Here is a 68,511-nt window from a genome sequence, read left to right as displayed (position 1 = left end):
GCAGCTGCAGTATTGGCTTGGTGTGACATCAATTCCTGCCTGAGTCTCTCCCTGCTCACTTATATCTCTGGGCTCAGATTACAGTAGAGACGGTGCGGGGGGGGAGCAAACTGAGCATGCTCACGCCCGGGGCAATGAGGTTTAAGCTGAAAACAGGAAGTCTGATACAGAAGCCCATGAGTACACAATAGAAGGAAAGAAATGCTGTGTGTCTTTTTAAAGAGGACACAGAGCAGCACTACGTTGAGGGTTTGCTGGTATATTTAGGTCGACCTTTCTGATAAGGCTTAGTTTTAACCTTTCCTTCTCCTTTAAAGTTCAAAATTTAGTATTATTAGAGTTTTTTGAAACCACAATTAAACTCGTTTTCTCTAAAACCAAGAATGCCATGAAAGTTCTAAAAGATCAGAATATAAAGTATGAACGGGATATTTGATTTGAGAAAAAATAGACAGAATTTTAGTAAATTTGCCCTATAGTCACTATTATATAAAATAAAGCATTTAAAAGAAAGAAAATTACATACAGATATGTGAATATTATATGAGTGAGAGGGGACAGAATAGTATATAGAAGCAATTAAGTGAAGCCAAAATATAGCATAAGGAAATAATTACTATGTAAATTAAGGCAAACCCCAAAATGTTCATAAGCTTCATAAAATAAAAGAGGGAACAAATTACAGGTCTACTTAAAATTAAAATATGTTAGTTGCTGGGGAAACAGGCAATGTGCGACTAAGGGGCCATTTACTAGCACTTTGATTTCTATTTGTCTTAAATCATATTTTTTGTCTAAAAATTATTTTTTTTTAGTTGAGGTCCTCTTGGAGCTGCACTGATCCTAGTGGATATTTCATCCAGACTTTTAGAGGTTTTCTGATTTTTTTTCGATAGTAATTGTCTAAAAAACTAAAATGTTTACATTATTCAGCTTTTTTTTCCTTTCATACTTTTTATAATTGGATCTTTTAAAAAATTTCATTGCATTTGTAGTTTTAGGGGAAATGAGTTTATTAGTGGTTTCAGAAAGCTCTAATACCACTACAAGTTCACCTGAAATAAACGAGCCTCTAAATGTATGAGGTCACTGAATTAGATCAAAGTGGCACTTTTAATAAAAATGTAGTCTGAACTTGGTAATTTAAGAAATGTCAAAGTTGCGCAGTGTTGAAGATATTTTTGCATGGTTTTATGAAGTGATTAGGAAGCTGGATAGTGGTCTTTAAGTTGACATGGTGTTAGACAAGGTCTTGGGAACTCTGTATGTTCATTTAGTGAGAATTGGCCGAATGGGCATATATACAAGAAGAAGCTGAGTGAATAGACTAAATGACTTGACAAAAAGATCCTGTATTTGGAAAACTTTTGTAAAATATGTTTATTAAAGACATCTTACTACATTTTGAAAATCGAAATTACTGTATGTAGACCAATATAAACTATCCAGTATTTTTGTAATTTTTACAGGGGTATTTAGATAAATGATGATTTGACAGATGCCATCTAATATAAGTGTAAGTTTATGCATTGGTGGCTGTATAACGTAATAAATATCTATTAAATGTCTCTGTTTCTAGAACTCTTGTCTTTTTCTATTGTCTATACTCAAATTTCTTAAACTTGTTGTACTTGCTTAGCTTTGTAGGAGCATTCTGGGAATTATACTTATGAGGTACAAACTCAGGCAGTGTGTGGAAGAGGAGCAAAGAGTGACATATCAAGATACAGGATGAGTAAAGTTTTAATATTACCAGATATTTCTTCTTACATTCATACTCTAGAGCTGAGTTTTGAGGGTCAAGCTGACTTTTGTGGTCCAACAACTGACCAAGGCCTCCTTACCCTTTAATATGGTTAAAGACCTGTGGTCTGAAGGGTGGGTGTTACTTGGAGGCAAGTAGGTGTAGAGTCCCACGGGTTCCCATGTTGTAGGTATTGTTACTGGCCAAATAGTTGTGTGTTAATGTAAATTCATTCAGGCTTATGACAATATTGGCCAAGATGTCTCTGCAAGCTCTTGTCCCATCATTGTATTTTATATTTGTGTATACTGATTCCACATCCATTGTTGCCAAGACAACACTGTTTTAAGCCTAGTTACTAACCCACAACAATTTATCATTTGCCCAGGAACTAAACCTACAGCAGATGGGGATCAGAATGTGGACCCAATAGTTTGCACCCCCACAATGCTAACCGTTTCAGGGCAAAAGTACAAAAAAGTATTAACTCTCCTTCTGTATCACCAAATTCCTAGCATGCCTCTTCTAGGTTAATGACATCCTTATCATTTGGGCACATACGCACATGCTAAACAAAAACAAAATTTCTTCAAAAAATCATTTGCACCTAATCATCAACTTGAAACTAAGATAAGCTACCACCCACATTCACTTCCTGGAATATTTACATAAAATATCAGACTACCATATATTGAAAACCCAAACAATAATACCTTGGGCACACAGCTCCCATCTGAACTACACTAACTATTACATTATATACAGCCAGGCCTTGCGCAACAACCTTCCCTACCCTGACACCTTAGAAAGAGTCCAAACAAATGTGTATACTTCCAGGAAAATATGCACAAGGGATCAACGCCTGTGGCAACAGAAATAAGGAACTCCCATAGCGTAATACGTTCAATATAGATGATAAGTATCACCATGTGCTTCTAATTAGCTTATTCTGTAAGTGCTCCCCTTTCTCTGATATATATCTGGTTGGGGGGAACAAGTGTTAGAGGGGTGCAGAGTAAGAACGATTTTCTTCAGTGCAGCAGTGGGTCCACATAGTTTTAAAACACCTCCACCATTTGGAAGAATTGCCTACTTACAAACCACTCCCGTGGCCAAACGTGTTCTTTGACTCCTCCTGTACGGTCTTAATTTAACCTCGCATCCTCCATGGACTCTAAGGGAGGGATAGAGAAACCGGAAATAGTATAATAACGTTTTATTTAAAATACTTCTTAAAAACAATAAATACACTCACATTTTGTTCTCAGTAAAATCGCATTCAGTCCAATTTGTTGTGGTTTTGCAAAGTCCCAAAGGATGGTGATTGCCAGCCGGATTCAAACCTCCTTATGGTGCTTGTACTGAACCGGAGAATACTTACCAGTCCAGTACGAGCACCATAAGGAGGTTTGAATCCGGCTGGCAATCACCAAAAAGAACACGTTTGGCCACGGGAGTGGTTTGTAAGTAGGCAATTCTTCCAAACGGTGGAGGTGTTTTAAAACTATGTGGACCCACTGCTGCACTGAAGAAAATCGTTCTTACTCTGCACCCCTCTAACACTTGTTCCCCCCAACCAGATATATATCAGAGAAAGGGGAGCACTTACAGAATAAGCTAATTAGAAGCACATGGTGATACTTATCATCTATTTTGAACATATTACGCTATGGAAGTTCCTTATTTCTGTTGCCACAGGCGCTGATCCCTTGTGCATATTTTCCTGGAAGTATACACATTTGTTTGGACTCTTTTTTCTACAGCTGAGAGACTGTGAGGTGATCGGCAAGAAATAACCTAAGGGACTGACATTTTTTTTTTATTAATTGTATATTTAAAACAATTGATTTGTCACCACCTTAGAAAGAGATCAGCACCACAGTTTTATTTTTAACTGAGGCTACGACCTGAGGATTGTAGATCACAGCATGCATCGAGTCAACAAGATCAGCAGAAACCAACTCTTACAGTAGAGAGACCTACAAAGCACACTGCAGAAACATGTTAGCATGCTAAATAGCACATTTCCAGATCCACCCCTTATGGAGCCTAAACAACCTCCAAACCTATGGAGGTTTATTATAACAAGTTTCTAGTGATGGGCGAATTTATTTGCCAACCATTGATTTGCAGCAAAATTCCACATTTCGCCATGTTTGAAAAAACGTTCATAAGAAAAAACGCCCATTGACTTTAAAGCATTGTTGCTGCCTGGCTTCCCTGTCTGGCTCATAGTGCTGACCCACTCTAGACTAGATATAGACTAAATGTTTTATTCAAGCTGGGATTATTTATATTGGAGTTGGGTTGAGCATTTGACTCTATTCAGACAATATCCAGACATCAACAAGATGTTATTCCTGTGCTCAGAGTTAACAAGCCCATAAATCCAGAACACATAAATCCCAGGAAGATAAGTGTTATCTGCAACTTTAAAAGATATTTGTACCCAATTTCTTTAAAAGGTAGCTACTCCAGAAGACCGAAAAACCACAACTGATTATTTTGTCCCAAATAAGTCAGACAAGGGAAGATCCAGGTAACCATAGACCTCTCTAACATTGTTAGTAGGGAATTAGTTTAAGACTTAGCAGCAGACCTGCTCAAAATAATAGAATGATCAGCGTATCAAAGTAAATGTGCCATTTAAAATTAAAGATTTTTTTGGAAGGTTAAATTAATTTTTGAAAGGTTAAATTAAGATAGGCTCATTAATAACTGTATTTCTTTTTTATCCTGTGTATTGATGCCAAGAAATTGTTTGAGACAATAGTGAAGATACAATAGATTGTGGTAGGTTGGCCGGTGGGAGTGAACTGTCCAAAAAACATTTCTACACTAAAAAGATGGGGCAGTTTCTGAAGATCCCGTGACCATCCTATTTGATTGTAAATAAAACAGGAAAATATAAGTCAATGACTAATGATGTAATTAGTGTGGCACAAGTCAATTACAATAGCATTGGTTGATCTACTCATGTTTAATAAGTTGCCTAATGTAGGTAGATTTCAAGATCCACTTGGGTGGGGACTGAAATTCAAAACAAAGCCTTGTGTAATATGCCAGCACTATATGAAGAGTAAGTAAGACTATCTGTAGCTAGTGGCCTGGGCAGGAGTCTTGATCTCCTTGCTAAGAGTGAACATATCTAGCAGAAGCTCAAAGGAGTTAAATGTTAGCTGCACCTTTTTCCAGATATTCCTACCTGCTCTATCTTAATAGAAGCTGATCCTGAAGACAGAAAAACTGCAAATGATATTCCAATTCAAAAGAATGAGACAACGGAAGATCTGGGTAACCATAAGCTTCTTTAGTATTGTTAGTAGGGAATTTGTTTGAGGCTTTGAATGTAAATATTTGGATGAAATGTAGCAGCTTAATTTAAAACATAAAAATTGAGTTATGGGAGGGAAGTACATTTCAAACAAATGTAAAAAATATTGACCATTGACCGCCCAGGTCTGAATTTTTATGTAGATGGTTGAGAGGACTAGATATAGACTAGAGGTTTTAATCAAGTTGGGTTTCTATAATGCCCTCTAATGTACTTATAAAATGTTACCATGTCCCCCCCAAATGTCTTTTATGCAGAAAGGAAACAACCCCAACCATGGCAGTCTACCCTTATAGTTTAAATCTTCCACCCCCTTAGCCAGTTTAGTTGCACATCTCTGCACTCTATCCGGCGCATTCATCCTTTTTAACGACTGGAGTCCAAAACTGCCCCCATACTCCAGATGAGGCCTCACCAGGGACCTATAAAGAGCCATAATTATGTTTTCATCCCTTGAGTTAATTTCTTTGTTATGCAAGACAGAATTGTATTTGCTTTAGTTGCCACAGAATAGCACTGCTCAGAATTAGACAACTTGTTATCTAAGAAAATCCACACACTGCCATTTAGTGTATAACTTGCATTTATATTATTTTTGCCAAAGTGCATAACCTGCATTTATCAACATTGAACCTCATTTTCCAGTTTGCTGCCCAGTTTTCCAGTTTAGACAAATCACTGTGCAAAGTGGCAGCATCCTGCATGGAACCTATAGTTCTGCACAATTTAGTCTCATCTGCAAAAATAGAAACAGTACTTTCAATGGCCACCTCCAGGTCATTAATAAACAAGTTGAAAAGCAAGGGACCTAGTACAGAGCCCTGCGGTACTCCACTAACAACACTGGTCCAATTAGAAAATGTTCCATTTACCACCACTCTTTGTAGTCTATCTTTTAGCCAGTTCTCTATCCAGGTACAAATACTATGTTCCAGGTCAATATTCCTTAATTTAACCATTACCCTTCTGATATTGTATCAACTGCTTTAGCAAAGTCTAAGTAGATTACATCCACAGGCTCCTGGTTACCTCCTCATAAAGGCAATTACATTTATTTGGCAAGATCAGTTACGCATAAAACTATGCTGGCACAAACTCATAGTATTATGACTTGCAATGACGTCAACAATGTTATCCCTTAATACCCATTCAAAAAGCTTTCCTACCACTGACACTAAAGTTTTGAGGCTTAGAACGGGATCCTTTTTGAATAGGGGCACCACATTAGCAATTCGCCAGTCTCTCTGCACTATGCCAGACCTCAATGAAATCTGAAAAATTAAGGAAAGAGGTTTGGCAATCACAGAGCTAAGCTGATTTAGTACCCTGGGATAATTATCATCTGGTTCTGGACCTTTATTTATTTTTACATGTTCTAGTCTCTTTTGGATTTCCCCTTGTGTGAACCATGCATCATTTGTTGGAGTAATAGAATTGGGACTATTTAGAAGGAACCTTTCATTGCTTGGTTACTCATTTGTGTAGACAGATGAAAAATACAAGTTCAGAATCTCCGCTTTATCTCTGTTCTCATCAATCAACTGACCCATCTCTGACAACAATGGTCCCACATCCTGCTTAATTTTTTTACAATTTACATATATAAAAAATAATTTGGGTTAATTTTACTCCTTCCTGAAATGCCCTTTTCCAGTCTGATTTATTGGCCTCCTTGTACCTAACAAATGTTTCAGTTATCCCGGTTTACTTGAAAGCCTTAAAAGCACATCCTTTCTTATTAACCTTGACACCAACAATTCTGTCAAAACCTAAAAGCTTTGCAACAACGTTCCTTGCTTACAAGGGGAATATACTGACATGTATATTTATTAAGCAGCATTTTAAAGACATTACATTTGTGTTTTACCCTGTAAAAAGCATTTCACAGTTAATATGTTGCAGAAATGCCCTTATACTGTCATAGTTAGTGTTTTAGTTACTCCCTTATAGAGTTGTTTCTGCAACATAATCGCAAAGACCATGTTAAGATCACTATTCCCTAAATGCCCCTCACCCACACAAATGTTAGAGATGAGTTCCGTATTATTAGTTATTACAAGATCCAAAAGAGAGTCATAACTAGTAGGTTCTTGAACTAGTTGAAATAAAAAGTTGGCAACCCCATTACCCCAGCCAATGTCTGGATAACTGGCCACCCATAATAATCACTTGACCTAGTTGTGAAGCAGCCTCCATTTTGGCCTCAATCTCGTCACTTATTCGTGGTGGTTATCTTTAACAGGTATTTGTACCCCATTTCTCATAAAAGGAGCTACAACTGAAAACAAAAACAAAGCAACTGACCTTTCTGTCACGGCCCGAAGGCTCAGTGGTAGTGAGGACCAAGGAGGAGACACAACACCAAGTTCGCGGTACAAAAGGATTTATCAGAAGAATAGTCGTAATCAGGCAAATGGTCAATACAGGCGGCAAGGATCAGAATCGTTTAAACAGGCAAGAAGTCGGTACACAGATAATCAGAAATAGCAGAATCACACCCAGGAACTATACGAAATAGACCTATAATTGGGCAAGGACACAAAGGGAAAATGAGACTAAATAGTCCAAAGTTGGCGCCAAAACTTGACGCCGTGACGTCATGACGCTGACGCCGGCGTCCTCACGTTGACGTCCTGACTCTGACGCCGGCGTCCATTCCGTCGCCGGGCGACCAATCCTGGGGCGACACGTTTCTGACGCGCCCATATTGCGAACAGGAAGGACCGCATGGTGGAGCAGGAGGTCGCCATCTTGGACGTCCCGTGGGGTAAGTTCCTTGCTTTCCATTACACTTTCATCCAAAATGAGTGAGACAAAGGAAAATTTAAGTAACTGTAGGCCTCTCTGACATAGTTATTAGGGTAGTAGTTTGAGCAGAAGACCTGCTCAAATGAGGAAAAAGCCTGTCATTGTATTCTGAGGTGCCATCAGCAAAGATAGGTGTGGTTTAAATAGCCAATTCCAATCATTAAAAATGGTTTCCACATAGTTATACAGTAACTATTAAGTGTATATTTAATAGGGATGCACCGAATGCAGGATTCGATTCGGGATTCAGCCTTTTTCAGCAGGATTTGGCCGAATCCTTCTGTCCAGCTGAACCGAATCTGAATTTGCATATGCAAATTAGGGACAGAGAGGCAATTTGTGTGACTTTTTGTCACAAAAAAGGAAGTAAAAAATGTTTTTCCCTTCCCACCCCTAATTAGCATATGCAAATAAGGGTTCTGATTCGGTATTCGGCCGAATCTTTCGAGAAGGATTCGGGGGTTCGGCCGAATCTAAAATAGTGGATTTGGTGCATCCCTAATATTTAATACAGTCCTATCTAATTGTCATGTTAGAGTTCCCCCTTTGCAACAAACAGGAGATGAGTACTGTAGATGTTCATAGACTCATCACTGGTCACTAGGTCATAGGATACACAGTAGCTGAAGATCAGGTGTGATAGAGCTCCGCTGTGTGAAGCCAGACCATCTTTAATAACACTCCTCTAATCATTTATTGAATTTTACTCTGATTAATACTTTCCAAAATGATTATTTAATGTTTTTCCAAAATTTTAAGAATTGAGTATCACAAAACCAAATATTATACAGTTTGAGATGAATGAGCTTAATTATCTCCCTTTACATTGTATTATTACTAGAGATGGCGCGAACTGTTCGCCGGCGAACTTGTTCGCGCGAACATCGGGTGTTCGCGCTCGCCGGAAGTTCGCGAACGTCGCGCGACGTTCGCCATTTTGGGTTCGCCATTGTTGGCGCTTTTTTTTGCCCTCTCACCCCAGACCAGCAGGTACATGGCAGCCAATCAGGAAGCTCTCCCCTGGACCACTCCCCTTCCCTATAAAAACCGAAGCCCTGCAGCGTTTTTTCACTCTGCCTGTGTGTGCTGAAGAGATAGTGTAGGGAGAGAGCTGCTGCCTGTAAGTGATTTCAGGGACAGTTGAAAGTTTGCTGGCTAGTAATCGTTTTGATACTGCTCTGTTATTGGAGGGACAGAAGTCTGCAGGGGTTTGAGGGACATTTAAGCTTAGGTAGCTTTGCTGGCTAGTAATCTACCTTCTACTGCAGTGCTCTGTATGTAGCTGCAGTGGGCAGCTGTCCTGCTTCTGATCTCATCTGCTGACTGCTGCAATAACAGTAGTCCTTGTAAGGACTGCTTTTATTTATTTTTTTGTTGTTTTACTACTACTACTACTACTACTATAAGAGCCCAGTGCTATTAGTCTAGCAGTGTTGGGGAGTGGGACTGGTGTGCTAATCTGCTGCTCCTAGTAGTTCAGCAGCACCAACTTTAATTTTTTTTTTTTAATATTCATTTTTTTTTTATTTTACTTTTTTTTATTTTACTACCGCTGTAGTAGTGTATAAGTTGACCTTTTAGGCATTGTTTGCCCAGTTTTTTTGGCCGCAGCCACTGAAGCACAGAGGCCAGAAAAAATATGCCATATAAATGCTGAAAATAGTCATTTTTTGCCATACGTTGACTCAACGTATATGGCAAAAAATTACTATTTTCAGCATTTATATGGCATATTTTTTCTGGCAACTGTGCTGTGGCTGCGACCAAAAAAACTGGGCAAACAATGCCTACAAGGTCAACGTATGGCAAAAAATGACTATTTTCAGCATTTATATGGCATATTTTTTCTGGCAACTGTGCTTCAGTGGCTGCAACCAAAAAAACTGGGCAAACAATGTCTACAAGGTCAACGTATGGCGAAAAATGACTATTTTCAGCATTTATATGGCATATTTTTTCTGGCAACTGTGCTTCAGTGGCTGCGTCCAAAAAAACTGGGCAAACAATGCCTACAAGGTCAACGTATGGCAGTTGTTTAAAGAGAACAGTAGATTACTAGCCAGCAAAGCTACCTAAGCTAAAATGTCCCTCAAATCCCTGCAGACTTCTGTCCCTCCAATACAGAGCAGTATCAAGCAGATTACTAGCCAGCAAACTTACTATCATCTGTCCCTGAAATCACTAACAGCTCTCCCCCTACACTATCTCTTCCAAGCACACACAGGCAGATTTTTCAGATACATTTTTGCCCTTGATCCCCCTCTGGCATGCCACTGTCCAGGTCGTTGCACCCTTTAAACAACTTTAAAATCATTTTTCTGGCCAGAAATGTCTTTTTTAGATGTTAAAGTTCGCCTTCCCATTGAAGTCTATGGGGTTCGCGAACCGTTCGCGAACCGCTCGCATTTTTGCGCAAGTTCGCGAATATGTTCGCAAACTTTTTTTCCGATGTTCGCTACATCCCTAATTATTACAGAGCAGACGGGCCATGTATGAGAGTGTGATCAAGTGTATCCAATATGGCTCCTTAGTTACAAAATGGATGTACTGACGTTAGCTGAAGCTAAGGGTATTAAAGGATAAACTTGTTTTTCATTTAGAACTTTATAAATATTGTTTAGGAAATGTTAAGGCAAGAGATAAGGAAAGGGAAATCAGAGATAGCACAAACATGTTTTTCATGAATAAGAAAGCTCATGGTCAAATTTCTGGGCGTATGGCCATCATTTTGTTATATGTCCACAATTAGGATTAAGGGTATGATTGATTCTTTTATTATTGTACTAGTATAAAAAGAGAACTCAGTTAAGGGGGCTTCAAAACTTCATCTACAAGCAGACGCGTTGTGTAGAATTTTTACCAGTTGATCTGGCTTTGAGAGATTGCTGTTTCTGGTCTGGGGTTCCCCAGCTAATGTTCCTCTTATGTTGCATAATCAATCATAGTAACATAGTAAGTTAGGTTGAAAAAAGACACACGTCTATCAAGTTCAACCTTTTGACTCTATTTAACCTGCCTAACTGCTAGTTGATCCAGAGGCAAAAAAATCCATCTGAAGTCTCTCCAATTTTCCTCAAAGGGGAAAAAAATTCCTTCCTGACTCCAAAATGGCAATTAGACCAGTCCCTGGATCAACTTGTACTATGAGCTCTCTCCCATATCCCTGTATTCCCTCACTTGCTAAACACCATCCAACCCCTTCTTATACCTATCTAATGTATCAGCCTGTACCACTGATTCAGGGAGACAATTCCACATCTTCACAGCTCTCACTGTAACAAACCCCTTCCCAATATTTAGCTGGAACCTCTTTTCTTCTAATCAGAATGGGTGACCTTGTGTCAGCTGGAAAGACCTACTGGTAAATAAAGCATTAGAGAGATTATTATATGATCCCCTTATATATTTATACATAGTCATCATATCACCCCTTAAGCGCCTCTTCTCCGGTGTAAACATCATCAATTTGGCCAGTCTTTCCTCATAACTGAGATTTTCCATACCTTTTACCAGCTAAGTTGCCCTTCTCTGGACCCTCTCTAATACAATATTGTACTATTTGAGGGCTGGAGACTAAAACTCTATGGCATATTCTAGATGGGGCATTACAAGTGCTCTATACAGTGGAAGAATAACTGGCATTGCTTGTTACAGCCAAGTTTATTATCTACAAGAACTCCAAGGTCCTTTTCCATAGTGGATTTGCCTAGTGCAGTCCCATTAAGGGTATAAGTGGATATTGTTACATCCCAGGTGCATGACTTTATATTTATCAACATTGAATCTCATTTGCCACTTAGCTGCCCAGATTGCCAGTTTGTCAAGATCATGTTGCAAGTGCCACATCCTGGATGGAATTAATTGGGCTGATAGTTTTGTGTCATCTGCAAACACTGATACATTACTTACAATACCCTCCCCTAAGTCATTAATGAACAAGTTAAATAAAAGTGGATCCAATACCGAACCCTGAGGCACCCCATTTACAACCTTACTCCAATCGGAGATATATTAATTTTCTTACAATATATTATTCTCATTTAATATTGAGCAATACTGTATGTGTGTGTGTTTTACTTCTATATCTGCACATGATACATCTGTCAAGGGAAGCTTGGAAAGACATAGGGTAAGAAAGATAAGCAGCCATCCACCAGTAAGTATAGAACTGAACAACTCAATAAATGCCTTGAAGAAAAATGAGGTTGATTTACAACACAGTAGAACCAAATTAGGCTTCAGAGTGGGCACAAGTTCCCAAATAATGGGTCTTTCATGAGACTTAACTCCAGATACAGTTCTGCTGTATATTGTATCCCTTTCAGTGTTATTGTTGTTGTAGCTGCATCTTATAATGGTGGAGAAGTTTGTTAAAAGGTTTGAGAGGAATTTCTGGTTTGAATATGGTGGAGCATAACAAGGGTATTGTTAGTAAGACCGACATGCCAAACAGATATCTATTAATTTTGTGATCACATTTTTATCATTCCAAATAATAGGTAGGAGCTGGAATCTCCAAATCTTTTCATTGCAGATGCCCAAAGTGGGACAAGTTAAATGAAAGAAAGAAAAACGCCAAAGAACTGACAAAAGCCAATGGAACAACAAGTCAAAGTATAAAACAGGAATGATCTACAGGTTACTTACAGTGACTAGATCTAAATAAGTCCACAGAATCCAAAAACCCGGCATCTGAAACCTGGCGAGGACCTGTGTAAGTCAATGGCAGATGTCCTTATCCTAATTTGAAGATATTGTGGTCTGCGCTGGGTTTAGTTTGAATATACGAAAAATTTTGGTTTTTCGGGTGATAACCAGAAAAAATGGAGCAATTCGGGAGTAAAGTCAAAAAAATTTGTACGATTCGAGTTTTCACTTGATTTTTTCTATTTTTTTGCAAATCGACTTTTTAAAGTAATTTTAACGATAAGGTAAAATCGTGGATAAAAGTTTGGTAAAACTTTTGTTCAATTAAAAAAATTAGATGAATTTGGATTTTAGTAAATAACCCCCTAAACAAACCCAAAAGACTTTAGGGGTCCATTCTTGTGGACCCATATGCTTACATTTGTAAATAAGACCTTTTGACTGAAGAAGTCTTTTTTTTATGAAAAGCTTTATGAAATCCAAGGCATCCTAGAGAGTCCAAAAATATATACAGTGATATATAACTAATACATAAAGAGAATAATAAACCAATGTTTCAGATTTTAAATTCCAGTTTCCAGAGGCAAATTGAGGAAGATATGACTAAAAAAAACGGCCCAGACTATGGTAGGAAGAACTTAGAGCTTTCTCCTATAATAACCACTCCCAATTATCATTCTAAGTCTTTGATGCATTAGTAGTAGTAGTAAGACCATGTTGCACTTAACTCTAGTGAGAAGGCAGGGAGCTTTGAAGCCCAAGTTATTTAACCTACACCTGCAACCTAAGCATTTTGTTCTGTTTATATTTTCTAGTCAATCAACTCCAGAATGTGGGTTCTGTATTCCAAATGGCTTCTATCTGACATTTAGCTTTCAGAACAAGGAACTGCTTACAGATGCATTAACTGGGGTTTAACAGTTCTGAAAGATTCAAAATCAGGAAGCACCATCTATAAGGGTAAAACCAAGTTTTTTCAGCAACACAAAGAGGCAAGCACTCCAAGGAAACACCTCAGTCGAAGATAAAAGGAGCTTAATTTCACACCATTACAAAAAAAAAAAAGAAAAGGGCGTTTCATATCATTTGATAATATGCATCACACGATACAAAATGTGTCATGCTTCTTTGTGTTCTTTAAGGTTCTTTCCAACCCCAAACAACGGGTCTGGGACAACACACCCAGGCTGCCAAACATCAGTGGTGAGTGACCCTTCTTCATTGTGTGGCTTACTATGGAATGATTTATCGTTGACACGACTTGGGCGACAGCCTGGGATTTATAGATAGCCATGTATAATTTAGACGTTTGAAAGCTCCTTGACTTCTCATTAGAGTTCTTGAGTTAAGGGTAAGTGAAACATGTTCTTGCTACTCAGTCACACTCTTTGCTGGGAGACTAATTATATGAAATGCAATACAGACATAGAAAAACAGGACAATAGAACTCAAGTAAAATGAGGGACCTTACACCTATAAATGTGCTGTAGGTGCAAATCACCCTACACAATGATGAATACTATGTTGTGCTCTATAAATAGGAAACTAGTGCCATTTTTAGTACCATATGCAAATATCTCCTACCCTTCCCCAACTCTTCCTCTCTTTATGACCACTATGATGTGAAGATCTTCCCTCAATCTACTATTTTATTGTTTTTAACACCCCTCCCCCAGCACTATGGACTGAACTGTTTGATCTCCCCGCCATCTTATTGTTTGATCTCCCCGTAGTCGCTCTACGTTTCTACCAAAAACACTCCTACTCCCAAGCAGACTAACCTCTTTCCACCCATAGACAAAGGATATATATACAAATGGCATTTGCAGATTTGTTTTTTGTTATGTTTACTTCTTACCCCACTGAAAACATTGCCACCTTTACACCATCAAATACTTATTCCACTAAACTAAATCAGCAATGTGTTGCCCAAAAAAAGGGACAAAAGTATTCATTCAGGCAGCCAAAAGTTAGTAAGTTAGCAAGTGCAAGAGCATAGTGCTAAAATAGACAAAAGCTTCTACCAAAAGCTGGGGGAGTGGGTGTCAATGTACCCCCTGGCCTGTGCTAATGAATCACTTGAAAATGATTGCACTGATGCAAGGAAACCATGGAATTATTTGCAACTCGGATGTCATTCTAGAATAAGCAATTGCATTAAACATTTTTCTGAATCAAGATATCATCATTTCTGGAGCTCCGTGCTAAAATCACAGTAATCTGGGCAGCTAAGTGGCAAATGAGATTCAATGTTGATAAATGTAAAGTCATGCACCTGGGATGTAAAAATATCCACTTATACCCTTAATGGGACTGCACTAGGCAAATCCATTATGGAAAAGGACATTGGAGTCCTTGTAGATGATAAACTTGTCTGTAGCAAGCAATGCCAGTCAGCAGCATCAAGGGCAAATAAGGTCTTGAGCTGTATTAAAAGGGGCATAGAGTCAAGGGAGGAGGGGGTCATTCTTCCACTGTATAGAGCACTGGTAAGGCCCCATCTAGAATATGCCGTACAGTTTTGGTCTCCATCACTCAAACAGGACATTATTGTATTAGAGAGGGTACAGAGAAGGGCAACTAAGCTGGTTAAAGGTATTGAAAATCTTAGCTATGAGGAAAGACTGGTCAAATTGGGGATGTTCACGCTGGAGAAAAGGCGGTTAAGGGGTGATATGATAACTATGTATAAATATATAAGGGGATCATATAATAATCTCTCTAATGCTTTATTTACCAGTAGGTCTTTCCAGCTGACACAAGGTCACCAATTCCGATTAGAAGAAAAGAGGTTCCGCTTAAATATTCGGAAGGGATTTTAAGAAGGTGTTGGATGCTTTTTAGCAAGTGAGGGAATACAGTGTTATTGGAGATAGCTCATAGTACAAGTTGATCCAGGGACCAGTCCCATTGCCATTTTGGAGACAGGAAGGAATTTTTCCCCATCTGAGGCAAATTAGAGAGGCTTCAGATGGGTTTTTTTGCCTTCCTATGGATTAACTAGCAGATTAAAAAAAAACTAAAAGTTTGAACTTGATGGACATGTCTTTTTTCAACCTTACTTATTATGCTACTATGTAATTACTAATTGCAATTTAGTATCACAATAGCCTTGGATAGTCTGCTTGTCCAAAAAAATCATCCAAGTCCCTCTTATAGTCATTGAAAGAATCAGTATCACAACATCACCCGGCAGTGCATTCCCCAACCTCACTGTCCTGACTGTGAAGAACCCCCTACTCTGTTCCTTTAAATGAAAGTTCTTTTCTTCTAGTCTGAAGGGGAGGCCTCTGGTACGGTGATCCACTTTATGGGTAAAAAGGTCCCCTGCTATTTGTCTCTAATGTCCTCTAATGTACAAGTGTCTTTTCTGCAGAAAAACAACCTTAATCATGACAACCTACCCTCATAATTTAACTCTTCCCTCCCTCTGACCAGTTTAGTTGCACTTAGTCTCTGCACTCTCTCCAGCTCATTTATATCCCTCTTAAGGACTGGAGTCCAAAACTGCCCCCATACTCCAGATGAGGCCTCACCAGGGACCTATAAAGAGGCAGAATTATGTTTTCATCCCTTGAGTTAATGCCCTTTTTTATGCAAGACAGCACAATATTTGTTTTCATAGCCACTGACTGAGGCTGCATAGAGTTATGAACTTGTGAACAAATACCCCCCAAATCTGTCTCAATTAAGGAAACTCCCAACACACTGCCATTTAGTGTATAACTTGCATTTATATTATTTTTGCCAAAGTGCATAACCTGCATTTATCAACATTGAACCTTATTTTCCAGTTTGCTGCCCAGTTTTCCAGTTTAGACAAATCACTGTGCAAAGTGGCAGCATCCTGCATGGAACCTATAGTTCTGCACAATTTAGTCTCATCTGCAAAAATAGAAACAGTACTTTCAATGGCCACCTCCAGGTCATTAATAAACAAAATATACAAGTGTTCCTTTTAGTATAATGATATGGCACCTGTTATCCAGAATGCTTGGGACCTGGGGTTTTCTGGATAATGTATTTTTCCCTAATCTGAATCTCCATTCCTTAAGTCTACTAGAAAATCATGTAACTATTAAATAAACCCAATAGGCTGGTTTTGCTTCCAATAAGGATTAATTATATATTATTTTGGATCAAGTACAAGATACTGTTTTATTATTGCAGAGAAAATGGAAATCATCTTAAAAGTGATTTGGATAAAATGGAGCTTTATAGAAATTTGGTTTCTAGATAATAGATCCCATACCTGTATCAAATAAATACTCACGCTACTCTCAAGAATAATGACATATTCTAGTCTTTAAACACATTATCAAGCCCTAACAGTTGAGGAAGAGAGGGACTTTCCCTATAACAGCAGTTATCAGACAGGAGCTGGACAATGGCAGGAAGTTGGCTTGGAGTTCACTTTGGCAGTGGGACTGGAGTCATTTAGTGATTGTGCTGCAAACAGACACCATGGCCGTCCTGGGACTGATCCTTCTCATCTGTAAGTACCTTTCTACTTACCTGTTCCTATGCAGTGTGTATGTGCCACCTATCTGAGCCCTGTGTGCTTACATTCCAACCATTCATTGGAACAATATTCACCTGGAGAAGGACATGAGAGGGATCTGGGCACATTATGGGGTACCCCTCACTTTACTCAGTGTAATATCAAGTGCAGTAGAAGCCCTGTACCTAATAGCGGCTCACTTGTACCTGATACTGTGCAAAACTCCAGTGCACTCTTGGACTTTTTCCTAGGAAGGTTCAAGCCCTAAATATATACCATTTTATGTGCTTAGAATTGTACCCTGTGCCTAACTTTAATAAATGAGCTCTATGTAGCTTTAAATGCCACAACATGTTTTACTAGGAAAAAAATTTCTCCCTGTAGCTTTATAAATAAAAAAAATTGGGGTTGAAGAGTCAACACAGAGGATTATCCATGGCAAACAGGGAGACAAATATGCAAATATGCCATGTGGTGGGATGAATACAACAGTAATTTATCTATCTATCTCTATCAATCTGTTCTGATGTTCTTCTGCTTCGGAAAAAAATAAAAACCTTTCTTAAATACTGTAGGGTTGCCACCTGTCCGGTTTTGACCCTTGAAGGGCTGCATGGGTCAAAACTGCCTGCCCGGTTTTCCAAAATATGAAAACTGGGCAAGATTCCCTATCATCGGCCAATCGATGTGTCATAGCCCCGTCCCCCATGTCAATGCCCACCATGTCATGGCCTCCCCCTGCCTGGTCTCCACCAGGCTAAAAGGTGGCAATCCTATTGTCAAATCTTTCCTAAGCAGAAGAACATCAGAGCAGCCTCTTTCTTTCTCCTGACAACTTCCTTGACTACTTGGTGGTCAGACTGGTGGGAAACTGACCAGCAGGTGGCGCTGTTGTAACAAAATTCATTCATATTAAAAGCACATGTATCCCTTAATATCTTGGAATTAAAAAAAAAATAATGAATGTAAATTACAAAAGGGTTTAGAAAGGGGTTAGTCTAGTATAGATAATAGCGGAGGTAATACTATATTCACTTTAGTTTTATCTCTGATAAATAGCTCTATTTTTTTCCAAAGCATTTTTATAGTCAGCAAGTCCATAAGTAATGAGAAATGTCTTTATTTTGCTTTCTGCATTTTGTACAAAAATGAAACAGTAAGAGAATCATATATATATATATATATATATATATATATATATATATATATATATATATAGTACTATATCCAATATGTATAAGCCTCAATTGTTGGTCCCTCATAATAACATGTTTATAATTTTATAAGGCCAATAAAAGTTCCTCAGATGTGATTAGGAAACTAATTTGGAAATTGGAAATGACTGCAGGTTGTGCTTCATTTACCCCAGGATTAGTTAGTTAGGCAGAAGGCAGAGAGACATTATGGGGCCAATTTATCAAGGGTCAAAGAGAAAATTTGAATTTTTTAATTCAAATTTTGAATTTCCAATAAGAATCTTTGAGTTTTTTTGTGATCTGACTAAATTCGATTCGAGTTTTTAAAAAAAATTCGAATTCGATTTTCGTCCTTGGCCTTTTAAGAATTTAAATGTGACTATTTGCCACCTTAAACCAGTCGAATTGCTGTTTTATCCTATGGGGGATGTCCTGGGATCAATTTGGAGTTGTTTGCAGCCTCCCTGAAAATAAAGTTATTTTTGAAGAAAAAACTCTAATCAAATTTAATTCAAATTCGATTTCGATTCGAGTTTGCGGGTCAATCCCATTGACCTGAATTTGAAAAATTTGCATTTTTTGAAAAAATTTGATTGGTCATTTTTTATTCAAATTTCAAGTTCATGGAAGTTTATACAAAAAAACCCCCCCATGAGCTCTAAATTCGACCCTTGATAAATCTGCCCTTTACGTGTACTTGATAGACATGTGTCTGTGTTCAACCACAACTATTATACAATATCCAACTAGAGTCTCATTATATCAATGAATTCAGCCTCGATTTCATTAATAAAATTGATTCATTAATAAAATTGTATAATGTATGCTTTATTATTACAGCTACAGCTGCTACTGTTATAGAATAACCTGTTTGTATCTATGTATAATTTAAAATGAATTCAATCTTCTATTTACAGTTATTGGCATGGACACTGCAGGTAAGAGTGGTTACTGGGAGTGGTTTCCCCTAAACACCTAGGGGCATATTTATCAAGGGTCGAATTTTGAATTGAAAAAAACTTCGAATTCAAAAAGACCAAACGAAATTAAGTCAAAGTTTTTTTTTGGTTTAAATAGGTCCGTTTTTGATCGAATAGGTCCGTATACGTCCGAATCCGAATTGTTTGAATGGTTTTTTATCCCCAAATAAACTTAGAATTGACTCCAAATAGGTTCAAGGAGGTCCCCCATAGGCTAAGACAGCAATTCGGCAGGTTTTAGATGGTGAATGGTCCAGTTGTATTTTTTAAGAGACAGTAGATGATACATTTCGATATTCGAATTTTAAAATTTTTTACAAATCCAAATCGAATTTGGAATATTCCCTATCTTGAAATTCTAATTTTCACCTCGAACTTTGATAAATCTGCCACCTACACTTTGTGCCCACATTTACATTGGAATTGAGCACAAATATTTGCAAAATTTGCGTGAGCGTAACCACTGCACGCTCTTTGTGTGACAATATAGTGGCAGCAATTTTGCAAGTATAAATTTGTGAAATTTGTTTTCCACCGCAAAAGTTGTGGTGTAACTAAAAAGCAGTGTGTGTCTATGTTTGTGCATAAATTTTGCGATGGTGCCATATTTAAAAAGCTCTTAGGGGCAATTGCAGCGGGAATAAAAGATTTGCAATCCCACTTGTGCATTAAATACGCTGATCTTGTCCAGCTTTATAAACATCACCATGAATATACTCAGAATGATGTGAACTGCATTTACTTGTATAGAAATAAATGTATTTAAATAAATTCAAAATAATGTTTATTTGGAGTTAATTATTTTGTGATGTAGATGGTGCCTATAAACAGGTCTCTACAAATAAATCTGTATGACTGTCTGTAGGAGCTGCTGTGAGACCTGAGATTTCCTTCTCCCCAAACTGGAGCCCAATATTCACAGGAGAACCTGTAACTCTGACCTGTAATGTGGCTCCTACTGCCCAAGGGAACCTGGAATATTCCTGGTACAGGGATGGACACCGGATACCTGGGGATCAGCAGAGACTTGAAGGAGTGATTTATAAAGGGAATTACCAGTGCCAGGCTGGTGCCAGTGAGAGAAGTGAATCTGTTAGACTGGATGTGAGTTCTGGTGAGTCAATCATCTAATCTAATCCTACAGACTCCTGCAGTAACTTCCCTGTAGCCAATCTTTCCAATACCTTCATTTCATATGCAGGCGCATTTCAGGCCCTGATGCCGCCCCTCCTCCCGCTCCGTGCTTTCAATTTTTATCGTTGGAGCGGGTCTAGGAGGGGCCACATTGAGGGATATTGCGCTCACTGCACAAGAAGAGATGAATTTCTGTTTTTAAAAAAATGGAAATTTGTCTCTTAAAGTTATCAGAGGTGGCTTTTTGCTGCGCCTGGTAACTGGCCGCCTGAGGCAAGATTCTCACATTGACTCATGGCCTGAGTGGCCCTGTTCATATGCCCTGTAAAGCAATGTTTTCTGCTGCTGCCCAGTAGGTCACAATGGGGTGCCAGGCGCAACTTCTCCGCACTTCGCCACACTTCGCCAGGCGTAGTTTCGCCAGGGCTCCGCAAATTCACTAAAATCCGAAGTTGCGCACAGGGGTAGCGTAAGGTTGCGAAGTTGCGCTAGCGTTGATTCGCTATATAAAGCGAAGTTGCGCTAGCGAAGGCTAATTTGCATACGGCGCGAAATTCAAATTTCAACGGAGGAACACGTATCTGCACTACAAATGCCTAGAAAACCTTCAAATCTGGAAATAAAAATTTGATTTTGCCCTACACATGTGCCCACTGTCTAGGTAAGTTGCCATGAGTCAGGAAATGTAGGGGGGAGGAAGGGGAGCCCCAAAAAAATGTTCGATCTTTTTCAGCCTATCAGCCATCATGTAGAAAACACGCCAGCGTTTTTTGGGACTTAGAAAAAAAATTGACTTTTTTTGAAACAATCCCTATCTACTCTATTGCGCTTCACCTGGTCTGAGGTGGCGAAGGAAGTCTAGCGTAAAAGGTAGCGTTCGCTACACTGCGCAAGTTAGTGAATTTGTGTAGTTTCGTCGCTAGCGAACATTCGCCTGGCGTAAGGGTGCGAAGTAACGCTAGCGAAACTACGCCAGCGTTCGTTAGTGAATTTGCGCAGTAGCGAAAATGCCAAACGCTAGCGAATTAACGCTAGCGTTCGGCGCTTAGCGCCTTAGTGAATTTGCCCCAATGGGTTTCAAATAACCTAATTTTACAGGGACAACTTAACCAATAAAATATGTGATGACAAAAAAAGGACAACTAAAGCCTAACTAAAGAAGTAGGTAGAAATGTTGTACATGATGTTTTGTGCTTCTGTACCAGCCCAAGGCAACCACAGCCCTTTAGCAGTAAAGATCTGTGTCTCCAAAGATGCCCCAGTAGCTCCCCATCTTCTTTTCTGCTGATTCACTGCACATGCTCTGTGCTGCTGTCACTTACTGAGCTTAGGGAGCCACTCACAATATACAGTACACATAGAATAGAAATGTCACAATATAAGGCTGATTAGTAATTAATACACATAATTACTACATGGCAGCACAGAAACCAGTGCAATTAGCATCAGAATTGAATAATCAGCAAACCTGTAGCATCAGCTTATATTACAGCCAGGGAAGCTCATTTTCTGCTGGATAATTAGTGACGAGCCCTAAGCTTAGCTTCTCAACAGCCAATCAGAGCCCACTGAGCATGTGAGTGTCACAGACACTTTCCAAGATGGTGACCCCCTGTGACAAGTTTGAAGTCCTGGATCATTGCTGCTATTGACAAGCTCAAACTTTATCCTCGTGCAATAAGTTCCCTATATAAAATATACCATTTTTATCCACATTCATTTTTAGGGTTTAGTTCTCCTCTAAAAGGGCGGATGATCTTGCATTTTTTTTAAAAATTGTAATTTGTCTTCATGTATTCTTCTTTCTGAAATTAGAATGATGTGTTTTGCTTTGTAGCTCTCCAATTGGGATTTATTCTGTAATTGGGTTGCTAGGGTCCCGCTTACACTAACAACCAGGAAGCAGAATGACAGACTGGAAGATGAATAAAAGGGTCTGCATATAATAATAATAATAATAATAATATAATAGCAACAACAATATACAGGCAGTCCCCAGGTTACGTATGAGATAGGGTCTGTAGGTTTGTTGTTAAGTTGAACACACATGTAAGTTGAAAAATATACATTTATTTATTAACAGATGTTTGTCTTCACTTAAATTGTATTTTTACCTTTCTGTGCTCTGCAGTAGAAAACACACACTAGGGGATTGGGGCAGGTGGTTTATTGAAGCTAAATGCTAATAAAAGTAAAGCAACCCATAGTATGTTACTGTAATAACCTGTTTGTAAGTGTGAGTTGTATGTACTTCGGATGTATTACTCCCTGTAATTAGTCTCATTGACAAGTTACCCAGTAATCTAAGACTGATATTTAAAATCTCTTGATAAACAAAGGCAGAATAGTAAGTAAAATACTTTAAAAGCTGCAAAGAACTGCAGACCAAGGGCAAAATATCTCTGTCTGCATCATAATAAAAGCAATGAATAATGAAATAAAGTGTTATAGTAAAATGTTTCTTTAGCATTTCCTTAACCTCATTCAGTGATTCTTTTTTATTTCAGATCTGCTCATCCTGCAGGCGCCCCCTGATGTTCATGAAGGAGACTCCCTGGGGCAAATTCACTAAGCGCCGAAGCGCCTAACGCTAGCACCCTTACGCCTGGCGAATTTTCGCTACAGACGTAACTATGCAAATTCACTAACGCGCGCAGTGTAGTGAACGCTACCTTTTACGCTAGACTTCCTTCGCCACCTCAGACCAGGCGAAGAGCAATAGAGTAGATAGGGATTGCTTCAAAAAAAGTTCAAATTTTTTCTAAGTCCCAAAAAACGCTGGCGTGTTTTCTATATTATGGGTGATAGGCTGAAAAAGATCGAATTTTTTTTGGGGCTCCCCTCCTTCCCCTCTACATTTCCTGACTCATGGCAACTTACCTATACAGTGTGCACATGTGTAGGGGTTTTGAAGGTTTCCCAGGCATTTGTAGTGATCGTACGTATTCCTCCATTGAAATCTGAATTTGGCGCCGTATGCAAATTAACCATCGCTAGCGTAACTTTGCTTCACTTAGCGAATCAATGCTAGCGCAACTTCGCAACCTTACCCTACCCCTGTGCGCAACTTCGGATTTTAGTGAATTTGCGGACGTGGGCGAAACTACGCCTGGCGAAGTGTGGCGAAGGGCGGCGAAGTTGTGCCTGGCGCAACTACGAATCTTAGTAAATTTGCCCCCGTCTCTCAGGTGTCACAGTCGGACTGGATATGATACAAGGAACACAGTATTTTACAAGGACAATAAGATCATTGAGTCCCCAGTCAGTGAGTCTGAGTTACACATAGGAAGAGTGGATGTTACTGCATCTGGTACATACAAGTGTGAAAGTGAAATAATTTATTATGGAGACACAATTTATAGAAATGATAAAACAACCAGTCGTTACATCTCAGTCTCAGGTAAGATCTGATGGAACAGAATGGGACACTGAGTGCAGTTGGACAGGAGTGAGGGACAGAATGTACATATTGAATATACATTCATTCTGGTGAATGAACATCATTTTAGGAAACACAACATCCGAGTCCCAACATTTTGGAAATAGAAAGTGAAAACGAATCGACGCGCAGTGCGCTGAAAATGTTTGGACCACACCCATTTTTAGACACCCCCCCTGATTACCGTACTGATTTTACAAAATTTGGCAGGTTATGAAATTTTGAATATACAAAAAGGGGGGTATGTGATTACAAAACAGGGGTTTTTAGTTACAAGTTATGATCATAAAGTTGATAAGCCACCATGTGGTTTTTATGTGGTATTATAGTAACCGAAGATGATTTGCCCTTTAAGCTGCAAGTCACAGTTTCCCCAAGAGACCTGCTTATCTTAAATTGTTACAATTGTTTCTTTGCTTATCTTAAATTGTTACAAACGTATCCCAGTGCACTTGCCCCATATTCTCTCTTTGTATCTTTTTCTGGCTGTTTAGTGCAGGAGATCCCTGAACTAAACAGTTGGGAGGTATGCAGTCAGAGCTCAGAGCGAGATTGGATATTAAATGGGTCAGGATTTTGGTGCAAAATGACTGCAGACTGGTACATTATCCCTTTAAAAATTAAAATTTTAGGATGTATTCTCTCTCTCTATATTTTAACTGACACTGCAGGATTGAGTCACAGAGTTTCTTCTAGTTCATTATCTATGCAGTAGCTTCTCCAGTCATACACCTCTCTGCCAAAGACCAATGCTATCCCTCCAATGTTGCTTTCATCAGATCTCTGCTTTGCCATTTACTGGAATCTCTTTAAAGATAGTGGGGGTCATTTGTAACCACTGGGCAAATCCGCACCTGGGCAGTATCCCATGGCAACCAATCTGATCTATTCTTGCTGCTGACTGAAAAAAAGCTAATCACTGATTGGTTGCTGTGGGTTTGCCCAGTGTTCATAAATAAGCCCCACTGTAACCCATTAACATAAATATTGTGACACACCGCCCTGCTTTCTCTCCTTAGCTCGTAGACGCATTCCCAAAGTGAAAATGTCTTCTACACCCATACTGGTATCATTTGTACCAGAGAAGCCCAGTTAAGCCGAATTGGCCTCATGTAAATTATTTAAGTTTATCCAGGGAATGATAAAAAATAAAAAAAAATTGAAACCTCTTCAGTTCACTTCAGATTGGGAAAAAATGCTCCAATGACTCCAGTTGTTGAATCAATTTAGTAATATATTTGTTGTGTTGGTGAGTTTAATCTCTCCTTTCCTCAACTGCTTTGTATTATCCATGACAAGCTTTAATTCTTTCATATGATCAGAGAACTCGGACAAGATGGTTTCACGTTTCCCTAATCTCAGGCTATGCTAGAGGTGATGCTACACATGGAAAATCCATATGGTACCTTCGGGGTACCATCATGTTGTTATTCACCCATCTAAATACTGACGCAAATATAATAGAAGGAAAATATCTTCTACTATCATGAAAGTCTTGATATATCAGTCTTCAATTTAACTGGCTAACTTGTATTTATCATTTATCTACATTTTCTATGTTTGCATTAAAACAGACAACAGAGCTCCACAGCTAAAAAAGTAATGTCCTAGTCCAACATAAAGAACAAATTCCACAAGAGTTCACCATTTTGGACAGGGGACTTATTTACCTTTACAACAAAGAATCAAACTGCTATCATGATTGCAGGAAGTTATTCCATCCCAGTTTCTATTGGTTGTTCAGTTAGAAATATAATATTTTCTGCTAATTTCATGTAGAGGGGGACAGAAATTAAAATCAGTGTAATACCAGAGAAGAAATAATCTTCTGGTCCTTCTGGCTACTGGATTGTACATAACAACTTGTGTGATAAGTGAACTAAAGAATAGTGAAATGTATACTATCTTGTTGACCGTCATTTTGTAGCTTTCACAGATACATATGTTGTTTTCAAGTATATATATATATATATATTGCTTATGGAATCCATCAAACTAAGTAATACCTGTATTTGGATGGACTTCTGATAGTTGGTAAGATTTTAATTCCTTACATGATATTTATTTATGATATTTCTCAGATAAAACACTTTGGAATTAAATTGGTGTCTTTTAAAACCATAATTAAACTGTTAGCATAGTTAACTTACTAGGCCTTAGGAAAGTATGGTAAAAATTCACTATCGTATGATGCCAGCGGATCAGATTATAGGTGGCACTATCAATAAGAAATGTCTAAGACTGGTCATTACATACGCAAAGCATGGATTTAGGAACCAATTAGGAATAGTGGATAGTGGTCTTGAGGTAGACATGGTCTACTTACACAGTGCACTGTGTCCCATAATGAATTATTGTTTTAGTTAAGGTCTAGTGGACTTGGAAAATCAACATTTGTTTCAATAATTGTGATTCTTATAAACAACTAGAACATCACTGTATTCTGCAAAGATACTTTTATTTAATATTCTAAAATCATTCAACCACCCCTCTGCTAAGCCACATGGGTTTCTTTTATTTATCCTGTTCCTTAATTGTCTTTTATTTTTATTTGGACATTTCCAGATCTGCTAAAGTCCAAACACCTCAGGTGTCACTATATTTACTTTGGATTTGTATTTAAGATTTTATATACTTCTTGTCTCAGGAGTCTTTGGTACATTTGATTACTATTGTGGAGTTCTCGTTTGCTACACTTTTCTTTCCTTTGGGAGTTTAAGCCAAGGATCCCTCTGGGGTAAGAATGAGGGATGTTTTTATATTCCACTCTTTATGCACCAAAACGTATCTTGACTGCACAGAACATCTAGGGGACTATTTACAAAAACTCAAATGTATCTACATTTTTATAATAAAAACAAGTTCAGCCTAACTCCCATCCATAAATTTAATTTATCAAATAATCAGCTAGAAAAAGTTGCGTCAGGAAAAGCCTTGACAAAATTAGTCGCATGTTTTTTTTTACGGGTTCACTCTTATTTTTGATTTCTCAGTTGAAACCCCCAAATTCAAATTTCAGATTATTGGACAAAATCCAACACAGATTACTATATTTTCCAATTGTAAAAGGGACATCTGCCATGGATTTCTACATGACCTAGACAGGTTCGAGATGGAGTATTTTCAGATTTGGATTTATCATCATCATCATTTATTTATTTATAACAATGAGTCACCATTTAGAGAGGAAGTAACCTGGCAAGCCGAAAATAATCTGTCTCTTAATTAACAGATAAAACTAAAGAGATGATTGTTAATTTCAGGAAGTCCTGTCCAGTTCACAGGAATCTCCATATAGATGACTTTGTTGTTGAAAGCGTCAGTAATATTAAATTCCTTGAAGTTTGTATCTCACTTGGAACCTTAATTCCTCCTCACTTATCAGCAAAGAGCAAAAATGTCTCTATTTCCTGTGGAGGCTGAAGAAGGCAAGCCTCCCCCCCTCTATTCTATTCTGATGATCCATCTCACCTTTTTTGTTTTTTTTTTGTTCAATTATATCTAGAAAAACTGTATTGCAGTAGTACAATAACTTTATTCCTCATTCTTTAAGACGTCTTCATGGAGCCACAGCTTTCATTTTTTAAAACAACATTAACTAAATTAACGTTGTATTTTTATATAGAAACTTAAGCTGGCGTCTACTTTTGTTTCCCTTCATACACACACATATAAATATATAGTCTTGAAAAAGGTCTGAGATGTAGACCGAAACGTTGATCTTCCAAATAAATTACCTCTATGCAAACGCAACACTTGGTTGGTCTATTTACTAATAATTGAATTTCTATTTTTTTCACAAATCTCAAAAATAACCTGGTTTTTCTATATTTCTTAAAGACTCAAAAATTAAATAATATTTATTAAGTGTAAAAACCATGAAGACCTCTAATACAGCAATTTGCCAAGTAAGTTGTTGAGGTCCTATTGAAGTCAATGTGAGTAGTGATGGGCGAATTAGCGCCAGTGAATTTTTGCGAATTTATTCACCGGCGGCGATTCGCGCAAATTCGTGCCTTGCGAATAAATTATCCCATCACTAAATGTGAGTGATGCTGATCCTATTGGACTTTTTTAATTTTTAATCACTTCAGACTTTTTTATCCTGTGTAGTAATATAATGAAATACAGTATATTATTTATGTTGGACTGCTGCTTTGCAAATTGTTTTGTACACTACTCATAAATTGCACTCAATGACGTCTGTTTTTTTTTTTATATATTGTATGTTGGAATATGTGCTGTTATTTCTAGTAGGTCCTGAAAATGTTATAACCTTGTCTCACTGGGGCTCATTTATAAACACTGGGCAAACCTGCACCTGGGCAGTAGCCCATAGCAACCAATCATGATTAGCTTTTTCAGCCAACTGCAGGTTGAACGGTGAAACTTCTGATTGGTTGATATGGGTTACTGCACAGGTGCAAATTTGCCCAGTGTTTATAAATAAGCCCCACTGTGTACCTTTCAACAGTTGAGATGACAATAAATTTGACTTATTGCAATTTATTTTATTGCCCATATCATTTAAGACCATCATGAACCACCACCATGAACCAGATCAACGGGATACTGAGACCAGTAGCCTCAAAACAGCTGAACGGCCATGGGTTGCATAGTACTAAAGTGAGTTATCAGATTAAAAAAAACAACATATTTTTAAATTCAAGAGTCAACCTCAATTTATAATGACATATTTTCACAATATATTACAGCAAGATATAAAACATTAAAGCTACTGCAGATTTCATTGGTGACTTCATTTTAAGATCGTTTGATGACATCATATTTGGTAAAAGCTTCTTTGTCTGCTATGATAGGTGCCTGTGTTAAGATAAAGGCATGATAACGTCAGTGTTTGATTCGTTAATCCACATTCAGCCCACCCCCTTGCCATGTATATAAAGTGGTGGATCCACTGTTAATGACACTGCTGTCCCATTGGAGTTTATACAGACAACAGATAAATACCTGGGGAAATGACACCTGCTCATAAAATGGTTCTGGGTTCACTTGTTGCTCATGTTCTTTCTGTTTCTTGGGCTTCTTATTTGGGTTCTCTTTCTTCTTAAAAAAAATAAGGTGAATTCCAATGAGCCACAAGCCTACAGTCATTCTTAAAGTGGGGAGGGGGTTTAATGAAATCAACTCTGTTATAATTAGGGATGCACCGAATCCACTTTTTTGGATTCGGCCGAACCCCCGAATCATTGACGAAGGATTCGGCCGAATACCGAACCGAACCCTAATTTGCATATGCAAATTAGGGGTGGGAAGGGGAAAACATTTTTTACTTCCTTGTTTTCTGACAAAAAGTCACGCAATTTCCCTCCCCGCCCCTAATTTGCATATGCAAATTAGGATTCGGATTCGGTTCGGCTGGGAAGAAGGATTCGGCAGAATCCAAATCCTGCTGGAAAAGGCCGAATCCTGGCCGAATCCCGAACCGGATTCGGTGCATCCCTAGTTATAATGTATTGTCACAAAGCATATATATTCTATATTTTTCATCCCTTGTGGGATAATCCTCCTTCTACAAAGATAAAGTCTTTCTTAAAATCTGTCATGAACTCCCCACCCAAATAACAAAAACAGTCAATTTCCCAATCTGGTCTCCAGTTTTAGAAAATAGTGACTTTCCATTTTACATATCAAACAAAATGAAGTTGAAACCAATTACTCCATTTATTGTTCCTAGTCAGGTACATGTATTGTTAGGGCTGAGCATTGAGTTATAATGATTAGAGATGATTATATGGCATTAGAGCAATATTAATGCCTGTGATTAGCAAATTTAGCCTTGTGATAAAATAATTTACCAAGGCTCCTGTCTTTGGAGGTTCCCACACCGTCAGACCTAACAGTATAGCAACCCAATTCTCTAAAATTAGAGAACCGAGTAGGAAATGCATCTCTGTTCAGGGGTTCTACACTAATTGGATTTTGGAATGAGGGCTCACGTTCTCCATGCAACCACTAATGTCTGTGAAATCTATACTTGTAAGGAGCTAATCAATTTCTTCTTCAAAAATTAAATTTTCTTAAATATTACCAGTAGAGCACTCTCTGTATTCCAACGAAGCAGGAGGAGATCCAGGATATTATAATGGACTATTTTTGGTGAGATAAATCATAGGGTTGACTTTGCAGTTGGCTACAAGGTGTACCTAAGGAATGGGCTTCAGGCCATTAGCAGCCACTTTTGAGTGATCATTAGTGATGGGCGAATTTATTCGCCAGGCGCGAATTTGCGGCGAATTTGCGCGATTCGCGGCAGGCGAATAAATTCGCGAAAATTCGCCAAAAAACCGCCTTTCGCGAATTTTTCGCCGTTTCGCGAATTTCGCGCAGAATTCGCGAATTTTCCAGCGAAGCGAAATGGCGCAAATTCGCCCATCACTAGTGATCATGCCAAGGAGCAGCACAGAAATCAATTTTGGGGCCCATTTTTTACCAGAGTTTTTTTAGTCTTTAAGGTATAGAAAGTAAGACCTGTATCCAGAGGAGATCAAACTGTGTCAGTGCTGATTTGGAAAGGCACATTTGCTGATTGTAGAAAAAAATGGTGCACGAGCTTAGCTAAAGCAATGGTATAGTTGAGTTCTGTCATGAATGAATGTAAAACCATGACACCAGACATTATAAATTATTGAGAGGTAACTCTGAAATGGGGAAGGATTTAGGAATTACAGAAGAGATTGAGCAGAGTTGTTGGGATGGTGTCAGGAAACTTGTATGACATTTTAATAACAGTTCAACATTGATTCTAGAGCTAAAAACGTGATCTGTTGTGATAATTAGGGATGGGCGAATTTTTTCACCTAGTTTCGCAGAAAAAATGACGCCCATAGACTTGTATGGTGTTGTGCGTCAAAATAAAAAGACGCGCGTCAAAACAATTCCGACAAAACTTTTTTGACGCCCATAGACTTTAATGGGCGTCGGCGTCATTTCGCCGGCGGCGAATTTTTAACGAAACGGGTCAAATTCGCCCATCCCTGGTGATAATATTCTTTCACAACCAATAATTTAAAATATAGAACAGTTGATATATTCAGAGAAAGTGTCTGTCCTACAGTATATATGTCAATGGTTATAGCATTGTGTAGGGGATATTATGCCAATATGGATGTAGAGACCCTTACCTGGGTAGCATGGCCCACCACACTGTATTCTGTTTCTACGTTAAATTTTGTGGTTCTTCCATTCTTTTGGTTTCTCTCTGCCCCCTTTTAAATAACAAAAATAAGTGCATATATATATATATATATATATATATATATATATATATATATATATATATATATATAAATTGTTCGATCAAGGTCTGCTCTGAAGGACATGATTCCCTTGTAACAAACCAATCAATGCTATAGTTCCTTACCCGAATAGGATGAGACACTTTACAATACTCTGTTTCTGCATTCTGTGTTCTCGTTTCATTGGTTGTTTCCCTGTTTCTCCCCTATTGAATAAGAGAATGGGCATTATATTAACATTAATGAAATATAACAGGTAGGTATATGCACTTTCTACTGGAAGTCAAAGAAAGGTGTTGCCGGTGCAGTCCTGCATGCAGCATCCCTACAGTTACATCATATAATGCCTGTTTAAGATGAGATAAGATGAAATTTGCTTCACCACCACCTACAATGAGTGGAGCTTAAAGGGCACCTATCACAGCCAAAATCAAACACATATTAACAATCTGACCAGTACAAGCTAAACCTGTTTAATCAAACTACATATATAGTTTTTTGAAAAAACTGCAGGTTTTAAAAAAATCCCTTACTTTGTCAAATGGGTTCTTTCACTGAGGGAGGCCATATTGAGACTCTAACAGAGACTCTAATATGCAAATTTCAGGAGCATGCTCAGATTGTAACACTGCTTTGAGTATTCTACCCAGAATGCCTTGTTTTAGTAAACTCCTCCACTAGAAGTATCCACTAGAAGTGCTGCCCCTGCTAACTTCCAGCAGGGGGCAGCACTACTGTACAGCAGCTAACGCACAGGTTTGGCTGATTTGAAAATAGCTTAGAAGGGTTGATAAGCAAACAAGGAATTTGAACTGAGCATGTGCGAGATTTCAGAGCTACAGTTGGCTGGGAAGATATAGGTAGGAGGAGCCAGTGAAATCCAAGATGGCTGCCTCAGCTAGAACTGCAGTGGAGATAGGGGAGATCTTGCAGAAGGAATAGTGAGCTGATCATTTACATTATACAAACAATTCTAACTGTTTTAAAAATCGTATTTCTTGAACTTTCACATAGTGTATTTACTTAGTAAATGATTTTGGTCATGATTGGTGCCCTTTAAAATCATAGGGCTCATTTATTAAAGTGGGCAAGGAGCAAAGTGCAAATCAGCAGGGTCAAAGTTCCTTGGTTATGCCCCACATTTCACCGTCATATGAATGCTGATGGGTACATGTAGGGGCAGCATGTGCTGGGAATGCCAAAGTCTCCTATGAGGAGATGGATCCCTTTCTAGACTCTATGAGGCAGATTTACTAAAGGGTGAAGTGGCTGTTGCTAGCGAAAATTCACCAAAACGGCAATTCACAGAGACATTGCCAATTTACTAACAGGTGTGGAGGACAATTTGTTAGTGAAAGAGAACATTGCTAACAAAGTTTCACCATCCTTCACCAGGCAAATTTTCCCTCAGGCGAACGATCAGAGCAATTTTCCACTTCATGACCCCTTTTTGCCAGAGTCTGCTTCGCCATGTTATACCTGGAGAACTGATACGATGAAGCTACATCCTCCTCAATCTGATGTCATATCCTGTATTCGAAAAGTCATAAAATAGACAAAGCGGTGCAGTTTTTCTATATTTTAAAGTGGGATTATGTTTAAAAGTTGTAACTGTTAAATATAATTAAAAAAAATGTGTAAACCGTTTGATGGGCATGCCACATTAGTTTTAGGTAGGCTCGTGTCTAGGGTATTAGAGGATCTCTTTTGTTTTTATTTTGCTTGGACATGTGTAATAATAAGTGACCACTTCAAGTATATGCACCAACATCTCTAATAAAGACATATATATATATGATCTATATGTACCTGCCCTATTCATATTGACCTAAGTGTAAGGGGCTGATTCACTAAGGGTCGAATATCGAGGGTTAATTAACCCTCGATATTCGACTGGGAATTGAAATCCTTTGACTTCAAATATCGAAGTCGAAGGATTTAGCGCAAATAGTGTGATCGTGCGATCGAAGGATTATTCCTTCGATCGAACGATTAAATCCTTCTAATCGAATCAATCGAAGGATTTAAATCCAACGATCGAAGGAATATCCTTCAATCAAAAAAAGTTAGCCAAGCCTATGGGGACCTTCCCCATAGGCTAACATTGACTTCGGTAGCTTGTAGATGGCGAACTAGGGGGTCGAAGGTTTTTTTAAAAGAGACAGTACTTTGACTATCGAATGGTCGAATAGTCGAACGATTTTTAGTTCGAATCCTTCGATTCGAAGTCGTAGTCGAAGGTCGAAGTAGCCCATTCGATGGTCGAAGTAGCCCAAAAAAAACTTCGAAATTCGAAGTTTTTTACCTTCGAATCCTTCACTCGCAGTTAGTGAATCGGCCCCTTAGTGAGTTAATGAATTTTCAATAGGCAGAAAGTAATGCTACAATCACATCAATTATCCAGCACACTTGTTAAAGTTTTTTCTTCATAGGGTGCCCGCAATAGAATATGTTCAACTCCACATACCTCCAATTGTGAATGTATAAGAATTGCAGCACTCCAGTTATGCATTAAAGGGCATGTAAAGGCAAAAAAATAAAATCCCATTTTTACTTTTTTTAATGAAAAAGAAACCTATCTCCAATATATTTTAATTAAAAAATGTGTACTGTTTTAATAAGAAACCTGACTGTTTGCAGTGGAATTCTCCCTTCATTTACTGCTGTGGATAGGGATTGTCAGATGGTCCCTAACTGCTCTGCAGGGAAACAATCATACTTATGAACAGCAGGGGGAGCCCCCGCCTTACTTCCCAGCCATGCAGAACTCAAGCAGCTTTGTTTATGATGATCCCTAAGCAGCCCAGACCACACTGAGCATGTGCACAGTCTTGGCCTTGCAAAGATGTTTAACAAAGTTACAAGATGGTGACCCCCTGTGGCCAACTTTGAAAGCATAAATTATTTGTTTGATTAGGCTTGTGGTGCAGTAAGTTCACGTTTATATTTAGTATACAAAATACAGCATTTCTAGCCTTATTCTATTTTCGACTTTACATGCCCTTTAAAACCGCCTTTATTCCAAATGTAGCATAACGACGTTTCAGAAAAAGGACCTCGTTCCCGAAACTTCGCTATGCTACATTTGGAATAAAGGTGTTTTTAATGCATAACTGGAGTGCTGCGATTCTTATACATTCGCAGAAAGTAATGCTAGCAAAAATTCACAATGAAATGCTCGCGATTTTAGCTGATAAAACTTCACCAGCGTTCGCCTGCCAAGGCATAACTTTGCATTTTGATGAATAAGAGTATGTGCTGTAAATCACAGTAACGTCTGACAAAGTTGAATTGAGGCAAATCCTTCTGAAGCGAAAATTCGCCCTTTAGTAAATTTCCCCCTATGCCTCACTTCATGCACAAGAACCCAGAGCACAGCATCTATGTAACTCAACTATGTTCCTGTGCCATGTACATTGGGTGCTGACTTTTGATGAGTGAATCTGCCCCATTTCAGATAGACGAAAAACTCACAAAACTGCGACAGATTCACAAAAGTCAATGGGCGTCAAAAGGTTTTTTACGCCCGACAATTTTTTTACACGTGCTACAATTTTTATCATTCTAAATGCATTAAATTCAGTAGGTGTTTTTTCTTTTCGCAACTTTTTTGTCCAAATGCATTAAAGTCAATGGCCATTTTTTCTTATGGTGACTTTTTTGTTGCAGTCAATTTTCGCTGCAGTTTTGAAAAAAAAGGTAAAAGTCTCTTGCTTGCCTTTTCTACATGTATTTGGCTATAGATAGTCATGGGGCAGCTGGTTCTACTCTGGGCTGTGATGTCAGCATATGTACTCGGGTCCTGTAATTTTCCACCTGCAATAAAAAAACACGTAAATATATTCTAACCCACTGCACATAATTGGATTGTAGAGAGGAGTGCATTTACTAGTAATTCTGTGGGAATCTAGATAAATCTGGGGTACACAGGGTGTATGAATTTACTCGGGTGTAATACCTAAATCAATGGTTTTCTCATTGACCCCAGAAACCCAAATTATATTGACTGTGAGGCTTTGATTGTACCAATAGGATTCACACAATTCTTTTCCACATGTTGCAAGCATGTTTGGCAAACTTGTAGGGACCCCAGCATGGGCACATATGTTCTGTGAGTTCATTTAGTTTTCAAAATGGACTTGACAAGGATGACCACTTCCCACATATCCATCTGCAGAACTTCTAAGTACTGTACTTGGTAGAAGGCCTCAGAGTGAGAGGCTAAAACTGAATTATATACAATTACTTGGACACATTTCTGGAGAACTAGAGCAGTGGTTTCGGATGTTTTCGGTTAAAGGGCACCTATCACAGCCAAAATCAAACACATATTAACAATCTGACCAGTACAAGCTAAACACGTTTAATCAAACTACATATATAGTTTTTTGAAAAAACTGCAGGTTTTAAAAAAATCCCTTACTTTGTCAAATTGGTTCTTTCACTAAGGGAGGCCATATTGAGACTCTAACAGAGACTCTAATATGCAAATTTCAGGAGAATGCTCAGATTGTAACACTGCTTTGAGTATTCTACCCAGAATGCCTTGTTTTAGTAAACTCCTCCACTAGAAGTATCCACTAGAAGTGCTGCCACCTGCTAACTTCCAGCAGGTGGCAGCACTACTGTACAGCAGCTAACACACAGGTTTGGCGGATTTGAAAATAATTTAGAAGGGTTGATAAGCAAACAAGGAATTTGAACTGAGCATGTGCGAGATTTCAGAGCTACAGTTGGCTGGGAAGATATAGGTAGGAGGAGCCAGTGAAATCCAAGATGGCTGCCTCAGCTAGAACTGCAGTGGAGATAGGGGAGATCTTGCAGAAGGAATAGTGAGCTGATCATTTACATTATACAAACAATTCTAACTGTTTTAAAAATCGGATTTCTTGAACTTTCACAAAGTGTATTTACTTAGTAAATGATTTTGGTCATGATTGGTGCCCTTTAAAGCTCCTTTGGAGCACCTGCCTTAGGTTCAGGACCATCCTTAGTTCATCAAAGTTTACAAAAATGAGAAAACATTAGTGTATCAGCCAATTCTAAGAATTTATAGGAAATGAATATTCCCAGATCTCACCCTAATTTGCCTTCAGGCTGAGCCATTGATTTAGAGAGAACCAGTTCTATCCTAAATTTGGTTACTCAGACTGATTGAATACCTTGTCCATTATATTAAAATGATTGTGGAGAAATCGCTATTATCAAGCTCCCATTAGCTTACCAGTTTCTCATCTTTCACAATCAGTGCAGTTAATTTTCATGGCTCAGCAATATCTTTGGGGGCCCTAGGATTTCAAAGGCTTATGTAGATTTAATCATCTATAATATTTGTTATGAATTTGGCAGCCTCACTAAAGCCCCCTGAACATAAACATTGTGTTATAATTGCATCTACTGTTTATCCATACAGATCTATGGAATAAACCTCAGAATAGACAGTCTGTCCTTGAATTTCTCCTGCTGCATTCTGATCAACTGAAAAAGAGCAGGAAAAAGAAGTATTAGTATTAAAATACAAACAGAAGTAACGGAATAACAGTTCATTAGCTACATTTTTGCAGGAAGGAGCTATCACAATTCAAGCATAGAGGCTATCACGAATGTAGTTTATAAATTGTCACACTTTTGAATACATAAGTATGTTCTCAACTGGGACAACATCTACTTACCTGTCTTCTTCCTCCTCTTTCTCATAAAGATCCATATGAAGCACAAAATGGGGCACACGATTACAGGGACAAGTATCAGTCCCGTGAGATAATACAGCTGGCTGTGCTTGCCTGAAGAATTGGAGAGTTTATTAGTTGTGGCCATATTGATAAGACATATTGCTACTTATTTATTGGGTTAGATTCCAGAAATATAATCAATGTTGTTTCAATTGATTGGCTGTAAGCATCTAAGGCATGAGACCTCCAGCTAAAGGACTTGTTAAATGAACTGTTGAAGGCCCTTGCTTGATGGACCCAAGGGGTAGAGATGTTACAGTATGTGGGGGAGAAGACAAATTAGTAAACTGTTACACATAAATGCCTTACTCCCTGGTAGTGTCAGACTGGACACCAAAGCTCCACCAGAAAACATGATATTGAGGGTCCCTTGAAATGCATTAATAAAGCCAAGGTACTGTCAAAACAACTTGCCCATTAGATGACAGTTCAATGAAGTCGATATGAAATATCTGATACATAGAGATAGCAGCTACTTTCAATTAAACGCATTTAGGGATAATTCTTTGTGGGCAGCTGTGCTCTCCAGTACCAGAAGTTTCTATCCTCCTAGTTTCTCCCCACGCCCTGTACTTGTGTGAGGGGTTTCTCTCTGGGTATTTATCCATTCTACAACTGAACCCTTAGATCAAGGTGGAAAGGAAAGTCACTCAGGTGAATGAGGCTCCACACAACTAGGGAAGCAACACATTTAGGATTTGGCTTTAATTCCAGCTCATTTTCCAGGATTCAGATTCAGCCGAAATCTTGGTGTTTAACCCAAATAAATCTGATCCCAAAGGGGTCCTATTAATTAAAACTGAGAGAAGGGGATCAGGGTATTCAACTTTATTTCTTATAAATTATATATTTTAGTTTATTTATTATGATCCCATTTTTTTTTGTTTAACAGTAGCTTATTTTTTAAGAAACACAATTATGTCCCTTTTTATCTTAAAATTGTGTAGTTAAAAAAAACAAAGGAACAATTATTTTGGTAAAGGATAAGAAAGGTCTCAGTTGACTGTCCGAGTTGGGGTTGTTAAAGGGGTGGTTCACCTCTAAATTAACTTTTAGTATGTTATAGAATGGCTAATTCTAAGCAACTTTTCATTTGGTCTTCATTTTTTCTTCCATATCGATTTTTATTTAATTGCCGCCTTTTGACTCCAGCTTTCAAATGGGGGTCGCTGACCCCATCTAAAAAACAAATGCTTTGTAAGGCTACAAATGTATTGTTATTTCTACCATATAATGCTTATCTTTCTATTTAGTCACTCTCCTATTCATATTCCAGTCTCTTATTCAAATCAGTTCATGGTTGCTAGGGTAATTTGGACCATAGCAACCAGATGGCTGAAATTACAAACTGAAGAGCTGCTGAATAAAAAGCTAAATAACTCAAACACCACAAATAATAAATAAAAAACAATAAATGAACATTTTCTACACAATACTAAATGTTCATTTAAAGGTGAACAACCCCTATAACAGAAGAGATGTAATACACCCGGGAAAATCTGATAACAGCAATACAATATAAATTGTTAATAAAAAAAAACTCTTAAGATGCTTTTTTTAAACCATTTTTTAGAGGCATCAATGGTCTTTCAGTTTAGAGGAATAGTTCCATATTGAGATGGTTTGATGTGATTAATCAAAGGTTTTGAAGAAAAGGTTGAGTCTGAATCAGAACTGATACTTCAGTTTCTTTCTCTATTTATTTTAGGGATGCACCGAATCCATTATTTTGGATTCGGCCGAACCCCCGAATCCTTCGAGAAAGATTCAGCCGAATACCGAACCAAATCCTAATTTGCATATGTAAATTAGGGGTGAGAAGGGGAAAACATGTTTTACTTCCTTGTTTAGTATATAAAAAGTTACAATTTCCCTCCCCGTCCCTAATTTACATATGCAAATTAGGATTTGGATTCGGTTCTGCAGGGCAAAAGGATTCGAAGAATCCGAATCCTGCTGAAAAAGGCCAAATCCTGCCCGAATCCCGTATTTATTTTATATGCCAAATACCTGACATACGGTAAATTCCATTAGTTCCTTGTGTATAAAGAACTCACCATTATAGCAGATATGGGTGAGAGTGAGACTCTTGGAGGCGCTGCTGATGGGATTGTGTGCAGTACAGGTATAGACACCTGCATCTGATACATTATACACATGGAGAGTGGGGCCTGTCCTGTCTGTATGACTCCAGCTAATGGTCACATCCCGTTCATTTACTGTGCAGCTTAATATCACGTTACAGCTCTCACTCCTATTATGATGTATCTGTATATCCTCAGCCACCAGGGATTCTACATGGAAAAGACAATTAGTCACACATTTCAATATGTCTATAAATCACATAATTGTCGCATAAGTGGTTCTGTTAAAGGATTAGCAAACCTTATAAGCAAAAAATAAGTTAATGTGAAATTGATGAGAGTGCTATTCTAAGCACTTTACATTCATTAATTCCAAGATATTAAGGGATACATGTACTGTTAATATGAATGAATTTTGTTACAACAGCGCCACCTGCTGGTCAGTTTCCCACCAGTCTGACCACCAAGTAGTCAAGGAAGTTGTCAGGAGAAAGAAGAACATCAGCCTCTTTCTTTCTCCTGACAACTTCCTTGACTACTTGGTGGTCAGACTGGTGAGAAACTGACCAGCAGGTGGCGCTGTTGTAACAAAATTCATTCATATTAACAGTACATGTATCCCTTAATAGCTTAGAATTAAAATAAATAAATAATGGACATAAATGACAAAAGTGCTTAGAATAGCCCCCTCATCAATTTTACATCAGGTTTACTTATCCTTTAAAGTTATGTGGGTCATGTGGGACAATAGAAGGCTTTTGAGTGAGCAGGGCAGATACCCAGGCCTTGAGTAGCTGTTACTTAAAAGATCATTACCAGCTTCTATTTATTTAAGTATAGGGGGAGCAGTGTCAGATGCACATCCAAATGTAAAGGCCCAATTTGACTTTTTTTAGGAAAACACAGTGGCATAACTACAAGGGGTGCGACCGCACCTGGGCCCTCCCAAAGTTAGTTACGTTACTGGGAAAGCACATAGTTATCATGACCATGAAAGCAGCTTCTGTATAAAATGTCAGATATTTATTTAACCAAATCATTGGAGGCACAGTAAAAAAACAATTGCTCATGCTGCCTGCCAACTTGACAGCAAGAGTAATTGGTTGTAGTTTGAAGAAGCCGGTGCCAGTTTATGAGCCAAAGATGATGTATTTATTGCCTTTGTTGAAGGTCTAATGCTCAATCACATGGACACCATATCTTCTTTGCTCAGCGCTACTGGTGATTGAGTACAATACAAACTTACTGTAGACCTTGAGACTGTAGAAGTGAGAGCAGTCTGACTTGGAGACCTCCGCTCTGTAGATCCCTTGGACCTTTTTGGTGAGATGAGTGAAGATTAAGGAACCATCATTGGTGCTGCTCACTCTCCCCTTGTACTGATTGCCTCTGATATTGATACTGGAGTTTGGTTTTGTTTCAGCAAATGTATTTGTGCGGGTACCATTGACAAGAACCCAAGCAATAGCTCTGCCTCCTGTTGCATTTACATGTAGAGTTGCAGTTTCTCCCTCTTTCCCGGTGATATTTCTCGTGGGCCCACAGGGACCTGAATACACACAGTCTGATAACACAAAGGGAAACAAAGTGTTTAACAGCTGTGTAATTCCTACTGCTCTCCATGTGGAGCTCTGCTAAAAACCTTCTCTTTCTCAGATTGGCACTCAGAGACTTACAGAATCTCCATCCTGAACTATAACCCTAAAACACACAGAAGAATCCTTCGTACTTAAACAGAAACTACACATACACTGAAGAACAGAAATAAAATACAAGTATGGTAAAAGGTAAAGTTGTGCTCACTGCTAAATTTTAAACCACTGAGGCTGAAACCAAAATTCTCATACAGACAAGAGAGAGAATCCTCAGAAGACCTTTCCCATTTCTTATCTGAGCAGAGCAACATCAGAACACTACTCTGTTTTCTTTCTGAAGGCACAACTCTCTGAGACTGTACAGTTACAGGAACTGACCAGCAGGTGACACTGTTGTTACAAAATTAATTATATTGGCAGTCAATAAAAACTTAAAGGATAAGTAAACTTTTAAAATAAATGAATATAAAACTGACGAGGGGGCTATTCTAAGCACTTTTGTAATTTACCTACAGTTTTCATTTATTTTTTTAATCCCAAGATATTAAGGGATACAAATGAATTTTGTTACAACAGCACCACCTGCTGGTCAGTTTCCCACAGTCTGACCACCAAGTAGTCAAGGAAGTTGTCAGGAGAAAGTAAGAGGCTGCTCTGATGTTCTTCTGCTTAGGAAAAAAAAATGAGAAACCTTTCTCAAATCTTTCCTAAGAAGAACATCAGAGAGAACAATGGAGTATTATGCAAGCATGAAACATTTAAAGAACTGTAGAGCAACAACAAAAAATGTGATAATAATACTGATACATATATCTATTCATATTTATTTTAAACACAAACATATATAAAGTTCAAGTAGTAGAGAGAACATATAATGAAGTTCAAGTAGTGGTGAAGCTTAGCTAGAGTATTATGGGGAAGCTAGGGTAGAAGGGGCAGTGGGATTAGTAAGGGGACATTGGGGAGGAGTGCGGGGGGTATACATACAGTTTACCAGCTAAGGAGGTCCCTCTGTTACAAGGAAAACAGACTAATACTAACTCAAGATATAATTCTCCGCAAAGTAATTCAAATTTCAAAAGAAAAAGTAGTAACCCCCGCTGTATGTTGCAAATGCAAAGAGTTTGTCAAGTGAAATGGGAGACCTAGAATTAATTGCATGTGCTAAAAATTTATTTAATTGGTATCACTGAGACCTTGTGGGATTAAACATTTGACTGGGCTGTGAATTTAAATGGTTACACCCTTTTTAGGAGAGACAGAGGGCCACAGGAGGCATGAAATGTGTCAGGCGTTGGTCCTTATGTCCTAATAAATGCTTTTTGCATTTTTAAATCTTTGGTCATTAGTTTGGGAATACTCATATTTTTTGTCTAAAATTTAATTGCCTTTTATGAGGAGGTGAGCAGGAACCTCAGCTCCACAATGGCAGTGGATGTTATTTACTTAGACTTTGTTAAAGTATTTGATACAGTGCCACACAAAAGGTTACTGGTTAAATTAAGGGATATTAGCCTGGAACATAGTATTTGTACCTGGATAGAGAACTGGCTAAAAGATAGACTACAAAGAGTGGTGGTAAATGGAACATTTTCTAATTGGACCAGTGTTGTTAGTGGAGTACCGCAGGGCTCTGTACTAGGTCCCTTGCTTTTCAACTTGTTTATTAATGACCTGGAGGTGGCCATTGAAAGTACTGATTCTATTTTTGCAGATGAGACTAAATTGTGCAGAACTATAGGTTCCATGCAGGATGCTGCCACTTTGCACAGTGATTTGTCTAAACTGGAAAACTGGGCAGCAAACTGGAAAATGAGGTTCAATGTTGATAAATACAAGTATGGGGGCAGTTTTGGACTCCAGTCCTTAAGAGGGATATAAATGAGCTGGAGAGAGTGCAGAGACTAAGTGCAACTAAACTGGTTAGAGGGAGGGAAGAGTTAAATTATGAGGGTAGACTGTCAAAGTTGGGCTTGTTTTCTCTGGAAAAAAGGCGCTTGCGAGGGGACATGATTAGACTTTACAAGTACATTAGAGGACATTATAGACAAATGGCAGGGGACCTTTTTACCCATAAAGAGAATCACGTACCAGAGGCCTCCCCTTCAGACTAGAAGAAAAGAAGTTTCATTTAAAGGAACAGAGTAGGGGGTTCATCACAGTCAGGACAGTGAGGTTGGGGAATGCACTGCCGGGTGATGATTCAGTTAATGACTATAAGAGGGACTTGGATGATTTCTTGGACAGACATAATATTAAAGGCTATTGTGATACTAAAATCTACAATTAATATAGATATTATTATACATATATATATATATATATATATATATATATATATACAGTATATATATATATATATATATCTTGATAAAGACCCCATTGAGGGTCGAAACGTTGATTCTAATAAAGTTTTTTTTTTGTTTAAGTCCCTAGAGTGCAACAGCATTTTTTGCAAAACTCTATATATATATTATATATATATATATATATATATATATATATATATATATATATATATATATATATATATATATATATATATATATATATATATATTCAGTGTCAGTGTGTTTCTGTATGGACAATGGGTTTCATTTGGAGGGGTTGAACTTGATGGACTTTGTCTTTTTTCAACCCAACCTAACTATGTAACTATGTAACTATGTAAGTATGTAACAGTTTCTTTTTAAATCAGTAATGTGCTGGTAAAAATCCAAAACATTTACACAATTTACAATTAAAACAACGGACCTCTGTACCATTTCATTTCAGAACCCCCAACATAAAATGTACCTCTATATAAGCAGTACAAACTTACTGTAGGGTTAAATGAGTGGTTGTGTTTTATTGCCCATAATTAATTGCCTTTGATCACAACACACACTGAGCTTAGTTTGGTGTCAGTCCATTAATTGGTATTTGTGTTTAGTGCTGAACTTTTTATGTTTGTGTCCTTATGCTTTCACATCTCATTTATTTACAGCTACTTGTATTATACACAAACAACAAGACATGAAGTGCGGATATGAATGATACAAAGCTTAATTAAACCAAAATTGGGACTTAACCCCCAAAGACTCCTGCTGCTGGGTAATACAATATGACAAAAGATATATCAATATAGTATTAAAAGGCAATATTTATTCACAACCATGCCATGAAAGTATAAATAAAATCATGTTAAAAACAAGCAGTACTGCATCTGAAAGGAGAGATCCCCCCCTTTGTTTTTGAGGTTCCTAGACTTCACCACCTAATAAATGAAACCAGATGTAAGAAAAAATGAATAGTGTGGACTTGAACTTAACGCTGTGTTGGTAGCTCAATAAAGTTCATGCTACAGTGTTAGTGAGCATAATAGCCACTTTTTTTATGGGCATAACAAAGTTAGAAAACCAACTTGAATCCAGTTAGTCCGATGTTAGTGTGCAGGGGTTAATTCCCAAGTTGTAAATTCCTTGTGGTGCACAATAATTAATGTAGCGCCTTCCGTAAGATATTCAACCGCTGAGGCCAACCGGCCCGTCAGGTTAAATGTCATCCAAAGTAATGTTACTGGTGTTGTCTAGTGTGGTATTTGAAGCATAATTCATGGAGTTGAAGTGTATTGGCCCATGTTTATAAGGCAGAAACAAACTGTTCAGTCCCGTTAGATGTTTCGCGGGATAGCAATCGCTATAGTGCAATTCTGCAGTTCTGCTCTCCATATTACTCAATGGTGTATTGGCCACACAAGCTCCCGGTGCTGGTTGGATATAAATCAAGTAAAGATAAGGCTTATACAGTAGCTAGTAGCGACACAGCTGTCAAGGAGGTGCGGTGCTGTGTATGGAGGAAGGGGGCCCCCACCCTGAGGTCGGGTAATATAAAAGCATAAGGTGCTGTTAAACACATTCCTCTGGAACGTCACAAATTGGAGTCGGCTCGCTGGCAGGAAGCCTGGATATACTGTCTGTATAAGCCTTATCTTTACTTGATTTATATCCAACCAGCACCGGGAGCTTGTGTGGCCAATACACCATTGAGTAATATGGAGAGCAGAACTGCAGAATTGCACTATAGTGATTGCTATCCCGCCAAACATCTAACGGGACTAAACAGTTTGTTTCTGCCTCATACACGTTTGATCATGGGCCATTACACTTCAACTCCATGAATCATGCTTCAAATACCTAGGGCCGGAACTAGGGGTAGGCAGAGTAGGCACCTGCCTAGGGTGCAATCATGGGGGGGCGCACTTTTAAGGGGATTATTTTTTTCTTTTTTTTCAAAACCTGGTTTGCTTTGCCTTTATTAGTGTATCAATTTTATAAAAAGCCTGTTCCAAGCCCCTCTTGCCCATGATTCATACTGCGGGCAGAAGCACTCCCCATCTCCCTCTTGGCTCCTGCTGGCAAAAGTACATATTTGGGGGAAATTTTGTGGATTTTTTGGCTGCTGCTGGCACAGGTACAGATTGGGGGCAAAATGAGGGATTGGTTTTGCTGCTGGCTCAGGTATATGGGGCAATATGGTTGCTGGCACAGGTAAACAGATTTGTGGGGCAATATGATGGATTTTTGGCACCTGCTAGCACAGGTACAAATTAGGGGCAAAAGTATGAATTTTTTTAGCTGCCTCTGACATAGGTACTGATTGTGGGCTAGGGAGCAATTGGAGGGATTGACTTCCGTTGGAACAGGTACAAATGGGGGCAATTTGATGGCTGCTAGCACAGGTACATGGGGCAATATGAATGGTAAGGTGGGAAATGGACTGGGTGGGGGGGCACTGATTGAAGCTCTTGCCTAGGGTGCCAAAATACCTTGGCCCGGCCCTGCAAATACCACACTAGACAACACCAGCACCAGTAACATTACTTTGGATGACATTTAACCTGACAGGCCGGTTGGCCTCAGCTACTGAATATCTTATGGAACGCGCTACATTAATTATTGTGCACCACAAGGAATTTACAACTTGGGAATTAACCCCTGCACACTAACATCGGACTAACTGGATTCAAGTTGGTTTTCTAACTTTGTTATTCCCATAAAAAAAAGTGGCTATTATGCTCACTAACACACTGTAGCATGAACTTTATTGAGCTACCAACACAGCGTTAAGTTCAAGTCCACACCATTCATTTTTTCTTACATCTGGTTTCATTTATTAGGTGGTGAAGTCTAGGAACCTCAAAAAAAAGGGGGGGATCCCTCCTTTCAGATGCAGTACTGCTTGTTTTTAACATGATTTTAGTTATACTTTCATGGCATGGCTGTGAATAAATATTGCCTTTTAATACTATATTGATATATCTTTTGTCATATTTTATTACCCAGCAGCAGGAGTCTTTGGGGGTTAAGTCCCAATTTTGGTTTATTTACATTTCATTAATTGTTTGCGGACACCCCAGCCACCCCAGCTCCTGGTTACTTCTCAATTTAGTTTGCTCTGCTTGAGTTTCAGGTAAATGATACAAAGCTTTTTATCTACTATATAAGAATTAGGGCTCTTACTGACGAGCGGTTGAAGCTGCGCTCCCCTGCGTTCCGTTTTTCTGCGTTCAGCCGCAGGGGAGCGCAGGAATAGACGCATTACGTTTTTTCCAATGGGGCTGTACTCACACAGGCGCATGTAGGCGCCGAACGCAGGACATATGCAGCATGTTGTGTCTCAACCTGCGTTCGGCGCCTACACGCGCCTGTGTGAGTACAGCCCCATTGGAAAAAACGTAATGCGTCTATTCCTGCGCTCCCCTGCGGCTGAACGCAGAAAAACGGAACGCAGCTTCAACCGCTCGTCAGTAAGAGCCCTTAAAGCCATGAAGGGAAATCCTTAACACTGGACTAAATGTAGAAAACCTGCACCAAAAATAAAATAGTTGCATGCAGAACAGCCTTGACTTCAAACACAAACACCCGCACATGCAATATATGTGATATACAATTATACTCACCCACACACATCCTGTGTAATTAACACAACCAGAGGCATCACTTCATTAAAGGGCATATTTACTTAAATGCTCACAATCTGCATTTTTTTTTACAAATACTTTTTACCCATCATGTTCATATTTGTGAGCTGTCTTAATCAGTTTGATCAAGATCAAGTTAAGTTTCAAGGGAGAAATAGTATGTATTGTAGCAGAGGGATAATAGTCTCTGGGAAGAGATTGTACCCCCTTGTTAACTACTAATATCCTTATCATTTACAATAGGGGGTACATTATCCCTTATAATACATGAGTGATACTCAGAGTTCCCTGTATAACTCAGCCTGCAGCCTTGTGCCTTTATATGGTCACAGAACAACCCCTCAGTGACTTCTAATATCCTTATCATTTACAGTAGGGGGTACATTAGCCCTTATAATACATGAGTGATACTCAGAGTTCCCTGTATAACTCAGCCTGCAGCCTTGTGTCTTTATATGGTCATAGAACAACCCCTCAGTGACTTCTAATATCCTTATCATTTACAGTAGGGGGGTACATTATCCCTTATAATACATGAGTGATACTCAGAGTTCCCTGTATAACTCAGCCTGCAGCCTTGTGCCTTTATATGGTCACAGAACCCCTCAGTGACTTCTAATGTCCTTATCATTTACAGTAGGGGGTACATTAGCCCTTATAATACATGAGTGACACTCAGAGTTCCCTGTATAACTCAGCCTGTAGCCTTGTGCCTTTATATGGTCACAGAACAACTCCTCAGTGACTTCTAATATCCTTATCATTTACAGTAGGGGGTACATTATCCCTTATAATACATGAGTGATACTCAGAGTTCCCTGTATAACTCAGCCTGCAGCCTTGTGCCTTTATATGGTCACAGAACAACTCCTCAGTGACTTCTAATATCCTTATCATTTACAGTAGGGGGTACATTATCCCTTATAATACATGAGTGACACTCAGAGTTCCCTGTATAACTCAGCCTGCAGCCTTGTGCCTTTATATGGTCACAGAACCCCTCAGTGACTTCTAATGTCCTTATCATTTACAGCAGGGGGTACATTAGCCCTTATAATACATGAGTGACACTCAGAGTTCCCTGTATAACTCAGCCTGCGGCCTTGTGCCTTTATATGGTCACAGAACCCCTCAGTGACTTCTAATGTCCTTATCATTTACAGCAGGGGGTACATTAGCCCTTATAATACATGAGTGACACTCAGAGTTCCCTGTATAACTCAGCCTGCAGCCTTGTGCCTTTATATGGTCACAGAACAACTCCTCAGTGACTTCTAATATCCTTATCATTTACAGTAGGGGGTACATTATCCCTTATAATACATGAGTGATACTCAGAGTTCCCTGTATAACTCAGCCTGCAGCCTTGTGCCTTTATATGGTCACAGAACCCCTCAGTGACTTCTAATGTCCTTATCATTTACAGCAGGGGGTACATTAGCCCTTATAATACATGAGTGACACTCAGAGTTCCCTGTATAACTCAGCCTGCAGCCTTGTGCCTTTATATGGTCACAGAACAACTCCTCAGTGACTTCTAATATCCTTATCATTTACAGTAGGGGGTACATTATCCCTTATAATACATGAGTGATACTCAGAGTTCCCTGTATAACTCAGCCTGCAGCCTTGTGCCTTTATATGGTTACAGAACAACTCCTCAGTGACTTCTAATATCCTTATCATTTACAGTAGGGGGTACATTTTCCCTTATAATACATGAGTGATACTCAGAGTTCCCTGTATAACTCAGCCTGCAGCCTTGTGCCTTTATATGGTTACAGAACAACTCCTCAGTGACTTCTAATATCCTTATCATTTACAGTAGGGGGTACATTATCCCTTATAATACATGAGTGATACTCAGAGTTCCCTGTATAACTCAGCCTGCAGCCTTGTGCCTTTATATGGTCACAGAACCCCTCAGTGACTTCTAATGTCCTTATCATTTACAGCAGGGGGTACATTAGCCCTTATAATACATGAGTGACACTCAGAGTTCCCTGTATAACTCAGCCTGCAGCCTTGTGCCTTTATATGGTCACAGAACAACTCCTCAGTGACTTCTAATATCCTTATCATTTACAGTAGGGGGTACATTATCCCTTATAATACATGAGTGATACTCAGAGTTCCCTGTATAACTCAGCCTGCAGCCTTGTGCCTTTATATGGTCACAGAACAACCCCACTGACTTCTAATATCCTTATCATTTACAGTAGGGGGTACATTATCCCTTATAATACATGAGTGATACTCAGAGTTCCCTGTATAACAGCCTGCAGCCTTGTGCCTTTATATGGTCACAGAACAACCCCTCAGTGACTTCTAATATCCTTATCATTTACAGTAGGGGGTACATTATTCCTTATTATACATGAGTGATACTCAAGAGTTCCCTGTATAACTCAGCCTGCAGCCTTGTGCCTTTATATGGTCACAGAACAACCCCTCAGTGACTTCTAATATCCTTATCATTTACAGTAGGGGGTACATTAGCCCTTATAATACATGAGTGACACTCAGAGTTCCCTGTATAACTCAGCCTGCAGCCTTGTGCCTTTATATGGTCACAGAACCCCTCAGTGACTTCTAATGTCCTTATCATTTACAGTAGGGGGTACATTATCCCTTATAATACATGAGTGATACTCAGAGTTCCCTGTATAACTCAGCCTGCAGCCTTGTGTCTTTATATGGTCACAGAACAACCCCTCAGTGACTTCTAATATCCTTATCATTTACAGTAGGGGGTACATTATCCCTTATAATACATGAGTGATACTCAGAGTTCCCTGTATAACTCAGCCTGCAGCCTTGTGCCTTTATATGGTCACAGAACAACCCCTCAGTGACTTCTAATATCCTTATCATTTACAGTAGGGGGTACATTATCCCTTATAATACATGAGTGATACTCAGAGTTCCCTGTATAACTCAGCCTGCAGCCTTGTGTCTTTATATGGTCACAGAACAACCCCTCGGTGACTTCTAATATCCTTATCATTTACAGTAGGGGGTACATTATTCCTTATTATACATGAGTGATACTCAGAGTTCCCTGTATAACTCAGCCTGCAGCCTTGTGTCTTTATATGGTCACAGAACAACCCCTCAGTGACTTCTAATATCCTTATCATTTACAGTAGGGGGTACATTATTCCTTATTATACATGAGTGATACTCAGAGTTCCCTGTATAACTCAGCCTGCAGCCTTGTGTCTTTATATGGTCACAGAACAACCCCTCAGTGACTTCTAATATCCTTATCATTTACAGTAGGGGGTACATTAGCCCTTATAATACATGAGTGATACTCAGAGTTCCCTGTATAACTCAGCCTGCAGCCTTGTGCCTTTATATGGTCACAGAACAACCCCTCAGTGACTTCTAATATCCTTATCATTTACAGTAGGGGGTACATTATCCCTTATAATACATGAGTGATACTCAGAGTTCCCTGTATAACTCAGCCTGCAGCCTTGTGCCTTTATATGGTCACAGAACAACCCCTCAGTGACTTCTAATATCCTCCATCGTTTACACAGGGAGTGGCATTCATAGATATAGGAATTTCAGTAAATGAGATATTATGTTTACCAACAAGTAAAAGTAAGTTATTTTTCTTTGTGAATACATACATGGGAGAATTCTGCCTGCCACTGTCCCCCTATTTATTAGCAACTTTGCAATTTTCTGTTACAAACACACATACACAGATCTATTGCACAACACAGACAGAATAAGGGAGAGAATAAAGGAGAGAATAAGGGAGAGAATAAATGAGAGGATAAGGGAGGGAATAAAGGAGAGAATAAGGGAGAGAATAAAGGAGAGAATAAAGAAGAGAATAAGGGAGAGAATAAATGAGAGGATAAGGGAGAGAATAAAGGAGAGAATAAGGGAGAGAATAAATGAGAGGATAAGGGAGGGAATAAAGGAGAGAATAAGGGAGAGAATACAGAAGAGAATAAGGGAGAGAATAAGGGAGAGAATAAATGAGAGGATAAGGGAGAGAATAAAGGAGAGAATAAGGGAGAAAATAAAGGAGAGAATAAAGAAGAAAATAAGGGAGAGAATAAATGAGAGAATAAGGGAGGGAATAAAGGAGAGAATAAGGGAGAGAATAAAGGAGAGAATAAAGAAGAGAATAAGGGAGAGAATAAGGGAGAGAATAAGGGAGAGAATAAATGAGAGGATAATGGAGGGAATAAAGGAGAGAATAAGGGAAAGAATAAAGGAGAGAATGAAGGAGAGAATAAGGGAGAGAACTTACATGGGAGCAGAGTGAGGACTATCAGCTTCCAGTAACCAAGAGACATTTTCCTTCTGAGCTTATAACAATATCTGTCACTGCTTTGCTGGACTCCATCTGCCCACTTCCTTCCCTGCACCTTCCCATCATGCACTGGGCTTTCTCGCTCTTCATACCACAAAGAGGTCGCCCGTGTTAACACTTTGCAAGGCAGTGAGTAGAGCTGCTCGATGTTGTGACATTCAGCAAAGAGAAACTGGTGAATATACTGTATTTATAGGAAGTGCATTGGGACCCCTGGTTATCATTGTCCACTCTCTGGCCATTTCCTAATAGGCTTATGTTTGTATATACAGCTTATTGTAGTGTCCTCCTATCTATTAATATATATGTATAGTGATCATATAATGTAATGCTTTCTTATCCAGCAAGTCTTTATAGCTAACATCCTTCATTCTTCTTTGAGTTATATTTTAGTATGATGCAGAGAGGGATATTCTGAGACAATTTGCAATTGGTTTTCATTTTTTATTATTTGTGGTTTTTGAGTTATTTAGCTTTTTATTCTGAAGCTCACCAGTTTGCAATTTCAGCAATATGGTTGCTAGGGTCCTAATTCCCCTAGCAACCATGCATTGACTTGAATAAAAGGACTGGAATATGAATAGGAGAGGCCTGAATAGAAAGAGGAGTAATAGAAAGTAGCAATAACAATAAATGTGTAGCCTTACAGAGCATTTGGTTTTTTTTTACAACGGGGGTCAGTGACTCCCGTTTGAAAACTGGAAAGAGTCAGAAGAAAAAGGCAAATAATAAAAAAAATATTAAAAAATAAATAATGAAGACCAGTTGAAAAGTTGCTTACAATTAGCCATTCTATGACATACTAAACGTTAACTTAAAGGTGAACTACTTAAACGTATAGGACTGGCCAGATATGGGATGACTGTGACGTAGTTGTTCAGCTTAAATATATTGCAATATATGGACAAACAATCCCTGTGTTGTTTAAAGGGTAAGGCATTTTTCAGTAGCAGTATGCACAAAATGTCTTAAATATATTGATAATGGGTTGAGTGCAGAGGACTCTTGTATTTGTCTATATGTATTTTGGTGTCACAGCCTCATGGTTTAGAATTCAGTGGTGAGCACAACTTTCCCTTTTATACTTCCATCATGTCCTTTTTTTCTGGTTCAACTCTATTAGTTCTTGTAACACCAGGGGCAGATGAGAATAACTAGAGGTTAGTGGACTTTACAGAAGAAGCACATTTCAGTAGATATTCTCTCTGACCCTCTATAGTGCTGGGTAATACAGAATAGTTGTTTCTGCTCTGTCCTTCTCTCCTCCCTTCATCTTCTGCCCTTTCTTTCCTTCCCCATTCAAGTTTCTCTTTCACTTTATACTTTACCTTCCTCTTTCTATTCAACTCCCGACTCCTCTCTGCTCTCTTCTCACCATCTGATTGGCTACAGGCTGGCCCTGCTGCACTTATTATTACATACTCATTAGTTTGAGTAATATTGATTGGCTGCAGGTTGGCAATATTATAATAATCAGACTCACTATAGTTTGGCCTGGTCCTGTTAATATCCAGCTGTTGGAATGGTTGCACATAAGTTTGGCATTATGGATATTCTAATGTCTTCATTGGCCACCACTGGGCAAGTCTTGCAAATGTTCTAATGTTCTGATTGGCACAAGGTTGTTCAGCAAAAATTCCAATGTTCTAACTGGAGGAGGATTAGCAATAGGTTGCAAAGGGTTAGACATTTAGGGTAGGGGCAAACAGGAAGATTCGGGGAGGTTTAGTCGCCCGGCAACTAATCGCCACTTCTTTGGGTGACTTATCTCCCCGAAAAGCCTTCCCCCTGCCTTTCCGCCGGCTACAATGAAGAATCGCCAGCGGCATGGCACTAGCGGTGCTTCGTTTTCCAAAGTCGCCCAAGGGTTCCTCGTGAGGCAACTTCAGCGAATTCGGAAAACGCAGTGCCGCAAATGTTATGCTGCTGGCGATTTTTCTTTGTAGGCGGCGGGAAGGCAGGGGAAGGCTTTTCAGGGAGATTAGTCGGCCAAAGAAGAGGCGATTAGTTGCCGGGCAACTAAATCTCCCTGAATCTTTCCGTGTGCCTCTACCCTTACTCTTGTATATCGGGACACCTAAAGTGGTCCTTTTGATTCACCCAGGCAGCTATGTCTCGTTTCTTGGGTTCCATTGTAATTGAGCTAGTTCAAGGTTTGCCCAGTAGGTGGCAGTATGATTTTGTTTAAAGTTATATAACTCCATGTGCTCAGGATCTTTCCTGGGACGTCACCTCTCTGAGAGGTTGTTAAAGGCCCAGGGTTACCATGGTCAAGATTAAGAAAGGTTATTTATTGATAGTAAGGTTTATCATAGTCTCTCTAGGAGTAAGAGGAAGGTCAGGGAAGATAGTGAGCAACTTCCGCTCCAACGAGGAGAAATAATGTAGTTAGGACTCCGGGGCGTGTGAACCACTGGTTGAGGGATCTCAGTGGGTGAGTTGAGGACCAGGTAGGTGGCCAAGATACATGACCCCAGGCTGAGGATCCTAAAGCACAGTGTTCTAGTCTCTGGGAGGAGTCACCTCAGGAGTGTGGTAACCTATGTGTTGCTTATTTCACCTCTGGCAGGGATTCTGCTACTATTATATTGTATTACATCAAAGTGCTGTAAGTTCCTTCCTTTGAACTATTTTGATGCAAGAAACCTCTCTGTGACCGGATCCTTTGCTGCCCCGAGGAACACGCAAGGTCCCGGGAGTTTCCAAGGTACTAGTGAGTCAGTGTCACATTACAAGTAGCAGTATTCCTGTCCACACACTAAAAGTCACACAGCTAAAGCACACTCATGGGTGTGTTACATTTATATTCTGTACTGGCCTCTCATCCCTATACTTATACAGTTCTTCTTGCTGTCATCAGTGGAAATAACAACTTTCAAAACAAGCAACTACATCTAGATTTTTATATTTATTCATATTAATATGTCAAGATTAGTTTATTCAATTAAATAAGGCATCCATCTCAGTTATACATGACGTTACTATAGTGCATATAGTTATTATAGTTCCTATGACATCATTATGATTATCTCCTGATGACATCATATTCAATAAAGGAGCTGGTCAGCTGCTCATACAATGGTTCCGGCTTCTTTTGTTGCTCATTCCGATCATTCTGGGTTCGGAGTTTCTTTCTCTGCTTCTCTGTCTGCTGTAATATGAATAAAACAAGAATATTCTCTATGAAACACAAGGATTTTTAAGGGAGGGTGTGCCATGATATGATTATTTGATACTGTGCACAAACTGATATTCTAAAATAATCTGCAAGTTGTTTTTATTTTTTCATTCTTTGAGGATTTTGAATGATTTAGCAGTCTGTTCTGGATTGGAATTAAACCTGGTCTGGTTGTTATGGTCCCACTTACCCCAGTAACTAGACATTGATTTAAATGACACTAGAGGGAAAGATCTATATAAGAAGGTGTGAATAACAAGATTCATAATAATGGACTTCTTTCTTTTCTTCGTATTCCATGAGATGCCATCTAAGACTTCTATTGATGAAAAGATGAGATGTGGGATATAAATGATATATATATATAATACGTGTGCTTGGTAAATGGCACCTGATTGGAGTACCTTGAACCTCCCATTGTATCCAGTTCCACCTTAAACTCAACCAACCCCAATCCCTTACAGATACTTTATATCCATGGAATAGGAACCTGGGGCTGGATGCTCTGTGCTCCCATTTCTTCTACTACATTCTGGTTCTCGTAGTCTGGAACAGAAAGAATTGTTTCAGCAGTGGAAATGAACCTTCATCAGTGTTGAACTCGGGAGCCTTGGTCCCACCTGAGGACACCTGTTACTTTCAGACACTAGATCCAACTTCTACTCACCCGGACTCTTCCTCCTCTTTCTCCAAAAGCACCATATAAAGCCCAATATCAGGGGTAAAGCCGTCAGTCCCATGAGATAATAGATGTATCCACCAGGATGGTTTAGATCCTTGTCTGAAGAGTTGGAGACGAAATAATGATTGTCCTAAAAGGACATTGTGGATGTACAAAGCAAAGAGCACGACAACAATTAAATAACAAGGGGAATGGAAGTTCTCGGACATAAAGGGCTGGCTGAGTTGGGATATTTTTAATCTGCAGACGAGGAACTTCATTGAGGATATGATAACTCTGCACAGCTATATAAATAGGAAGCTTCTCCATTTCTTTTCAGAGGAACCAAGAATATTTCTTGAGGAAAAAAAGAAGGTGTTTGGTTTTAATGTGTCTCTATAGAGACAAGAAGCTGGAATGGCAGATATAATAGATCAGTATCATGACAAGATTGTATCAAGTTAAATATAGGACAACTGGTATTAATAATAATAAGTCAATTTGGAACCAGGGAGTGCAAATTCCAGGCAGGTAAGTCTGTATATTATTATATCTACTGCTTTAAAGTTAATTTTACATTAGTCACCTTTATAGCAGATATGGGTGAGAGTGAGACTCTTGGAGGCGTTGCTGATGGGATTGTGTGCAGTACAGGTGAATCTGATACATTATACACATGGAGAGTGGGGCCTGTCCTGTCTGTATGACTCCAGCTAATGGTCACATCCCGTTCATTTACTGTGCAGCTTAATATCACGTTACAGCTCTCACTCCTATTGTGATGCATCTGTATATCCTCAGCCACCAGGGATTCTACATGGAAAAGACAATGAGTAAAACAACATTTAACAGCTTTTGTCTGTCCCAATAGCAAAATGTTCAAGTTATTTAGGCTCTGTGGGGCAACAAAAAGGCTTTGGGGGTGTAACAGACAAACACTCAGGTTGGGAGTGTCCCACTCATAAAACTTATGCCTCACATGGACCTAAAAGGGAAAATCTTTCCCCTCTTAATACTTTAACCATAACCAAAACTAAGATCCCAGAACCCTAAAATCATACCTTGAAGGTTTCTCTCCTACCATTAACGTTGTTACTAGTACCAATGTACAGCAGCCTCCCTTTTTCTTCTTCGCCATGTTTGGCTTTCTAACTGTCACCCAACCAACTGCCTCATCATCCTGCAACTGATTCCCACCCTTAGTACTACCTGCCCCAGCCTGGCCCTGTTACCCTCATGCTTATATATCCAACAACCCTACAGAATCAAACTCCAAATTGGTTCTATTTATACAGTCTGCTGAGGTGCAACTTATCAACTGAGAAAGAAATAATTATAATATTGCTGCTATAAACCCTTTAACCCCGAAAAATCCTGTTAAACCTGACTAGGGTTGCCACCTCACCCCTTTAATTCATGGCCCCATATAGAATCTGCATCCTACATGGCTAATTAGCAATTCATTTAGATGCATTTTAATCAGTTTAGTCTGCAGAATTCATCTCAAGTTCTTGCTACATTAGAATGTAGATTGTGGATTCAATACAGTATGTGGCTGGTATTAAAAGAGTAAAGGTGGCCATACACAGGCAGATAAAGCTGCCGATATCATTCGTTTGGACCAATTTGACAGCTTATCTGCCCGTGTATGGGGGCTTCCGACAGGTCTTCATGATCAATATCTGGCTACGATATAGATCGGGAAGGTTTGATTTCTAACCAACCGACCCGTCGGAGCCGCTTGGCGTATCGTAATTCGAACGTTCAAATTACCCCCGATATAGCCATGCCGTAAGTGGCATATTGGGGAAAGATCCGCTCGTTTGGCGTATGGCCCATCTGGGGGGGGGATTATACATTTAGACAACAACATTTTATGAACTGTAACACTTGGAATTTTAAGATTTTATAAGCAAAGTACTACTCCTTTGTTCCTTGTAACTACAGTTATACACGCGCAAGTTAGTGAGCAGGAACCCAACTGCCATTTTGAAAAAAATGGGAAATGTAGGAAACACCCATAAATAAGTTTCTCCCGTCCTGTTACACACAGCCCAGATAATCAGCTTCCCACCCAGTCACTTTCAAGTAAGTCCAACCCTTTCTATGGGTCCAACTTTCCACCAATAGTTGTGATACATGAAGTTGGACATTTAGTACAATACAGACTTACTGTAGACCCTGAGACTGTAGAAGTGAGAGCAGTCTGACTTGGAGACCTCCGCTCTGTAGATACCTTGGTCCTTTTTGGTGAGATGAGTGAAGATTAAGGAACCATCATTGGTGCTGCTCACTCTCCCCTTGTACTGATAGTCTCTGATATTGATACTGGAGTTTGGTTTTGTTTCAGCAAATGTAATTGTGCTGGTACCATTGACAAGAACCCAAGCAATAGCTCTGCCTCCTGTTGCATTTACATGTAGAGTTGCAGTTTCTCCCTCTTTTCCATTGATATTTCTCAGGGGCCCACAGGGACCTGAATACGCACAGTCTGATAACACAAATATACTATAAATGTATTTCATACACAGATCTGATGTACCAATGATAACATAAGTGAAATGTGAGAATAGACAAGTATTTATACTTATTCCAACAATACATTTATGTAGCACAACATGGAAATAATACAGGTTAAAAATGTATTTCTTGAACACACAACCTTGTTTAGCAATTACAGCTCAGTAAAGATGAGTAATAAAGATTTTTTAATTTTTTAAACATTTGAATGCTCTATAAGTTTGGCAAACCCTAGGACTGGGGTTACCTTGGTAAGAGACCATTCCACAATTTCCTTTTTTCGTTTTGATTTTTCACTATTTACTTTTTCACTTTTGACCTTCATCAAGAAATGGAGCCACACACCATTATATCTATACGGTTATATCAGTAAAGGCAAGCTTGCATTCTCCTGCTGTGCTCATTTAGTGTAGTATTCAGATTTTTTTTAATTATACGTTGGACAGCAAGCAGCACACAGCTTCCACTCATTAAAAAAAAACAAAAATATAAAATTACCTGTGACTCTTCATATAATTATTGCATGAAAGGATTCTTCTATATTCTTTATGATTTCTGTTCCTGATACACACACACACACTGACACACACTCACACTGACACACACTCACACTGACACACACACACACTGACACACACACACACTGACACACACTCACTCACACACACACAGACATAGATCTGTTGCACAACTCAGAGAGTTATGGAGAGAATAAAGGAGAGAATAAGGGAGAGAATAAGGGAGAGAATAAAGGTGGGAATAAGGGAGAGAACTTACATGGGAGCAGAGTGAGGACAAACAACTTCCAGTAACCAAGAGACATTTTCCTTCTGAGCTTATAACAATATCTGTCACTGCTTTGCTGGACTCCATCTGCCCACTTCCTTCCCTGCACCTTCCCATCATGCACTGGGCTTTCTCGCTCTTCATACCACAAAGAGGTCGCCCGTGTTAACACTTTGCAAGGCAGTGAGTAGAGCTGCTCGATGTTGTGACATTCAGCAAAGAGAAACTGGTGAATATACAGTATTTATAGGAAGTGCATTGGGACCCCTGGTTATCATTGTCCACTCTCTGGCCATTTCCTAATAGGCTTATGTTTGTATATAGAGTAAAAGGAGGGAGTGCTCTCACTGATCTGTAGAAGCAGAGGCTTTCACAGGATTTAAACCAGTTTTATCAAACAAGCAAAAGGTGAAAAGGCACCAAAAAGCTTATTGTAGTGTCCTCCTATCTATTAATATATATGTATAGTGATCATGTAATGTAATGCTTTCTTATCCAGCAAGTCTTTATAGCTAACATCCTTCATTCACCTTTGAATTAACTGTTAGTATGATGCAGAGAGGGATATTCTGAGACAATTTGCAATTGCTTTTCATTTTTTATTATTTGTGGTTTTTGAGTTATTTAGCTTTTTATTCAGCAGCTCTCCAGTTTGCAATTTCAGCCATCTGGTTGCTAGAGTCCAAATACCCCTAGCAACCATGCATTGATTTAAATAAAAGGACTGGAATATGAATAGGAGAGGCCTGAATAGAAAGATGAGTAATAGAAAGTAGCAATAACAATAAATGTGTAGCCTTACAGAGCATTTGTTTTTTTTTTTTTTACAACGGGGGTCAGGGAAAGAGTCAGAAGAAAAAGGCAAATAATAAAAAAAATATTAAAAAATAAATAATGAAGACCAGTTGAAAAGTTGCTTAGAATTAGCCATTCTATGCAATACTAAACGTTAACTTAAAGGTGAACTACTTAAAGGTATAGGACTGGCCAGATATGGGATGACATTGACATAGTTAGCGGCTTAAATATATTGCAATATATGGACAAACAATCCCTGTTTTGTTTAAAGGGTAAGGCATTTTTCAGTAGCAGTAGCACAAAATGTCTCTGTCTTAAATATATTGATAATGGTTTGAGTGCAGAGGACTCTTGTATTTGTCTGTATGTATTTTGGTGTCACAGCCTCATGGTTTAGAATTCAGTGGTGAGCACAACTTTCCCTTTTATACTTCCATCATGTCCTTTTTTTCTGGTTCAACTCTATTAGTTCTTGTAACACCAGGGGCAGATGAGAATAACTAGAGGTTAGTGGACTTTGCAGAAGAAGCACATTTCAGTAGATATTCTCTCTGACCCTCTATAGTGCTGCGTAATACAGAATAGTTGTTTCTGCTCTGTCCTTCTCTCCTCCCTTCATCTTCTGCCCTTTCTTTCCTTCCCCATTCAAGTTTCTCTTTCACTTTATACATTACCTTCCTCTTTCTATTCAACTCCCGACTCCTCTCTGCTCTCTTCTCACCATCTGATTGGCTACAGGCTGGCCCTGCTGCACTTATTATTACATACTCATTAGTTTGAGTAATATTGATTGGCTGCAGGTTGGCAATATTATAATAATCAGACTCACTATAGTTTGGCCTGGTCCTGTTAATATCCAGCTGTTGGAATGGTTGCACATAAGTTTGGCATTATGGATATTCTAATGTCTTCATTGGCCACCACTGGGCAAGTCTTGCAAATGTTCTAATGTTCTGATTGGCACATGGTTGTTCAGTAAAAATTCCAATGTTCTAACTGGAGGAGGATTAGCAATAGGTTGCAAAGGGTTAGACATTTAGGGTAGGGGCAGGAAGATTCGGGGAGGTTTAGTCGCCCAGCAACTAATCGCCACTTCTTTGGGTGACTAATCTCCCCGAAAAGCCTTCCCCCTGCCTTCCCACCGGCTACAATGAAGAATCGCCAGCGACATGGCACTAGCGGTGCTTAGTTTTCCAAAGTCGCCCAAGGGTTCCTCGTGAGGCAACTTCAGCGAATTCGGAAAACAAAGTGCCACAAATGTTATGCAACACACAAGGTCCCGGGAGTTTCCAAGGTACTAGTGGGTCAGTGTCACATTACAAGTAGCAGTATTCCTGTCCACACACTAAAAGTCACACAGCTAAAGCCCACTCATGGGTGTGTTACATTTATATTCTGTACTGGCCTCTCATCCCTATACTTATACAGTTCTTCTGGCGGCGCCCATGGCCGCCACGTGGCCATGGGCGCCGCCATTTTGGGAGCGAACGCCGGCAGGGAAGGACGCGCCGCCCGGAGCTCCTGGACCTGCTCCGGGCGGCGACACAGTCAGTCACAGACAGTCCTGCTGGGGCCGCGGAAGGAGCGTATCTACGTATGACCCGCGTATAAGCCGAGGTTGAGTTTTTCAGCACATTTTGGGTGCTGAAAAACTCGGCTTATACGCGAGTATATACGGTTATGATTGTCCTAAAAGGACATTGTGGATGTACAAAGCAAAGAGCACGACAACAATTAAATAACAAGGGGAATGGAAGTTCTCGGACATAAAGGGCTGGCTGAGTTGGGATATTTTTAATCTGCAGACGAGAAACTTTATTGAGGATATGATAACTTTGCACAGATATATAAATAGGAAGCTTCTCCATTTCTTTTCAGAGGAACCAATGATATCTCTTGAGAAAAAAAGGTGTTTGGTTTTAATGATGTGTCTCTATAGAGAAAAGAAGCTGGAATGGCAGATATAATAGATCAGTATCATGACAAGATTGTATCAAGTTAAATATAGGACAACTGGTATTAATAATAATAAGTCAATTTGGAACCAGGGAGTGCAAATTCCAGGCAGGTAAGTCTGTATATTATTATATCTACTGCTTTAAAGTTAATTTTACATTAGTCACCATTGTAGCAGATATGGGTGAGAGTGAGACTCTTGGAGGCGTTGCTGATGGGATTGTGTGCAGTACAGGTATAGACACCTGCATCTGATACATTATACACATGGAGAGTGGGGCCTGTCCTGTCTGTATGACTCCAGCTAATGGTCACATCCCGTTCATTTACTGTGCAGCTTAATATCACGTTACAGCTCTCACTCCTATTGTGATGCATCTGTATATCCTCAGCCACCAGGGATTCTACATGGAAAAGACAATGAGTAAAACAACATTTAAAGGGCATGTAAAGGCAAAAAAACTACAATCCCATTTTTACTTTCTTTAATGAAAAAGAAACTTATCTCCAATATACTTTCATTAAAAAATGTGTACCGTTTTTTTTTTTTCTTCCCCATGTTTAGCTTTCTAACTGTCACCCAACCAACCGCCTCATCATCCTGCAACTGATTCCCACCCTTAGTACTACCTGCCCCAGCCTGGGCCTGTTACCCTCATGCTTATATATCCAACAACCCTACAGAATCAAACTCTAAATTGGTTCTATTTATATAGTTTCTGAGGTGCAACTTATCAACTGAGAAAGAAATAATTATAATATTGCTGCTATAAACCCTTTAACCCCGTAAAAACCTGACTAGGGTTGCCACCTCACCCGTTTAATTCATGGCCCCATATAGAATCTGCATCCTACATGGCTAATTAGCAATTCATTTAGATGCACATTAATCAGTTTAGTCTGCAGAATTCATCTCAAGCTCTTGCTACATTAGAATGTAGATTGTGGATTCAATACAGTATGTGGCTGGTATTAAAAGGGTAAAGGTGGCCATACACTGGCAGATAAAGCTGCCGATATCAGTCGTTTGGACCAATTTGACAGCTTATCTGCCCGTGTATGGGGGCTTCCGACGGGTCTTCCCGATTGATATCTGGCTACGATATAGATCGGGAAGGTTTGATTTTTAACCGACCGACCCGTCGGAGCCCCTTGGTGTATCGTAATTCGAACGTTAGAATCACCCCCGATATAGCCATGCCGTTAGTGGCGTATCAGGGAAAGATCCGCTTGTTTAGCGTATGGCCAGCTATAGGTGGCAACCTTATACCTCACCTGGGGGGGGATTATACATTTAGACAACAACATTTTATGAACTGTAACACTTGGAATTTTAAGATTTTATAAGCAAAGTACTACTCCTTTGTTCCTTGTAACTACAGTAATACACTCACCAGTTAGTGAGCAGGAACCCAACTGCCATTTTGAAAAAAAGGGAAATGTAGGAAACACCCACAAATAAGTTTCTCCCGTCCTGTTACACACAGCCCAGATAATCATCTTCCCACCCAGTCACTTTCAAGTAAGTCCAACCCTTTCTATGGGTCCAACTTTCCACCAATAGTTGTGATACATGAAGTTGGACATTTAGTACAATACAGACTTACTGTAGACCCTGAGACTGTAGAAGTGAGAGCAGTCTGACTTGGAGACGTCTGCTTTGTAGATACCTTGGTCCTTTTTGGTGAGATGAGTGAAGATTAAGGAACCATCATTGGTGCTGCTCACTCTCCCCTTGTACTGATAGTCTCTGATATTGATACTGGAGTTTGGTTTTGTTTCAGCAAATGTATTTGTGCTGTTACCACTGACAAGAACCCAAACAATATATCTGCCTCCTGTTGCATTTACATGTAGAGTTGCAGTTTCTCCCTCTTTTCCACTGATATTTCTCAGGGGCCCACAGGGACCTGAATACACACTGTCTGATAACACAAATATACTATAAATGTATTTTATACACAGATCTGATGTACCATTGATAACATAAGTGAAATGTGAGAATAAGTATTTATACTTATTCCAATGAAAGCAATACATTTATGTAGCACAACATGGAAATAATTCAGGTTCAAAATGTATTTCTTGAACACACAACCTTGTTTAGCAATTACAGCTCAGTAAAGATGAGTAATAAAGATTTTTTAAACATTTGAATGCTCTATACGTAGGGATGGGCAAATTTTTTCGCCTTGTTTTGCTGAAAAAATGACACCCATAGACTTGTTTTACGTTGTGCGTAAAATATAAGTTTGGCAAACCCTAGGACTGGGGTTACCTTGGTAAGAGACTATTCCATAATTTCCTTTTTTCTTTTTGATTTTTCACTATTTACTTTTTCACTTTTGACCTTCGTCAAGAAATGGAACCACACACCATTATATCTATACGGTTATATCAGTAAAGGCAAGCTTGCATTCTCCTGCTGTGCTCATTTAGTGTAGTATTCAGATTTTTTTTAATTATACGTTGGACAGCAAGCAACACATAACTTCCACTCATTACAAAAACACAAAAATATTAAATTACCTGTGACTCTTCATATAATTATTGCATGAAAGGATTCTTCTATTTCTTTATGATTTCTGTTCCTGATACTCACACTGACACACACTCACTTACACACACACAGACATAGATCTGTTGCACAACTCAGAGAGTTATGGAGAGAATAAAGGAGAGAATAAGGGAGAGAATAAAGGCGAGAATAAGGGAGAGAACTTACATGGGAGCAGAGTGAGGACTATCAGCTTCCAGTAACCAAGAGACATTTTCCTTCTGAGCTTATAACAATATCTGTCACTGCTTTGCTTGACTAGATCTGCCCACTTCCTTCCCTGCACCTTCCCATCATGCACTGGGCTTTCTCATTCTTCAGACCACAAAGTGTTTGTGCATAATTACACTTGGTTATGCACCGGCCCTGCAGATGTGTGAGATACAGGATAACCTAAAGCTTTAAAGCCAATCAAATCACTCTCTGATATGAGCAAAAACTTCCAAACAATGAGTCCAAAAAGCCTATAAATCAGTTTTTTTTAATAATGTGGTGGCTCTAGAAGGTCAGCAGTGGGTAATACTGGCAATTTGTGCCTTGCTGTGTTACTCCCACAAATGCTTTTGTCTCAATGTATTTTCTTTTTATATAAGTAATGAAATACTGGTGGAATAAATTGCAGGTTTGTTCTCCATCGTGACATCAACTGCCATATGGTTAAGGGACTTTCTAATCAACAGTATGACAGTTAAGTCATTATAACCTTGAGCTTCAAACCGACATGCCTAGTAACACTTTTTAAAACAGATTCAGAATTCATATTTTGCATTTATGTCAAGAAACATTGAAGTGATTGCAGATTTCCCATGACTGTTATAATTGGCCCTTGACATCATATTCAATAAAAGAGCTGGTCAGTTACTCATACACTGGTTCTGGATTCTTTTGTTGCTCATTCCTTTCATTCTGGGTTCTGGGTTTCTTTCTCTGCTTCTCTGTCTCCTTTAATATAAAAAAAACATATTCTCTATCAGACTCAAGAATAAGGCCATTTTTAAGGGAGGGGTACCTTGACATGACTATCATGAACACACTGGTATTCTGAAATAATCTGAAAGTAGTTTTTATTTTGTAACTTTTGAGGATTCTGAACATGTAATCATTTTGTACTGGTTTGGAATTAAATATGTTATCTGGTTGCTATTGTTCTCCTGACTAGGCTTGGGCGACTTTGACCTGTTTAGTTTCACCTAAAATTTGCCACCGGCGAAACGTCGCAGACGGCCATTGAAGTCTATGTGCGTCAAAATAATTTTGACGTGGTGCGAATTTTTTTTTTGATACGCGTCATTATTTTTTTTACACGTGATGCCATACAAGTCTATGGGCGTCATTTCCACGGCGTAAAAATTCAACCATCCCTACTGTCCTAACCCCAGAAACTAGGCAGTGATGTGAATGGCAGATCTATATGACAGGGTGTGGATAGCAAAATGAATGAATCAAAAATAATGGTGGTGGCTCCTTCCTTCTCTTTATATTTCTGGAGATACCATCAAGACTTTTAATGGTTATTCATACAGCGGAGATGAGATGTTGGATATATCTTAGATATAGTTAACATTTGTGCTCAGTAAATGGCACCTGATTGGAGTCCCCTGAACCTCCCATTGTATCCATATCCACCTTAAACTCAACCAACCCCAATCCCTTACAGATACTTTATATCCATGGAATATGAACCTGGGGCCGGATGTTCTCTGTTCCCATTTCTTCCACTACATCCTGGTTCTCAAAGTCTAGAACAGAAAGAGAATTGTTTCAGCAGTGGAAATGAACCTTCATCAGTGTTGAACTGAGGAGCCATAGTCCCACATTAGGACACCTGTTACTTTCAGCCACTAGATCCAACTTCTACTCACCCAGACTCTTCTTCCTCTTTCTCCAAAAGCACCATATCAAGCCCAATATCAGGGGTAAAGCCGTCAGTCCCGTGAGATAATAGATGTATCCACCAGGATGGGTCTTATCCTTAATGGAGAAGGAATAATGATTGTCCCAAAAGGACATTGTGGATGTACAAACAGGACAATTAAATTAATAAGGGGAATGGAAGATCTCAGACATAAAGGGCTGGCTGTGTTGGGGTTTTTTTTAAACTGCACACAAGGAACTTTATGAAGGATATGATAACTCTGCACAGATATATAAATAGAAAGCTTCCACTTTTTGTTTCAGAGGAATTAAGGATATATCTTGAGTTTAGATGAACAAAGGTTCATCTCAAGACATTCGGTTTTAATTTTTTCTCTACAGAAACTCAAGATAAGGAGTTCAGTCCACTAGAAGCTGTAATGGTAGATATAATAGATCTGTATTATAAAAGGGTGCAAATGAGTTGGATTGGGAGCACCTTCCACCACAGAGAGATGTTCAGTAGTGGGCTAGGGCTTGAGCATGCTCAGTTTGCTCCTCTCTCCCTCTCCTCCTCACCTCCCTGCTGTAATCTGAGCCCAGAGCTATGAGTAAGCAGGGAGAGACTCAGGCAGGGAGTGATGTCACAGCAAGCTAATATGGCAGCTGCTATCCTAAACAAACAGAAAGCGTCTACTAGCTTGCACTATTGTGGTTATTCTATTGGCATTAAAGTGGACCTGTCACCCAGACACTAAAATCTGTATAATAAAAGTCCTTTTCAAATTAAACATGAAATCCAATTTCTATTTTTTATTTAAGCATTCATAGCTGTTGTAAGCTCATTTAAAAATCTCAGCTGTCAATTAAATATTGTCTGCCCCTCCTCTATGCCCGTGGCATAGAGGCGGGGCAGACAATAACTTTCACTTTCCATTCAGCACTTCCTACATGTCACTGCTCTCCCCGCATTCCCCCAGTTCTCTTAACGATTTAATTGTATAACCAGGACATGGGGATGGACATCAGGTCCCCCATTCTGTTGCACAAACAAGATTCTGAGATGATGCCAGCCTTGCCTTAATAACAGTGTCCACAAAATGGCTCCTGCCTGCTTGCTATAATTATTAATTCCCAGACTGAAGGAAACAAGATTCAAATAATTTATACAGTGTAATTAAAGTTCATTTTCCTTGACTAATCTGATAAAATAGGATTTTGAATAATTTTTTTGGGTGACTGGTCCCCTTTAAACTGTTTCAGTAGCTTTCCTTCTCCTTTAATGATAATCAATCCTAAGCCAGGAGACAAAAATGTTCTGGTTCTCCCCGACTGATTTGTCATTGTGACGTCCAAACTGTTGCCTGGTTGGTAGGGTAATTAAGCCTTAGCAACCAGATAGCAGCAGAAATTCCAAACCCGAGAATCATATTTTATTAAAAATAAAGACTAAGCACAAACAGTCTAAGAACACAGTCCCGTTCTTTATAAAGCAAATTTTAAGAAAAACTGCTCTTTTCAGGTTTCAGACCATCCAATATTTTTGTTGTGAGTGGGTCCCTAAGCGCAGTTAGTGACAGCAGCACAGATCATGTGCAGTGAATCAGCAGAAAAGAAGATGGGGAGCTACTGGGGCATCTTTGGAGACACAGATCTTTACTGCTAAATGGCTGTGGTTGCCTTGGGTGAGTGGGTCCCTAAGCTCAGTAAGTGAATATCACTCAGAGAGTGATATTCTGATACAATTTCCAGTTGGTTTTCATTTTTTATTATTTGCGGTTTTTGAGTTATTTAGCTTTTTATTCAGCAGCTCTCCAGTTTGGAGCTTCAGCTGTTTGCTAGGGTCCAAATTCCCTTAGCAACCATGCACTGATATGAATAAAAAACTGGAACATGAATAGGAGAGGCCGGAGTAGAAAGATGAGTAATAAAAAGGAGCAATTACAATATATTTATAGCCTTACAGAGCATTTGTTTTTAGATGGGGTCAGTGACCCCCCATATGAAAACAGGAAAGAGTTAGAAGAAGAAGGCAGACATTTAAATAAAACTCTAAAAAAGAAGATAATGAAGACCAACTGAAAAGTTGCTTATACTAAGCCATTCTATAACATACTTAAATTTAACTTAAAGGTGAAACACCCCTTTAAGAAGGGGTTGGATGGTGTTTAGCAAGTGAGGGAATACAGGGATATGGGAGATAGCTCATAGTACAAGTTGATCCAGGGACTGGTCCCATTGCCATTGTGGAGTCAGGAAGGAATTTTTCCCCCTCTGAGGCAAATTGGAGAGGCTTCAAATTGGGTTTTTACCTTCCTCTGGATCAACTGACAGTTAGGCAGGTTATATTTAGAGTTTAAAGGTTGAACATGTGTCTTTTTTCAATCTAACTCATTATGTTACTATGTGTTACTGTGGAAGTGCAGCATCCCGTGCTGTAAGGAAAGGAGTAATTGTGCATGTGGGATGCAGGTTACCTTGCTCTCCGTTCTGGATGGTAAGTATACGAGGAGTGCGTAGGCCCCCGACAGACAGTTGCCCAGGGAGGCTGCCCAGCTGAATTCCATCTGTAACGATTGTGATCACTCTCTGACCTCCGTTCTCTACCATCTGCTGCACCGACGGCTCAAACGTCACAACTTCAGTGCCTTGAGCTGGGAAAATTAAAACATTAACTGTACGGGTGCAGAGAGAATTTTTTCTTACCTCCTACAGACCAACTAGGAAGGAATCAACTTAACCCTTTCCCTGCCAGCCGTTTTGTCCTAGATGCGAACATCTACTGCCAAGCAGTTTTTAGATATTTTGCACTCTTTCACTTTAAGGGCCTTTCTTGGGGCGGTCTTTTAGTTTACCCAACAATATATTGTTTTTTTCAGGACAACCTGAACTTTCAAAATATGCAAGAATTTTGGTGTAATTCTACTTCTGTAAAAAAATATAGGCTTCTAAGTGTCCAATAAAATGAAAAAATTCATGTTTCACAAAGAACAATCACATATATCAGAAACATCATTTACTTTATGTACGAGAACACAGCCGATTTGGAAAGGTCTATGTCTCCTGAACGCGGCAATACCAAATATATATAGTTTTATGGAGATTTCTCACTTGTATAGATCAAAATCTCCAAGCAGTACACTACCAAATTTCCAAAGCAACACTCCCCAAACGGCATTCTTCTGATTTCAAGGCCAAACATTCCACTAACAGTAGGTTTACCCTAGAAAACTACCCATTATTAGAAAGAACAGATTCTGGTGAATCAAAAATGGGTAAATATATCTTTGTACTCCAAACTACCAAGTTCCAATTGTTTCCTAAAGTTATAATGTTTTATAGAAATTGGTGAATTTTTTGAAAAATGACCTCAAAGCTTCCAATCTACAGAATCATATCTCCCATACATCATTAGGTATCAATGTAAAACACCCCAAATATGAAAGC

At 39.0% G+C, this 68,511-nt stretch overlaps 3 protein-coding genes and 1 pseudogene across 5 annotated transcripts; 1 reads left to right on the top strand and 3 right to left on the bottom strand.

Annotated features, from left to right (window-relative positions):
* The first annotated feature begins 16,909 nt into the window (after positions 1-16,909).
* LOC121396968 (Fc receptor-like protein 4) lies at positions 16,910-22,970 on the top strand. The gene is made up of 4 exons (XM_041572634.1): positions 16,910-17,028; positions 19,148-19,168; positions 20,076-20,324; positions 22,852-22,970. Exons 1-4 carry the CDS (start codon positions 16,998-17,000, stop codon positions 22,914-22,916), a joined length of 366 nt encoding a protein of 121 aa, XP_041428568.1. The 5' UTR covers positions 16,910-16,997; the 3' UTR covers positions 22,917-22,970.
* Positions 22,971-28,232: 5,262 nt separating this feature from the next.
* Positions 28,233-51,194, bottom strand: LOC121397236 (SLAM family member 5-like). 2 transcript variants are annotated; one of them, XR_005963605.1, is made up of 10 exons: positions 50,692-51,194; positions 40,105-40,422; positions 38,832-39,068; positions 36,715-36,825; positions 36,471-36,520; positions 34,761-34,858; positions 31,168-31,248; positions 30,929-31,012; positions 28,755-28,850; positions 28,233-28,607 (listed from the first exon to the last, which is right to left on the bottom strand). XR_005963605.1 is itself a non-coding variant. In XM_041573682.1 (7 exons), exons 1-6 carry the CDS (start codon positions 50,735-50,737, stop codon positions 34,790-34,792), a joined length of 831 nt encoding a protein of 276 aa, XP_041429616.1. In that variant the 5' UTR covers positions 50,738-51,194; the 3' UTR covers positions 31,097-31,248; positions 34,761-34,789. The 2 variants fall into 2 exon arrangements, 1 of the variants encoding a protein (XP_041429616.1); XM_041573682.1 differs by lacking the exons at positions 28,233-28,607; positions 28,755-28,850; positions 30,929-31,012 and having other exon boundaries at positions 31,097-31,248.
* A 2,421-nt stretch (positions 51,195-53,615) lies between these two features.
* LOC121397235 lies at positions 53,616-58,478 on the bottom strand (annotated as a pseudogene).
* Positions 58,479-60,349: 1,871 nt separating this feature from the next.
* Positions 60,350-63,561, bottom strand: LOC121397234 (SLAM family member 5-like). Of its 2 annotated transcripts, XM_041573681.1 has the most exons (3): positions 63,379-63,561; positions 62,261-62,578; positions 60,350-61,057 (listed from the first exon to the last, which is right to left on the bottom strand). In XM_041573681.1, exons 1-3 carry the CDS (start codon positions 63,422-63,424, stop codon positions 60,813-60,815), a joined length of 609 nt encoding a protein of 202 aa, XP_041429615.1. In that variant the 5' UTR covers positions 63,425-63,561; the 3' UTR covers positions 60,350-60,812. The 2 variants fall into 2 exon arrangements, with proteins under 2 accessions (XP_041429615.1, XP_041429614.1); XM_041573680.1 differs by lacking the exon at positions 63,379-63,561 and having other exon boundaries at positions 62,261-63,363.
* Between the last annotated feature and the right edge of the window lie 4,950 nt (positions 63,562-68,511).

The sequence above is a fragment of the Xenopus laevis genome, chromosome 8L (assembly GCF_017654675.1).
Source record: "Xenopus laevis strain J_2021 chromosome 8L, Xenopus_laevis_v10.1, whole genome shotgun sequence".
NCBI classification, from domain to species: Eukaryota; Metazoa; Chordata; class Amphibia; order Anura; family Pipidae; genus Xenopus; species Xenopus laevis.
This window is presented reverse-complemented; position numbering and strand designations above follow the sequence as displayed.

Bases quoted from the DNA above. Each gene is read 5' to 3' on its own strand.
- LOC121396968 (XM_041572634.1), top strand. From the start codon at position 16,998: ATGGCCGTCCTGGGACTGATCCTTCTCATCT. The intron at 17,029-19,147 runs GTAAGTACCTTT...TTCTATTTACAG, and splicing joins GGGACTGATCCTTCTCATCT to TTATTGGCATGGACACTGCA. The intron at 20,325-22,851 runs GTGAGTCAATCA...TTTTTATTTCAG, and splicing joins TAGACTGGATGTGAGTTCTG to ATCTGCTCATCCTGCAGGCG.
- LOC121397236 (XM_041573682.1), bottom strand. From the start codon at position 50,737: ATGTCTCTTGGTTACTGGAAGCTGATAGTCCTCACTCTGCTCCCAT. The intron at 40,423-50,691 runs GTAAGTTCTCTC...TTGTGTTATCAG, and splicing joins AGTCCTCACTCTGCTCCCAT to ACTGTGTGTATTCAGGTCCC. The intron at 36,826-38,831 runs GTGAGTTCTTTA...CCAATTCTTCAG, and splicing joins CACCCATATCTGCTATAATG to GCAAGCACAGCCAGCTGTAT.
- LOC121397234 (XM_041573680.1), bottom strand. From the start codon at position 62,693: ATGTATTGCTTTCATTGGAATAAGTATAAATACTTATTCTCACATTTC. The intron at 61,058-62,260 runs GTAAGTCTGTAT...TTTTCCATGTAG, and splicing joins CTACAGTCTCAGGGTCTACA to AATCCCTGGTGGCTGAGGAT.